The sequence below is a fragment of the Hibiscus syriacus genome, unplaced genomic scaffold, assembly GCF_006381635.1.
Source record: "Hibiscus syriacus cultivar Baekdansim isolate YM2019G1 unplaced genomic scaffold, ASM638163v2 tig00015426_pilon, whole genome shotgun sequence".
Lineage (NCBI taxonomy): Eukaryota > Viridiplantae > Streptophyta > Magnoliopsida > Malvales > Malvaceae > Hibiscus > Hibiscus syriacus.
This window is the reverse complement of record NW_024062362.1, coordinates 1,276,856-1,335,831: the sequence shown is the minus strand read 5'-3', so window position 1 is coordinate 1,335,831 and position 58,976 is coordinate 1,276,856. Positions and strand designations below refer to the sequence as shown.

At 35.4% G+C, this 58,976-nt stretch overlaps 3 protein-coding genes and 1 pseudogene across 3 annotated transcripts; 2 read left to right on the top strand and 2 right to left on the bottom strand.

Annotated features, from left to right (window-relative positions):
* Nucleotides 1–8,143: 8,143 nt before the first annotated feature.
* On the bottom strand, nt 8,144–11,103 carry LOC120207877 (protein REVEILLE 7-like). Its single transcript, XM_039207291.1, has 8 exons — nt 11,085–11,103; nt 10,820–10,930; nt 10,067–10,198; nt 9,840–9,951; nt 9,683–9,744; nt 9,091–9,510; nt 8,880–8,997; nt 8,144–8,796 (listed from the first exon to the last, which is right to left on the bottom strand). The coding sequence occupies exons 2-8, from the start codon at nt 10,829–10,831 to the stop codon at nt 8,780–8,782; spliced, it is 873 nt and encodes a 290-aa protein (XP_039063222.1). The 5' UTR covers nt 10,832–10,930; nt 11,085–11,103; the 3' UTR covers nt 8,144–8,779.
* A 27,834-nt stretch (nt 11,104–38,937) lies between these two features.
* Nucleotides 38,938–43,153, top strand: LOC120207876 (annotated as a pseudogene).
* Nucleotides 43,154–45,533: 2,380 nt separating this feature from the next.
* On the top strand, nt 45,534–47,451 carry LOC120207875 (probable inactive receptor kinase At2g26730). Its single transcript, XM_039207290.1, has 2 exons — nt 45,534–46,815; nt 46,894–47,451. Exons 1-2 carry the CDS (start codon nt 45,534–45,536, stop codon nt 47,445–47,447), a joined length of 1,836 nt encoding a protein of 611 aa, XP_039063221.1. The 3' UTR covers nt 47,448–47,451.
* A 280-nt stretch (nt 47,452–47,731) lies between these two features.
* Nucleotides 47,732–50,764, bottom strand: LOC120207873 (probable alpha,alpha-trehalose-phosphate synthase [UDP-forming] 9). The gene is made up of 4 exons (XM_039207289.1): nt 50,683–50,764; nt 48,652–50,634; nt 48,220–48,493; nt 47,732–48,136 (listed from the first exon to the last, which is right to left on the bottom strand). The coding sequence occupies exons 2-4, from the start codon at nt 50,631–50,633 to the stop codon at nt 47,810–47,812; spliced, it is 2,583 nt and encodes an 860-aa protein (XP_039063220.1). The 5' UTR covers nt 50,634; nt 50,683–50,764; the 3' UTR covers nt 47,732–47,809.
* Between the last annotated feature and the right edge of the window lie 8,212 nt (nt 50,765–58,976).

Genomic DNA, 58,976 nt, shown 5'->3' with positions numbered 1-58,976 from the left:
GAATACTTATTTGGGTCCTTAAAAATCATATTCAGAAACTGGGGTGATAAGTTGAGCATTGAAAATAGTTGGATTAAACCAATCCTTAAGTACCTCTTAGCAAAACTCAAGTGAGAAGAAATTTCCATGTTTTGTTCACCGACAAACTAATATTGTTTTTCTGGTTTCTATACCAAATTTTACTGAGTGAAGTTGACATGAAGCCAGGCATAAATAGAGAAGTAAAAGGAAAAGGAACATGAATGCATAGCATGAAGAAAGCTTACCTCAAAAGTAACAAATATTTAAATAACACAGTGGAGTGTTTTAATTCCAACCAATTGCCAGATGGAATCTTTTCAAGTTAAGAAAGATTTAAAAAATACTGACGGAATTCATTTTTTTTCCTTTTGATTTACTTAGCAATGGCAAACGAAAAGTCAGTTCAAGGCTCTCCCCACTGGAGGCCCTTGGTCTGCTTTTGTCGATAATCTAAGTAAAAGATTTAGTAGGTGAGCTTTGTGGAACGGTTCAAGCTCCATGGCAAGGTTGTTAAGGTGTTTATCCCCATTGTTAACAAGAGACCGAAGTACATGGATTCAACTTTGCTTTTGTCCACTTTGAGAGCCAGGAGGGTCTTCTGCAAGCAGTAGCAAAGGTAGATAATGCGATGATGATGGTAAGAGAATTTCGGTCAGGGGGGCAAAATATAAAAAATCGGCAAGAGGGAGGGATATGAATGGTTCAGGCGTTGAGGGGGTTAAGAAGAGGGATGAGACTAAAACAAAGGGTATTGAAGGCAAAGGTTTGGTGTACAATAAGTTTCATGATGGGACCTCTTATCGTGATAAACTGGTGGGATATAATAAGCTTAAAGTAGGGGCTCGTAGTAGTTCGACAAATGGCGGAGTTGCTTCGAAGAATACTTTTTATGTTTTCATACCAGTAGAGGAGCGGTGTTGGTTAAAGAGGTCGATGACTGGCATACATAAACATTCATATGATGTGGAACTAATTCAGAAAGCTTTGCACAGCGATGGTATAACTGCAAAAGTGGCGAGTTGAGGGTATGCCAGGAATTCATGCTTAGTCACTTTTCAGTCGGAAGAAGAGAAAATAAAAGCTCTGGAATTAAATTTCTGGTTCGATTGGTTGAGGCCAGTTTCCTCGGAAGGGGGTGTTCCTCTGGCGTTTTGCGAAGTGTCGTTAATTGGTGCAACCCTGAACTGTTAGTGGAGATCAAGAAGGAAACATTGCAGAAGTTGGATTGCAGGGCAGCTCAGATGGCTGTTAGGGCAGCTAGTCCTTTTGATTTCCCATAATTGATTTCCATCAACACTAATGGTAGGCTGTATGTGATAAAGATCAAAGTAGGGATATCGGATGATGGTTATCATGAGCTAGTGAATGAAGAGAGTGGTGGAGATTCTCCTGAAGAATGGGAGGAAGGATCATCGGAGAGACAGTCCGACGATGGAGGGGCTTTGAGGGAGCGGGTAGGCCAAGAGGCAGGAGTGGTGTCACAGGAGAGAGTGGAGTAAATGATGCAAATAATTCGAGGCAAATTAAAGCGGTGGGGACTGATGAAGAAAGGCAAATTAATGTGGTGGGGATCAATGAAAAGAGGCAAGATAACTGTGTAGTCCCGATGCAGCAGGCTTTGTCGGGAATAAATGATGATAATTTTGGGTTGACCAGGGAAACTAATTACGGCTCAGATAGGCCCAATCCTGTTTGGGAAAATGCTCGTAGGAGATTCAGGTCTTGGACTCTCAAAGCAGTAATGGAAATTTTATAAAGAGCTCAGGAGGTTCTCGTAACAATAATAAGAGGTCGGATGAAGTTGCGGGATCTCCTTCAAGGTCTCGTCTCAAAGAATGGGACTTCTCCAAATCGAGGTCGTACTTTAATAAGGAGTGTGTCAATGGGGGAAATGGATGTAATTTTTTTAGTAGTCTATATAGTAGAAGTAGAGGAAAGGTGGGACCGTTCGAAGACTCCAAATCAATGCTGGACGAGATTGAAGAAGTAGCTGGGAAGTACTAATTTGTTGGGTGTAACCTTCCGAGGAAGCAAAAAAGCCTTCGTGAAAAAAGCGAATTTGTGATAGAGGAGGAAAGAAGGGGGAAGAGAAGTCTCTGCGGTCATTAGGTATTTTCTTTTTTTCCTATGTCAACTTTAATATTTTATCTTGGAATGTGAGGGAATTGGAGAGAAGAGAAAAGTCAAGGGCAGTGAGACACATTATTTTAGGGAAGAAAACAGTGGTGATTATTATCCAAGAATCAAAGGTGGAGGGTGTTAATCCTTCATTATTGAAGAGATTAGGAGGGAACATGTTGAGAGGCACTTGGCGTCTCCTGCGGTTAAGTCAGCAGGGGGATTGATAATTTTATGGGATGAAAGTAAAACTGGAGGTGGAGTCTGAATGTGCACATGAAAGGTTTATTTACAATTAAAGGTAATTAAAAGAACTGTCTATTACTTGTTGGTTTATTAATATGTATGGGCCATCAGTGGATTCGGAGAAAGAGTTCCTTTGAGGCATTGTTGTCTTTTGTGATGCAACTAGACGAGTCCATCTATTGGGAGGTGATTTCAATGCATACTAATCACAAGAAGACAAACTAGGGAGAAATCAGAATAGAGTAGCGATGAGAATCTTTAATGAGTTTGTGCATAGGGCTAATCTGAATGACCTTCCTTGTCGGGTGGTAAATTCACTTGGTGCAACAGCAGGGAAGTGTTCATGTATTTTAAGTCAAAAAAGAATTGAACAAAAATGTCAGCTTTGAATGCTCTTTCACATACAAGAACAAGCTTTGGAGAAGAAAATCATGAAGTTTTGAAAAAATTCAGTTTTTTCCATCTCCTTCAAATTCAAAAGAAGAAAAGTTACCCAAAACTAAAAAATAGAACTGGAAATAATCTAGCAGATTTCTTTCTATTTGGCTGCCAGGGAAATTTGATTCTCTTTCTGTTTCCTTTTGTGGCAATAACCAACTCCTAGTAATGATAACTTAGTCAATGTTAAATAGCATTTGCAATTCCATGAAAACAAGCTACGACTGTTAGAAAATTTGAAAACAAAGGGCAATGGTGATTGTTTTCTTAACTGTGTTACCTGCTTGTTTTAACTTCAATTGCTAAGAAAGTATAAACCCAAAAATCAACGTTTATCATTCCGTTATTTTTTCCTTACTACTGAATAGTATGTTTTCCATTTTCCCTCTTAAAACTCCGCCTCTAATTTCGAAAAACAATCCATAACATTGATGCATTTTCCCAGACCTAGAGGAATTCCCAATCTCGTGAATCAAAAATCGAATAACGACAAGATCCAGAGCTCCAACCAAAAACCCATACAAAAACTGAGATTCAAACTTTAATTGGTCGGCCTAACCGAAAAGAGATTCGAAAAACCTAAAAAAATATTTTAAAAAAATAACAAAGAACTTACAGATCGATTGTGAAGAAGAAGAAGAAGAAGAAGAGCAATCAAGGCGATCTCTGTTGTTGGCTTTGGATTCCATGGCCCTATTCTACATTAACCTTCAAATGCCTGAAAAATTACAATGGGTTTTCCTTCAAGTTTGCCTTGCTCTTTTCGTTTTCTCTCTTCAGCTTGTATTTTCTTCTCCCTTTCTGGGGGATATTGAAGTCTTGGTTGTTGGCCTGCAATTTTCTCGAGCCTGCCATGGCACGTAATAGCACAAATTATCAAGGGTAAAATACATTAGAGGTACCTAAACTATACTGAAATGATCACTTTAACAATTATATTTTAAAAAATAAAATAATTATTAAATTTAACAAAATATTATGTTTAATTATAAAATAAGTGTTGAAACTATTGTTTTTCACAAATAAATGTCTAAATTATTTTTAAATGATTCAAGTATCTAATGTTACAACCTTATCATTTTGGGTCAGAGACGGAAATAAGCAGGGCTAGTGGGGCCATGGCACCCCAAACTTTAAAAAATTTATAATTTAAATCCTTTAAATTTTCAAAAAATAATTTAGTCCCCAAAATTTTTAAAAATTCAAATTAAACTTTAAAAAATTTTAATGTTCTTAATTAAATCCCCTCCCATAATTTTAAAAAATTATCATTAAGCCTCTCAAATTTTCAAAAATTTAGTTAGAACCTATATTTTGGAAAAATAAAAATTAAACCCTTCAAATATTGAAAATTTTAATTTAAACTTCCAAATATTTTAAGTTATGCCCCAAAATTTTATCACCAAGTTCCGCAACTACTTAGATGCTCGGACAGTAAACTATCGTTAGCTTTCTTCGCTAAGTATCATGTGTCATATTCTGATAATTTTGAAATTTATTTTTAAAAATAAAAATATCATTATAATTTTAAAAAAAATTAATTTCTCTTAAATTATAAAAAAAAAACAAATCCCTAAAATTCCTATCTATGGTCCCATTCTTCTGTTTAAATAGAGTTCATTCTTTGAATTTTGGGTATATATAGTAATAAATTGAAATGACCATCCAGCTCAGTTGTTAGAGCAAGGTTCTTAACCTTGAGGTCGTGGGATCGAGTCCCACGGAGGGCATTTCATAATTCGGAGGTCTCTAACGGAAGCTGCTCTCAACCTGGTGTTGGGGGTAGCCTACTATCTTACCTCCCCCTTACCCCATACATATGGGAAAAAGGGACAGCCATTTTTTTTTTATATAGTAATTAAATTATTTTTTGTTTTAGTACTTGAATTTTATTTATTTTTAAAATCACATATTATGTTTAGTTTATGTTTTAATTTGGTATATACCGTTAAAAATTTACATCGATGATGTGAAATTTACATTACAACATGCATGGAATAACGAAAAAGTGAAATAATTCACACCATCACTATCGCTAAATATTTAATGATATGTACTAAATTGAAACTTAAACTAATATTAAATATGATTTTAAAAAAATATTAAAATAAAATAATAATAGTAAATTAGATACTAAACGTATAATTTACCCTCCAATTTAAGACAGATTTTCTTATCGTTTAAATTGGTTCAACTTTTTTCCCTACATGGAAAATAGGAGGGAAAGAGACAGAATTACCCTTCAAGTAATGTATTGTTCAGGTGCATCCCTAAATATTTTTTTTAGGATGGACCAACTTTTAAACTAAACGTACATCTGGCATTACTCATAACTGTGTTAAAAAAATATTCGAATTATTTGAATTGATAATACTTATTTTACAACTCAAAATTTATTTAAAAATTAATTAATAGTGTTAATAAAATTTGATTCGACTCGTATTGTTTGAGTTTCTGTTTAAATTTAATTATAAATATTCATATATTATATATATTTGATTCTAATTTAAATTGTTTCTATAACTATGTACAATACATATATATATTTCTTTATATTTTTTTCATATGCGGTATACATATATCATATAGAATCGAGAGACTCGAGAGACTCGACTCAAACTTGAAAATTAATCCATTAATTATTAAAAAATTTGAGTTAGTATTCAAGTTATTTGAATTCTATTTTATAATTTAACATGAATTTGAATTTTTTTAGTCGAATTTATAAAATTACAACTTAAAGTGAGTTCAAATTAATTTTTTAAAGGAACCAAGTCAAAAAGATCGATTTTTTAGTAGAATCGAGTTTTAAGTTCAGTTTCTGTGTTTTCAGGGAAATGATCACGTGCGACAGTCTTAATATACGGCTAAAAAACGCTATCGGTTTTGTTATTATTTAAATATCAAAATCGGTAAAAAAAATTACCGGAAATATTATTATTTCTACCGGTTTTGTTATTATTGAACATTTTACTCGTTTTGTTATTTTTTCTATCGGTTTTGTTATTGTTGGAAATAATAATGTTTTAGGTAATTTTTTTATCGATATAACAAAATCGGTAACGCTTTTTTAGTTGTATATTAAGGATACCAGTATATAACTTCTCGTATTTTCAGGCGCGAGACCTTTTCCCCTTTCTCCTGCACTACCTTATAAATCTCATCATTGATGTTTTTTTTTTTCCTTTTCAGAGAGCTGTCTTGCTATGGATGCATGATCCGGCAGATCACGATGCAATGGTCATTAGGCAGGCGTTTTTGCTAAGGTATTATATAGTTTTTATCCTAAAGCTTAATAGCTTTTGTTTCCTATGCTGCATTTTGGTTGCATTGTTGATTGGGGCTTGGGATGGCTACATACCCAAGTCGGGTTTGTTTTGGATCGGTTCGGTTTGGGTCTATTTTGGTTTTAGGTTTTATTTTGGGTTTGGGTAGTTGGGCTTGAGGCCCGTTGGTCTGGTAAAAAATGGTGCTTCCAGTTTCCTATGATGCATTTTGGTTGCATTGTTGGAACATCATCTTTAATCCTCAACTTTGTGCAATTATGTAGGTACTGCATGATGCAATGAAAGGTCCGGGAACCGCTGACACTACAGTTATAAGGGTAATCGTGACGAGAACCGAGATCGATATGCACTATATAAAAGCCGAGTATCTGAGGAAATACGAAAAGACTTTGAACGACGCCGTTCACTCGGAAACATCGGGCCATTACAGGACATTTCTTCCTTCACTTCTGGGAGCAAACCATTAGGGTAAAAGGGTGTGAATAATGGCTGGCTCGTAATCTAAGTTGAGGTGTGCTTGTAACTAATGGAAGAACCAAAACACCAGATAGGTGAATGAATGTTGTTTCAGTGTCTGAATGTATTTGTCAAATATTTGTAAAATGTGAGTTGTGTTTGTTAGATGACGGGTTAGTCTCGCCGTTAAAAGGTCTTAGGAAGCGGTTGCCGAACGGGGATCGGGCCGATCAGCTGCCATGATCTTGAAGATGAGTATATAGGCCTAGTGATTGCAGTGTTGCACTTATTCCCCGTTGTTGTGTCTGAATCTTGTTTTCAATTTATTTCCTTCTTTCAATTTTTCACCGAATCATTTGTATTGTCTTTGCTAATAAGATTATAGGTAAATTACATGTTTAGTACTTAAACTATATTACTTTTGCCCAGTTTTAATACTTAAACTTTCATTATTTTTCAAAATAATGTCTAACGCTTACTTTTTGTTTCGTTTTAGTATCTCGCCGTTAAAAATTGTACGATGCATTTTTTATGGGTAAATTATATCATTCATCAGTCAACTATCTTCTTACTCTTATTTTGGTCACTTAAGTTTATTTTTTTAATGTAATTACTTAACTTTCAAATTACTCTAATTTAACCACTCAACTTTCAAATTTATTTTTTTATTTTAATATATATTAAAAATAATAATAAAAATGTCATATCGTAAAAACTATTAATAAGATAAATTAGAGTGATTAAAATATGAGCAGTTTAAAAGTTGAGTAGTTAAATTGAAAATTTTAAATTTTAGTCTCCAAAATAAGAGTGAGAAGATAGTTGAGTGATGAATGATGTAATTTACCCACAAAAAATTACCACGTACTACGGTTTCATTAAATTTTTAATGGCGAGATACCAAAATGAAACTAAAACTAAACGGTATATATGATTTTGAAAATAAAATAAAATTTAAGTACTAAAACAGAACAAAAAAATACTGATCTATTCCACCTCATAACCATCCTTATTTCTAATCTAATTTATTTAAAAGACGACTTTTTCAATCCAGTATTTTTAACATATTTGTAATTAACGATTCTGTCTATTGTGAACAGATAAAACCATATACAGAGAACTTAATCGCCTAATGTTGGAGGGAGATAAGACAAATTGTTCATAAATTGGAAAGGTCAAAAAAAATTATGGAAACCTTAATACATAACTTGGGTAAATTACACATTTAATATTTAAACTATCAATTTTGATCTATATTTACATTTAAACTTTTAATTTTTTTTAAAATCATATTTAAAGTTTAATTTTTATTTCATTCATCGTAAAAAAAATTTAATTGTTTCATTTTACTACTTCATTCAAAATTTAACATTACGTTTTGAAAAGATTGAAAGTTTAGATACTAAAACGGGTCAAAATTAATATTTTAGTTACTAAACGCGATAAAATTTTAACGACTGTTACTAAAATTAAACAAAAACTAACTTCAAGTATATTTTTTAAAAAATAAAAATTTAGATACTAAAATAGACAAAACTGATATTTTAGGTAATAAACGTATAATTTACTTTTTTTTTGGTGAAACAAGTTAGCTCCAAGAACATGCATATACAAATATGGTTTCAACATTTATGAGGCCTCAAGTGACCAAAAAAAACACAGTTTCAACTCCGAACACAGACGGTGGGCTGTTCCAACTCGAAAAACATAGCCGTATCGAACCACAGTGATAAGCTGCCAGCGTCACGTCTGCTTCCGATGAGCCACCTGAAGGGCCCCGATATACAAAAACAGTTAAAACAGTTGCCTCTCCTGTTCTTCAGACACAACGGATGAGAACATGATGTCTCTTTCTGCTAAACATCTTTTATATGGCACAAACCCCTTGCTACATTTTTGGGGTGAGGGACGACGATGTTGGCTTTTGGAATCGACGGAATTCGAATCCTTCCTATTTACTGGTTCACTAACTGAACCAGTATTTGAGCCACTACAGGATCTGTCAACACCAGAATCTGTGTGAGTTTGATTAAATGAAGTAATGTAACCCATGGATAGACCTTGGTAAAAAGCCCAAGACGGAAGGGGGACATCATCGGTAGATTTTACAGAGTCGTTTTTATCTGGCCGGATTTCCATGTAAGGAGATATATTAGCTCTGGAAGATACAGCACTCCAGTTATCGATAACTGTACCTAGTAACAAGCTTGTGTCTAAGCATGTCGACGGTAATGCCTGAACAAGCATCTTACTGACAGCATCAATATCCTCTTGAGCAGTCCTTGAGTCAAAACTTTTTTCACCTATGGAGGTTTAGGGGAACTTTTACCTTAACTGTTTTCCCGAAAAGCTTAATAGTAGCGGACGGAGCAACTGGTGCTGCATCGTCTGCTTTAGCACATGCAAAGTCCTTCAAATCTGCATTCCTGTTCTGGATAATACATGAAAGAAAAATATATTAGTCATAAAGGTCGGCAACATGTCTTTACAAAACAAAGGCAGAGGTTTAACCCAATAATTTTACCATGGAGAAAATGTTTTCCACAGCTGAATGACCAAAAACTTTCACAGACGACAAATAAGCTTTCTCTTCCTCGGTAGATAAGTTAGAGGTTGCATGGTCAGTTTCCTTTCCAATAGGGGATGTATTGATTGACTGCAGATTCGTAGTACAAGAAGTTGGGGAGGAACATCCCTTTTGTTGCTCCAAGGCAGAAGACCCCATCACATCGGACAAAACTGACGTGGGTGATTTGTTCTCTTGTTCTCTGAAAAATTGGTTGGGGGTTGGCGATCTCTCTGGTTGAGTTGATGGTGATTTTCCTTTGACCAAATTGACAGATTTCCGGGGATATGGATGTACCGGCTTTCTTTTAGGACGAGGAGGTGGTATCTCAATCGGTTTAATGGAACCCTCAAAGCCACCGTTTGAATCTCGGACAACCTAAAACCACAACAAAAAAAGCACGCATATCAGGAACAAACTCGGAAGAAAAACCTGCCTAAGAGTGTCTACACATTACACGGTAATAGAGCATGCAGTACATTTTTCTTAATCAAGGAATTCTTGGTATCTTAATCAAGGAAATCTTGTAACGAACTTAGAAGCAATTAACCTTAGAGAAAAACTTTTGAGCATGGCTTCGAATTTGAACTGCTGATTTGGTGCCTATATGTTCTGCATGAAAACAAGGGTAACATAACCAGTTCAAACCATAGTTGTGGCAGAAAGAAGTAAATTGCTTCACCGGTTCACCCCCATTGTGCACTTACCTTCTATTTGGCGCCAACCGCGACCATACAATCTTAAAGCTTCAAGAAACTTCTGATGCTCTTCCTCAGTCCATTTCTCCCGCTGTTTGGTTCTAGTGTAGGGTTTCCTAGCCTATTTTAACGGGAAAGGAATAAATTAGAGCATATCCATTTAAAGATTAACAATAACATGTCGGGACGAGTCTTGAAAGGAAAGCATAATTAACAGTCAACATGAAGAAAGGAACCTTGGGTGTATGGTCATGATTAAATGTGTATAACTTCTGCAACTGGTTTAATGTCTCAGATTGGGAGCTGCCATTGGAACAGCATACACCAGATTTATGAGCATTGGGCGAAATGGCATCTTCAATTTGGTCCTGCATCAAAATTTCCAATATCTATTAAACAAAAAGAGAACGGTATTCACAATATGCATAGTACTAGTGTAGCGGTCATGAATGTTGCTGACATTACAGCTTGATTTGTTTCCTAAAACTAACAATGTTTCTAAACTGCGGATGCGGTTGCGGTGACCTTGAAGACCGTTACGATAAGACTGTTGCGTTGCGTTGTGAGTTGTGACCGCAATTTAGTACCATGACGATATGAATCTCAATGTCTAGCTTTCAAACAACAGTAAATGCTAAAACCTATGGTAATTCACATTGAACCAAACACAAAGATAGATTTATGCATAAGAAACAAACACAAAACTCGGAAGAAAAAGAACGGCATGTAATTCCAAAAATTACAAACAATTCATAAAACATGGAGCATTTCTGAAGCTAACCGATCCTAGCACCTAAGCAGAGGGTTTGGCTCAAAGAAACGTATTCGAATTCCATTCCCAATATATATCATAGAAAAAAGCTTTAATGGACAAATCTGCTCATTCGAAACAGAAAATCTTATCGAAATTAAAAAAATCTAGAGCCCATAACACCAACACAGCGCGAGTATAAGCCGCGAAATAAACAGCACAACAGATTGCTACGTACCTGAGTAGCCATCACCAGAAACGGATTTTCGCTTCAAATCTTGCGGAGTCAAAACCAGAACAACTCCTGCAACTCCCGAGGAAATCAAAAGCACTCTTTAGAACATCAAATCTGTCCATAAATAACAACAACAATCATTAATTAGTCATAGCTATAATCAAACTAATTCAACCTCAAAACAAACATACACAACTTCTTTCCTCGCCAATGAACAGTATTTCACATACAACGAATATCATAGGAAGCAGATCAAGCACGAACTTACCTGAGCGAAGGCGAAATCTCGAGAACTGGATATAGTCCAGATAGATAAATTTGCTTGAAGTGGAAAAAAGAGCAGAAGAATAAGAAGATTTTTTTTTTTTTTTTTGAAATTACCCGCTTGGTTTGTGTATAAAAGCAGGGAAGGGCGCCACGTCAGATTCAATTTCCCGAATTTTTCCATTTCCATGGAAAATTGTCCGGGATTTTGTGGCTGAGAATGCTCGGGTTCCTGGACACATGGCGTCTTGTGGTTGGACTTTGTGCCTTTCTTTTGTCTGATTAAAAAAATGTGCGTTTATTTTGTGGGAGATATTGAGCGTCGGGGTGAAAGGATGGATAATTGATAAACGTATATAGATATTTTATGATTTTTAATCCCACGCGCGGGGTTCCTCACTCTCCCGGCTCTTTTTGTTTAGGTACGTGTTTAATATCTAAACTATTAATTTTTCTCTATTTTAGTATCTAAATTTTTAATTTTTAAAACTATACCTTATGTTTAGTTTCTATTTCGTTTTAGTACTTCGCCGTAAAAAACTTAACGAGTGATTTGCATGTGGTACATTTTCTATGGGTAACTTGCATCATTCACCACTAAACTATGTTTTCACTCTTATTTTGATCTCTAAAGTTTATTTTTTAATTTAATTACTTAACATTCAAATTAATCCTAATTTAATCACTCTAACTTTCAATTTTTTTTATTTTTAAATATATATTAATAAAATAATAATAAAAATATCATGTCACAAAAATATTAATAAAATAAATTAGAGTGATTAAAATAGTAGCAACTTGAAAGTTGAGTAGTTAAATTGGAAATATTTTAACTTTAGTATCAAAATAGGAGTGAGAAGATAGTTGAGGGATTAATGATATAATCTTCCCAATAAAATGCAGTGTCATTAAATTTTTAACAGCGAGAATGGTTATGTAAAAAATGAAAGTATAGGTACTAAAATGTACCAAAGCTAATAGTTTAGCTATTAATCTTATAATTTACCCTTTTTTAGATGAATGTCTATCCACTAGTGGAAGTTCGTGGTTTGCAGTCGCTTAGAAGGGGAAATATCAAAGGAGAGAGACAAAGTAGGGCCCTTTGATGAGCTAAAGTGGGGTCCACCACACCTCTTCTGCGCTTTTATGCCATGTCATCGCCTTCTTTACCCTAACGTCACGCGTATCAATCACATCAAAAGATAACAATAAGAGAAAATAATTTCAGTGACCGAAAATGCCTTATAATATACGATTTTGACCAACTTTTTTTCGATTTGCCAAAATGACCAACAAAATCGCAATGCGATCTATGAATCGCAACGCGATTCTGACTATCGCAACGCGATTTTTACTATCGCAACGCGATTCTGACTATCGCAACGCGATAATACATAATCGCAATGCGATAATATATAATCGCAATGCGATTTTCAAAGAGCCATTAGTATCGCAACGCGTATTTTATTTTCAAATTCCAAACACAGATATTAATATCCCGTAATCGTAACTCTTAACCTAAAACCCTAAATCACAACTCAATCCCATCTCCATATCTCACTCTCTACGGCGAAATCCGTCCTCATCTCCGACGAAATCCCTCCCCATCTCCGACGAAATCCATCTATCTCCATCTCTCAGAGCCACCCTCACAATCATTCACGGTCAGAAATGGAAAATCAACCAAATCAACCACCGAGGGTTAGTTTTTTTAATTATTTTTATTTTGAAATTTTTGCATTATTATTAGGTTTTCATATTGAAATTGATGATAAGTTTACTGGTAATTTCAATAATAGATTAACCATTTCACTTAGATTGCTTATTAAATTCATTCGATTGCTGTCAATACGGCTAAATTATTTAGTCTTTAACCCTGTGAAGTTAGTATTTGTCTTTTGGTTGAAGTAATGCAATTCATTCAAGTTTCAATTTTAGACAATGACTATTTAAAACCGAGAATCGCAACGCGAAATGAAAATCGCAACGACAAAATCGCAACGCGATTTTAGTTTCGCGATTTTCTCGTTGCGATTTTCATTTTCGTGTTGCGATTTTAAGTTTCAGAAACTATTCTTCTGCAAATTGAAACTTGAATGAATTGCATTACTTCAACCAAAAATCACAGTGTTGCAAATTTAAGTTTGAAGAATAAACTACTACTCTTTATGTTTATTATTGTTTTGGTATATCTTCATAGTGTAGTTTTTGTGGTATATCTAACTTGGTATGTTTATTGTTTTTGTAGAACTTTTTTTCGGCTCAATTGACCTTAAGGAATAAAATAAGCATAGTCACTACAATTGCGTCGAAGCTTTCACATGTACAAAGATAATTGTTTGAGGATACTTGCTTCGGGCCATGGCTGAAAGTACAACATCCGGGTGGAGATGCTATGTTGACCCATCTGTGGCTTCAGACCATGACATGCGATCTACCCGAGAGTATAGAACGTGGTAATGAAGAGATATGGTTTCATTTTCCACCGGCGTATACGTGTTTTGGGCGGGAGGAGTTTTGCTTAATTACTGGTCTACGCTTCGGACACGATGATGTAGGTCGATACACTAGTCATATTACTCGCCCATCATGGTTATCCCGGGTTTTTCCTGAGCTGTCAATGGAGAAGCCGAATTTACACGTCGATTACTTGACGAGATTATTTAATAAGAAAGATGGTTTTACTCGGATGGATGACGTCGATGTTGTCCGAGTGTGCCTTCTAGTACTTTTGCATGCCGGCTTTTTAGGCAGAGAGGCAAGACAACATATTCCTAAGGACCTAATATTATTGGTAGATGACCTAAATGCATGGAACCTGTTTCCGTGGGGTTCGTATCTATGGAAAGCTACCTGGAATAAGTTGTCGTTTGCCTTTGATGACCGCAAGAGTTTGCGTGGCGATGGTTCTAAATACACTTTGTCAGGCTTTATTTGGGCCTTTAAGGTAAGAATTTCTATATAATGTTTCCAAAATTATAATTAATTTATTTAACAATTACTAATGTTTGTGTATTATATTGTTTGTAGATTTGGATATTTGAGGCTTTTCCCGAGATGCAGACATATGCATTAAAAACTTCAAATGATATTCCTAGGGCTATTTCCTGGAAGAGGAAACAACGGCTGTTGATTTGGGAAGAGTTACTACGGTATACGACAATAAATGATGTAAGTTAACACAAATACTACCATATATAAACAAGTTATTATTAGTACACGTTTAAATTTATTTGAGTTTTTATATTGTTAGGAGGCCAACACTCCATTGCAGAGGTTGACACCCACGGAGGCTGAGCTTGCCATTGATTGGTGGCAAGCTAGTAAGCGTTTTTTTTTATGGCACGGATGATGAGCAGCCTCCACTTCAAGAGCCATCACCTCACCCAGAGCCATCACCATCACCTGATCGACCACACTATACACCTCTACAACGAGAGCCATCACCTATTCCGTCACATCATCGAGCCTCTTCTCCACCATCACCTCATGATAGGCGACTGGCAAAGATGCCACGACTTTTATCTCCCTGTTCTCCACCTCCTCCTCCACGGGATGAGTTAGGGGAGTTGCGTGATGAGGTCAATGCCTTGTGTGAGGAGGTCGGTAATTTACGCGATGATAATGGTGCATGGCGTGATGAGGTATCAACTCTACGTGGTGAGGTAGCGGCTCTACGTGAGATGGTAGTATCATTGCAGAATGAGGTTCATACTCTACGCAACGAGGTAAGTTTAAGATTTTTTTTCATATTTAACTTGATTTACTCGTAATTTCACTTAGATTAAACCATTTCACTTAGATTGCTTAGTAAATTCATTCGGTTGCTGCCAATACTGCTAAACAGTTCTAAAATAACCCTGTGAAGTTAGTATTTGTCTTTGTCTTTTGGTTGAAGTAATGTAATCCATTCAAGTTTCAATTTACAAAAGAAGAATAATCGCAACACGAAACTTAAAATCGCAACGCGAAAATGACTATCGCAACGCAAATTTGACTATCACAACAAGATAATCGCAATGTGAAATAACAATCGCAACGCGAAACCAAAATCGCAACGCGAAAATGACTATCGCAACGCGAAAATGACTATCGCAACGCGAATTTGACTATCGCAACGGGATAATCGCAATGCGAAATGAAAATCGCAATGCGAATTTAGTTTCGCGTTGTGATTGTTATTTCGCATTGCGATTATCTTGTTGCGATAGTCAAATTCTCGTTGGGATAGTCATTTTCGCGTTGCGATTTTAAGTTTCGTGTTGCGACTATTCTTCTTCTGCAAATTAAAACTTGAATGGATTGCATTACTTCAACCAAAAGACAAATACTAACTTCACAGTGTTGCAAATTTAAGTTTCAAGAATAAACTACTATTCTTTATGTTATCCTTGAACATGCACTAAACCTATATGTTGTCCTTTTAAATGTTTATATAAGTGTTTACTTCTGGAATGTTATCTGATGCATTTTGTGAACTATGATAGAATAATGACTTGGGTGAATACCGTGCAAGTTTGAAACATATTTGTCTTTGTTTTCACTGTTTAATATCATGTCTGGTTTATTTACTGATTATGTTTTAATTTATTTTTAGCGGCCCAATAAGTTGGATGCTTTACGTCGGGTTTTTCTTGCATGATGGGGTTCACGCATCAGACGGCGTGCACGTGCCATTACGTCTCCGTTCACCCCAAAAGTGCGAAGACTCCGTAAGAAGAAGCCCGACTCACCTGCCAATGTTCAAGAGGCCTCTCCTATCGTTCAAGAGGCCCCTATCATCCCTCAAGAGTCCCCTCCCACCGTTCAAGAGGCCCCTGTCATCGTTGAAGAGGTCTCTCCCACCATTCAAGAGCCCGATTCATACGGCGTAATATGTCGAATTATTTAGAAACCCTCTCACATGCCGGACATGATGGATGATTGTTGGCTTTCGTATGAGTTACCGGCCATTACCATCTCGGCAGATGAAGTGGAGAGGAGAAAACTACCGGAGACAATTCTGGATAATACCCTTCGGGCTAAGACCGCAGTTGATTTTTATCTACATGAGCGGAGCCATGAGTGTTACACTGATATATACAAACTCAACGATGATATGCATTTGTTGCTTGAACGGTCTTGGTGGGGTGTATTATTAGGGGTTGAAGACAAAGGTTATTTCGATGGGGGTAAGTCTTATATTTTTCTTATATTTCATTTTGATTAATTTTTTTTAAATATTTATGTAATTCACTAATATATATCTTTTTTTGTAAAACAACATATTGATGCGTGGGTGTCACGTCTTCTAATAATAAGGAAACTGAGGAAAATAAAAAAAAATACGTGATATACAATTATGCCGACGTCTTTTCACGTAGTTCACTTGAAGAATCAACGACAGGAATCATATGTGTTGGCTAATGGACAAGCTAAACTTTATCCTGCATGGTGGGAGGTCGATAAGGTTAGTATTTATTTTTTTTAAATATTTTAAAGGTTTTCATAAATAAGTGTGCAATTGAATTATTACTTATGATTGTAGGTGTTTATCTTTGTTTTGGAACGTACTCATTGGCTTATCGTCGAGCTTCAGCTCCCATCCCTGAAGACAATAGTATATGACAGCATTATAAATTACATATCATTGTCTGATTTGAGAGATATTATCAAGGGATGAAGCTCTCATTTGGCTAAATTCTTGGATGCGATTAATTATTGGACTTATTCTGGAAACAAGAAGCCAAAGAAGTTCAATATTACAGTTATCAGAGACGAGACCGTGCCACAACAAACGCAAGAAGCCAGAGGGGATTGTGGTCCTCTCGTATCCATGTGCTTGGAGCGTTTGATGACAGGAAGTACACAGTTTCTACCTCCCACCGATAGAGATAGAGGTGCAGTAGGCTTGTGGTTTTGGCATTTTATGGCTAGAGCGATATATGCGAGACGCTGCCTACCTGCATCCGCGTTATGAAAGTGTCCATAAACAATTGGTAAGTCAAATACAAGTGTTGTTAAGTACCTAGAATTCAATAATTTGCTATTTGTTGGTTTTAGATGTGTAGAAAGTGTTGTTTGAGCAAATGTTTGGTTTCTGCAGGTTAATCCTGAAGTGAGCTGCGTGAAATTGATGTATGGGTGCATAAACAGCTGGGGTACAAATTTTTTTTATTGTTTAATTGATTCTTAAAAGTATGATTTTTTGTAATTGATGAGGAAAATAAGAATTATTAATTTTATTTTTTGCTTGTTTAATTGATTTGTTTAATTTATGTGTAAATAATTCTTATTTGTGCTTGTGTAATTGATTGAAATGTAAAAGTTGATTTGTTGATTTCAATCTGCATCATATTGAAGGCAAAAGACCTGTTGAAGATCTTATTTGTTGATTTGTCATTATCGCAATGCGATTTTGTCGTTATCGAAATGCGAAAGCCAAAATCGCAATGCGAAAGTCAATTCGCATTGTGATAGTCTAATACGCTTTGCAATTTTCTCGTTGCGATAGTCAAATTCCCGTTGCGATAATCAAATTCACGTTGTGATAATCAAATTCACGTTGCGATAGTCAAATTTGTGTTGAGATAGTCAAATTCGCGTTGCGATTTTTGTGTTGCGATAGTCAAATTCACGTTGCGATTTTTGCGTTGCGATATTGAAATGAATGTGTAATAAGTGATAACAACTGAACAGATCATAGCAATGTTCAAACTCAAGTTACTAATACATGCCTAACTGAAAATGTTAAAAGTTTACACATAAAATACACATAAAAGTCAAATTCGCGTTGCGATATTGAAATGAATGTGTAATAAGTGATAACTGAACAGATCATATCAATGTTCAAACTCAAGTTACTAATACATGCCTAACTGAAAATGTTAAAAGTTTACACATAATACAACGTTTGCATTTAAAAATCACCTAAGTTAATAGTCCCAAAAGGTGAAGCCGGTTGTGATTGGGATTTTGATTTTGATTGCGATTTTGATTGCCTTTTGCTTGACACCGTATGAGCTTTGGATTTTGATGAGGATCCATATTTTGGTAGAGGAAAAGATGATTGTGATGGCACTGGTGATCCATATGTCAATCTTGTATGATCACTTTCCTTGCACCGACTACATGTCGATCTCTTCTTCTCTTCACCCTTAGACGGTATACGATCGTGACTTTTTGGTCGGCCAGGTAGCCTTCTGTCCATGGCTGGTGGCAAAACTGTTTGTAAGTCATCTGGTATATCCCACTTAGAAGGATGTGGAATAGGGTAGATAATCTCGGCATAAGTTTGTCGATATACTTCTGTAGTGTAGCAATCCATAGCGTATGCGCTTGAATCATCTTGGTTTAGATGAAGAGTAACTTTTATAACATGGCCACATGGATAACCAGATGTTTGCCATTTCATACAACTACACGTCTTTGCATTTAGATCGACAAGCCCATTTAAGTTATTATCTAGTACTTCAAACAAAGTGTTTGAACATGGTTCAACTCTCCATGTCTTTGACTTCACATCACGTTTCGTTATCATTTTTTCAGTCCATGGTGTAACACGATGTTCCAATGTTCCTGTAAATTTAAATAAATAATACTTAGTAAAATATATGATAAGTTACGAATTAAAAGAAATAATATTTGCATGGTTTCTTTTCTTGTAGTACCACTGTTGAATAGAGGCTCGAAAAAACTCCATTAACATAGTAATGGGTAATTTCCGGGAATGACGACTTAGAGCGTTGATTGATTCTACACTATTAGACGTCATGAAACCATATCTTGCTCCAAGTTGATGTACTCTTGATCATCTTTCAAACCTGACATCTTCTAGTGTTTGAGCACACTGAGGTAAAACACGTCTTAAACAATTTATATGCTTATTAAAATCTACTTCCCGATAAGCTTTTACAACCTTCCAGTATGTTCATTTGTGATTTTTTATACCAACAAACCTTGATTTTAGATTTCTATACAAATGAACACCACAAAGTCCATGAAAAGCATCTGGGAAACACCTTCTAATAGCGTTGTCAATTAAGTTTATCCTATCGGATATGATTGTCAGATTGCTAATAGGACCTATACAATCCCTAAGATACCCCATAAACCATGTCCATGAATCAGAGGTTTCAGATTTGCCAACCCCGTAAGCTATTGTCAATATCCCATTGTTAGCATCCATGACTACTGCTAATAAGTTTACTCCAACGTATCGACCTTTCAAATGTGCTCCGTCAACTATAATAACTGGGCACATGCAAGTAATAAACGAACGAATCTACAAAATAATATACACAAGAAATATAATCATTTAAATGTGAAATGCATGTAACTAAAAAAAATGAGTCAACAAAATTATATTGATTTACTAACCGCAGCACCAATGGTGATAAATAGCAACTCAAAGCGTCCATCTCTATCTGTTTTGATATGAGTTACCGACCCAGGATTTTTCAGCTTTAAATTGTGACAATAAGCCGGCAGTTGGGCAAACGATGCTTCTGGCGACCCCCTCAACAATTCCAAGGCATAACATTTGGCTCTCCAAGCTTGAGAATATGATATACTAATCTTGAACCGAGCATTCATGTCAGTCATAATTTCATGTCCCCGATATACCCTGCCATTCAAAAACATTAACTCAGCCAAAAAACCACCCAACACCTTTTTGTTTGCCTGTCTATGGTGAGGAAAAACTTGGGTTCTTGAACATGTATGTTTATCAATAAAAGTCCTAACTTGAAACATTTCGCAATCTTTTATCCTCTTTGCAATCATACGCCACGTACAGTTTTTGGCAATCATACACATTGTTTCGAAACGATCTTTGCTTGATTTGTTAACTTTTAGTTGATAGCCATCTTCCACACATTTCATATACAAAGCTATCTTCAAGTCTTCCTTTGTATCAAAACAATCATCTTTCTTGATACGAATAACTTTTGTGTAACAATCAACTGCTTTCTTTACCAACTCTTCTTCCGGTATCTGAAGTAATTCTGGCATATTCCAGTTATACTCCCGTGGCATTTTCTTTTCTTCGGGGACTTTTTCTTCTTCTTTTTCTTCTTCAGGATTATATGAATTACAGAATGGATGTTCAACATGTTCATTCACAGTCGTAACTTCCTCCTCATTATCATCAACAACATCTTCCTCGGCAACGGCTGTTTCATCATCAAAATTCGGGTATTGACCAATATCAAAATCATTACACGCAGGATCTGTTTCTTCTTCTGAAACATCATCAAAATCTGAGTATTGACCAAGATCAAAGTCCGGGTATTGACCAAGATCAAATTTCGAATACTGACTAGTACTTACAATTTTTTCTGTTGGCTCATCATCGTCTAACTAGTCAATACGAAAACCGGAATTTGACGCTGAAAGTTGATTGGGATTTGGATTAGGGAAAGGTTGTGGGTTTTGAGATTGTGCTTGGTATTGGAAATGTGGTGAAACAACATTTTCTTGGTGATGAAATTGTGGTGGAACCATTAAATTTTGAGCACCATAAACTGGGGTTGGAAAACTTAGTTGATTACTACCCGCTACTGACCCAACTTCACTACTTCTAGGTTCAACAACATACAATCTAACATCATCTTGCGAAACACTAATGTAAGCAATGAATCGTTCAACATCTTCATTGTCGGTTAACAAATAAACTTTACCTTTTCTCTAATAAGATAGCCTAAATCCACTTAGGGGCTCTAAATTCAATTTATTTGCAACACGTAACATTAGAGTTTCATAAGTTAACTTTTTTAATGACAGTTTTAGTTGAAGATTCATGGGTAAAGACATATATTGTAAAACACCATGAACATTCTCCCATGACCCTCAAAAACACAAATCTATCCAAACATGATCAACATTATACGATTTCATTATTGTAAATTAATTTACTAAACAAACGAGCTGCGAAACTAAAACCTGTTGCCGGATGAGAAAGGATGTCGTTGGATATAGGAACGGATGTCGCCAGAGAGAGTGATAGATGGAGATGGAATGAGTTGCGATTTAGGGATTTAGGTTATGAGTTGCTGCTGCTGCGTAGTTATATACCCAAAACATTTGTGTTGTGAAACTAAAACCTGTTGCGAATTTGATATTCAGTGTTGCGATAGTCAGAATTGCGCGTTGGGATTATGTATTATCGCGTTGCGATTATGTATTATCGCGTTGCGATAGTCAGAATCGCGTTGCGATAGTCAGAATCGCGTTGCGATTATGTATTATCACATTGCGATAGTCAGAATCGCGTTGCGATTCATAGATCGCATTGCGATTTTGTTGGTAATTTTGGCAAATCGAAAAAAAGTTGGTCAAAATCGTATATTATAAGGCATTTTTAGTCACTGAGGTTATTTTCTCTAACAATAAATCTCTTAATTATTAAGATTACTTAATTAATAAAAATATTATTATATCTCTAATAATAATATTAAGGCAATTGAATTAAATGACAGATTGTTCCAATTTAATTAGTTTCGATTTTTCATTTTGAGAATATAATAATATTAAATATTTGATAAGAAAGTTTTATTATCTATATGATTCTAATTAAATCTATCGAAATATAAATTATTTCGATAGTTTTATAAATAATATCAAGATTAATACCAGTAGAATGATGTGCACCGAGAGTCTTAATTGTCTTGATAATTAAAAGGGATTTAATTAATTCTAATTTTTAAATTAAAGACTTAATTACTCTAATTTTAAGTAGGGGTTTAATTAAAGTTTTAATTGTTTTAGGATGACATTTTGAGTACTTGAAGTAAAAATAATTATAACACTACTATTAAATTTGATAAAAAATAAAATAAAAATTTTATAACCCTACCCATGTCATCGTCACTCTAGCCGGCCACAACCACCGTCTCCGACATAGTCCCTGTCAGTTTTCTAGTCAGACGCCGTCATAGTTGTCATCGTTCGGCCGTCAAGATCGCGTGGGATCGCGATTTTCAGCCTAGGGTTCACAAGGTAGAAAATGTCGATTGATAATCGATTAGATAGGGTTATTGATCGTCGAGGGAGGTGAGGGTCGGGTGGAGCGTCGTCCATGACAAAGGGCAACTGGCGGCATGGGTTTAGGGGTTGAAAATAGGGTTTTCAAAATTTTTGGGACTATTTCAAAATTTGTATTTTTTTAAATACAATTTTAATTTTAAATAAAATTTTTAAAATTACCATAATATGTCACGTGTCACTTAACAACGAAAATTAATAGCATTTACAGCCATTAAACCTAAAGTGATAACGTTTGTAACGTCAAACACTTGAATCATTCAAAAAAAATTGACACCTACTTGTTAATAGAGCTATAATTTGTACACTTATTTTATAATTGAATAAAAAAAAGATAATTTTAAGTTACCAAATAATTAAAGAGAAAATAACCTCAGTGACCAAAAATCCCATATAATATACGATTTTAACCAACTTTTTCCGGATTTGCCAAAATGACCAACAAAATCGCAATGCGATTGCTAATTCGCAACGCGATCTCCATTATCGCAAATCAGTTTCCAGATTCGCAACGCGATTATGACTATCGCAATGTGATTTTCCAATTTCGCGTTGCGATTTTCCCAATTCGCAATGCGAATAAGTAAATCGCAACGCGAATTGGGAAAATCGCAATGCGATACTGACTATCGCAACGCGATAATACAAAATCGCAACGCAATACTGACTTTCGCAACGCGATTCTGACTTTCTCAACGCAATAATACATAATCGCAATGCGATTTTCAAAGCGCCATTAGTATCGCAACGCGTATTTTATTTTTAAATTCCAAACACGAATATTAATATATTGGAACACTGAACCGTCCACAGTATATCCCGTAATCGCAACTCATAACTTAAAACCTAAAATCACAACTCATTCTCATCTCCATCTCTCACTCTCTCACCCATCTCCGACGAAATCCGTCCCCATCTCCGGCGAAATCCGTCTATCTCCATCTCTCAGAGCCACCCTCACAATCAGAAATGGAAAATCAACCAAATCAACCACCGAGGGTTAGTTTTTTTAATTATTTTCTTTTTGAAATTTTTGCATTATTATTAGGTTTTTCATATTGAAATTGATGATAAGTTTACTGGTAATTTCAATAATAGATTAATCATTTCACTTAGATTGCTTATTAAATCAACCGAGAATCGCAACGCGAAATGAAAATCGCAACGACAAAATCGCAACGCGATTTTAGTTTCGCGTTGCGATTCTCTCGTTGCGATAGTCAAATTCGCGTTGCGATAGTCATTTTCGTGTTGCGATTTTTATTTTCAGAAACTATTCTCCTTCTGCAAATTGAAACTTGAATGAATTGCATTACTTCAACCAAAAAACAAAGACAAATACGAAATTCACAGTGTTGCAAATTTAAGTTTGAAGAATAAACTACTACTCTTTATGTTTATTATTGTTTTTTGTATATCTTCACAGTGTAGTTTTTGGTATATCTAACTTAGTATGTTTATTGTTTTTGTAGAACTTTTATTCGGCTCAATTGACCTTAAGAAATAAAGTCAGCCTGGCCAAAACAATTGCGTCGAAGCTTTCACCTGCATAAAGAAAAATATTTGAGGATACTTGCTTCAGGTCATGGCTGAAAGTACAACATCCCGGTGGAGATACGATGTTGACACACCTGTTTCTTCAAACCATGACTAGCGATCTACCAGATACTATACAACGTCGTGATGAAGAGATATGGTTTGATTTTCCACTGGCGTATACGTGTTTTGGGCGGGAGGAGTTTTGCTTAATCACAGGTCTACGCTTCGGACATGATGATGTAGGTCGGTACACTAGACACATTACCCGCCCATCATGGCTATCCCGGGTTTTTCCTGAGCTGGAGAGGCTGAATCTACACGTGGAAGACCTGACGAGATTATTGAATAAGAAATATGGTTTTACTTGGATGGATGACGTCGACGTTGTCCGAGTATGCCTTCTAATACTTTTGCATGCCGGCTTTTTAGGCAGAGAGGCCAGACAACCTATTCCGAATGATCTAAACAAATTGGTAGAAGACCTAAATGCGTGGAACCTGTTTCCGTGGGGCTCGTATTTATGGAAAGCTACATGGAATAAGTTATCGTCTGCCTTGGATGATCGAAAAAGTTTGCATGGCGATGGTTCCAAATACACTTTGACAGGCTTTATTTGGGCCTTTAAGGTAAGAATTTTTATATAATGTTTCCAAAATTATAATTAATTATTTAACAATTACTAATGTTTGTTATTATATTGTTTGTAGATTTGGATATTTGAGGTCTTTCCCGCCATGAAGACATGCAATAAAAACTTCAAATGATATTCCCAGGGCTATTTCCTGGAAGAGGAAACGGACCTTGCAATGGGAAGATTTACTACATTATACGACAATAAATAATGTAAGTTAACATAAATACTACCATATGTTTATAAACAAGTTATTACTAGTACACGTTTAACTTTGTTTGAGCTTTTATATTGTTAGGAGGCCAACACTCCTCTACAGAGGCTGACACCCACGGAAGCTGAGCTTGCCACTGATTGGTGGCAAGCTAGTAAGCATTTTTTTGATGGAACGGATGATGAGCAGGCTCCACTTCGGGAGCCATCACCTCACCCAGAGCTATCACCTCACCCAGAGCCATCACCTGATCGACCCGACTATACACCTCCACAACGACAGCCATCACCTATTCTCTCACATCATCGAGCCTCTTCTCCACCATCACCGCAAGATAGGCGACCGGCAAAGATGCCACGACGTTTATCTCCTTGTTCTCCACCTCCACCTTTACGGGATGAGTTAGGGGAGTTACGTGATGAGGTCAATGCCTTGCGTGAGGAGGTTGGTACTTTACGCAAAGACGATGGTGCATGGCGTGTTGAGGTGTCTACTTTACGCGGTGAGGTAGTCGCTCTACGTGAGATGGTAGCATCGTTGCAGAATGAGGTTCATACTCTACGCAACGAGGTAAGTTTAAGATTTTTCATATTTAACTTGATGATAAATTTACTCGTAATTTCACTTAAATTAACCATTTCACTTAGATTGCTTAATAAATTCATTCGGTTGCTGCCAATACTGCTAAACTGTTTTTGTTAGTATTTGTTTTTGGTTTTGTTTTTGTCTTTTGGTTGAAGTAATGCAATCCATTCAAGTTTCAATTTGCAGAAGAATAATAGTTTACTTTCGCAACACGAAAATGACTATCACAACGCGGAAATGGCTATCGCAATGCGAAATGAAAATCGCAAAAATCGCAATGCGAAATGAAAATCGCAACGACAAAATCACAACGCGAAATGAAAATCGCAATGCGATTTGTATTTCGCGTTGCGATTTTGTCGTTGCGATTTTCATTTCGCATTTCGATTTTGTCGTTGCGATTTTCATTTCGCATTGCGATAGCCATTTCCGCATTGCGATAGTCATTTTCGCATTGCGATTTTAAGTTTCGTGTTGCGAAAGTAAACTATTTTTCTTCTGGAATGTTTATATATGTTGTCCTTTTAAATGTTTATATAAGTGCTTACTTCTGGAATGTTATCTGAGCATTTTGTGAACTATGATAGAATAATGACTTGGGTGAATACAATGCTAGTTTGAAACATATTTGTCTTTGTTTAATACCATGTCTGTTTATTTACTGATTTATGTATTAATTTTTTTTAGCGACCCGATAAGGTGGATGCTTTACGTCGGGTTTTCCTTGCACGACGGAGTTCACGCATCAGACGGCGTGCACGTTCTATTACGTCTCTGTTTACCCCAATGGTGCGAAGACTCCGAAAGAAGAAGCCTGACTCACCTGTCATCCCTCAAGAGTCCCCTCCAATCGTTCAAGAGGCCCCTATCCTCCCTCAAGAGTCCCCCCCACCGTTCAAGAGGCCACTTTCATCGTTGAAGAGGTCCCTCCCACCATTTCAGAGCCCGATTCACATGGGGTAATATATCGAATTATTGAGAAACCCCCACCGTTGCCGGACATGATGGATGAGAGTTGGCTCTCACCGGCTAGTACCCTTCCGGTATCTGAAGTGGAGATGAGACAACTACCAGAAACAATTCTGGATAATACCCTTTGGGCTAAGACCGCAATTGATTTTTATCTACATGAGCGGAGCCAAGGGTGTTACACTGACATAAGCAAACTCAACGATGAAATGTATTTGTTGCTTGATCGGTCTTGGTGGGGTGTGCTACTAGGGGTTGAAGACAGTGGCTATTTCGATGGGGAGGTAAGTCTTATATTTGTCTTATATATGATTTTGATTAATTTTTTTATAAATTAATGTAATTCACTAATATATGTTTTTTTGTAAAACAGCATATCGATGCGTGGGTGTCACGTCTTCTAATAATAAGGAAGCTTAGGAAAAATAAAAAAAAAAATCGCGATATACAATAATGTCGGCGGCTTTTCATGCAGTTCACTTGAAGAATCAACGAGATGAATCATTTTCGTTGGGCAATGGACAAGCTAAACTTTATCCTGCATGGTGGGAGGTCGATAAGGTTAGTGTTTATTTTTTAAATTTTTTAAAGGTGTTCATAAATAAGTGCGCAAATAAATGAATTATTACTTATGATTGCAGGTGTTTATCCCTGTTTTGGAACGTCGTCATTGGCTTCTCGTCCAACTTCAGCTCCCATCCCTGAAGATAATAGTATATGACAACATGATAAATTACATATCACTGTCTGATTTGAGAGATATTATCAAGGGATGGAGCTCTCATTTGGCTAAATTCTTGGATGGGATTAATTATTGGACTCATTCTGGACACAATAAGCCAAAGAAGTTCAATGTCACAGTTGTCAGAGACGAGACCGCGCCACAATAATCGTCGGGAGCCAGAGGGGATTGTGGTCCTCTCGTATGCATGTGCTTGGCGCGTTTGACGACGGGAAGCACAGAGTTTCTACCTCCCACCGATAGAGATAGAGCTGCAGTAGGCTTGTGGTTTCGGCATTATATGGCTAGAGCAATATATTTGAGACGCTGCCTACCTGCATCCGCGTTATGAAAGTGTCCATTGTTAATTGGTAAGTCAAATGCAAGTTTTGTTAACATATATACTCCTTTTGGTTTGAAAATGTTTGGTTAAGTACCTAGAATTCAATAATTTGCTGTTTGTAGGTTTTAGATGTGTAGGAAGTCTTGTTTGAGCAAATGTTTGGTTTCTGCAGGTTAATCCTTAAGTGAGCTGCGTGAAATGGATGTACGGGTGCAAAAGTTGATTCATTGATTCAATAATTGATGAGGAAATAAGAATTATTATTATTTTTTGATTGTTTAATTGATTTGTAAATGTTGATTTGTTTAATTGATGTGTACATAATTCTTATTTGTGCTTGTTTAATTGATTGAAATGTAATAGTTGATTTGTTGATTTTCAATCTGCATTATGTTGAAGGCAAAACAGATTATCGCAACACGAAACTGACTATCGCAACGAGAGAATCGCAATGCAAAATGAAAATCGCAACGAGAAAATCGCAATGCGATTTTCATTTCGCATTGCGATTTTCTCGTTGCGATAGCCATTTTCGCGTTGCGATTTCCCCGTTGCGATAGTCAAATGAATGTCTAATAAGTGATAACAACTGAACAGATCATAGCAATGTTCAAACTCAAGTTACTAATACATGCCTAACTGAAAATGTTAAAAGTGCACACATAAAATACACATAATACAACGTTTGCATTTAAAAATCACCTAAGTTAACGGTCCCAAAAGGTGAAGCCGGTTGTGATTGGGATTTTGAAGATGATTGCGATTTTGATTGCCTTTTGCTTGACACCATATGAGCTTTGGATTTTGATGAGGATCCATATTTTGGTAGAGGAAAAGATGATTGTGATGGCACTAGTGAACCACATGTCAACCTTGTATGACCACTTTTCTTGCACCGACTACATGTCGATCTCTTCTTCTCTTCACCCTTAGACGGTATACGATCGTGACTTTTTGGTCTGCCAGGTAGCCTTCTATCCATGGCTGGTGGCAAAACTGTTTGTAAGTCATCTGGTATGTCCCACTCAAAAGGATGTGGAATATGGTAGACAATCTCGGCATAAGTTTGTCGATATACTTCTGTAGTGTAGCAATCCACAGTGTATGTGCTTGAATCATCTTGGTTTAGATGAGGAGCAACTTTTATAACATGGCCATACGGATAACCAGATGTTTGCCATTTCATACAACTACACGTCCTTGCATTTATATTGACAAGCCCATTTAAGTTATTATCCAGTACTTCAAACAAAGTGTTTGAACATGGTTCAACTCTCCATGACGTTGACTTCACAACACGTTTCGTTATCTTTTTTTCAGTCCATGGTGTAACACGATGTTCCAATGTTCCTGTAAATTTAAATAAATAATACTTAGTAAAATATACGATAAGTTACGAATTCAAAGAAATAATACCTGCATGGTTTCTTTTCTTATAGTACCACTGTTGAATAGAGGCTCGAAAAAACTCTATTAACATAGTAATGGGTAATTTCCGGGAATGACGACTTAGAGCGTTGATTGATTCTGCACTATTAGACGTCATGAAACCATATCTTGCTCCAAGTTGATGTACTATTGACCATCTTTCAAACCCGACATCTTCTAGTGTTTGAGCACACTGAGGCAAAACACGTCTTAAACAGTTTATATGCTTATTGAAATCCACTTCCCGATAAGCTTTTACAGCCTTCCAGTATGTCTATTTGTGTTTTTTTATACCAGCAGACCTTGATTAGATTTCTATACAAATGAACACCACAAAGTCCATGAAAAGCATCTGGGAAACACCTTCTAACAGCGTTGTCAATTGAGTTTGCCCTATCGGATATGATTGTCAGATTGCTAATATGACCTATGCAATCCCTAAGATGCCCCATAAACCATGTCCATGAATCAGAGGTTTCAGATTTGCCAACCCCGTAAGCTATTGGCAATATCCCATTGTTAGCATCCATGGCTACTACTAATAAGTTTACTCCAAGGTATCGACCTTTCAAATGTGCTCCATCAACTATAATAATTGGGCGCATGCAAGTAATAAACGAACGAATCTACAAAATAATATACACAAGAAATATAATCATTTAAATGTGAAATGCATGTAACTAACAAAAATGAGTCAACAAAATTATATTGATTTACTAACCGCAGCACCAATGGCGATAAACAACAACTCAAAACGTCCATCTCTATCTGTTTTGATATGAGTTACCGACCCAGGATTTTTCAGCTTTAAATTGTGACAATAAGCCGGCAGTTGGGCAAACGATGCTTCTGGCGACCTCCTCAACAATTCCAAGGCATAACATTTGGCTCTCCAAGCTTGAGAATATGATATACTAATCTTGAACCGAGCATTCATGTCAGTCATAATTTCATGTCCCCGATATACCCTGCCATTCAAAAACATTAACTCAGCCAAAAAACCACCCAACACCTTTTTGTTTGCCTGTCTATGGTGAGGAAAAACTTGGGTTCTTGAACATGTATGTTTATCAATAAAAGTCCTAACTTGAAACATTTCGCAATCTTTTATCCTCTTTGCAATCATACGCCACGTACATTTTTTGTCAATTATACACCTTGTTTTGAAACGATCTTTGCTTGATTTGTTAACTTTTAGTTGATAGCCATCTTCCACACATTTCGTATACAAAGCTATCTTCAAGTCTTCCTTTGTATCAAAACAATCATCTTTCTTGATACGAATAACTTTTGTGTAACAATCAACTGCTTTCTTTATCAACTCTTCTTCCGGTATCTGAAGTAATTCTGGCATATTCCAGTTATACTCCCGTGGCATTTTCTTTTCTTCGGGGACTTTTTCTTCTTCTTTTTCTTATTCAGGATTATATGAATTACAGAATGAATGTTCAACATGTTCATTCACAGTCGTAACTTCCTCCTCATTATCATCAACAACATCTTCCTCGGCAACGGCTGTTTCATCATCAAAATTCGGGTATTGACCAATATCAAAATCATTACATGCAGGGTATGTTTCTTCTTCTGAAACATCATCAAAATCCGAGTATTGACCAATATCAAAGTCCGGGTATTGACCAAGATCAAATTTCGAATACTGACTAGTACTCACAATTTTTTATGTTGGCTCATCATCGTCTAATTGGTCAATACGAAAACCGAAATTTGGTGCTGAAAGTTGATTGGGATTTGGATTAGAGAAAGGTTGTGGGTTTTGAGAAAAACTTAGTTGATTACTACCCGCTACTGACCCAACAATACTACTTCTAGGTTCAACAACATACAATGTAACATCATCACTTGAAACACTAATGTAAGCAATGAATCGTTCAACATCTTCATTGTCGGTTAACAAATAAACTTTACCATTTCTCTGATAAGATAGCCTAAATCCACTTAGGGGCTCTAAATTCAATTTCTTTGAAACACATAACATTAGAGTTTCATAAGTTAACTTTTTTAATGACAGTTTTAGTTGAAGATTCATGGGTAAAGGCATATATTGTAAAACACCATGAACATTCTCCCATGACCCTCCAAAACACAAATCTATCCAAACATGATCAACATTAGATGATTTCATGGTTGTAAATTAATTTACTAAACAAACGAGCTGCGAAACTAAGACCTGTTGCCGGATGGGGAAGGATGTAGGAACGGATGTCGCCGGAGAGAGTGATAGATGGAGATGGAATGAGTTGCGATTTAGGGATTTAGGTTATGAATTGTTGCTCCTGCGTAGATATATACCCAAAAAATTTGTGTTGCGAAACTAAAACCTGTTGCGAACTTTGAAAATCGCATTGTGATTCTGTATTATCTCGTTGCGAAAGTCAGTATCGCATTGCGATTTTGTATTATCGCATTGCGATAGTTAGTATCGCATTGCGATTTTCCCAATTCGCGTTGCGATTTACTTATTCGCATTGCGAATTGGGAAAATCGCAACGCGAAATTGGAAAATCGCATTGCGATAGTCATAATCGCGTTGCGAATCTGGAAACTGATTTGCGATAATGGAGATCGCGTTGCGAATTAGCGATCGCATTGCGATTTTGTTGGTCATTTTGGCAAATCCGAAAAAAAATTGGTTAAAATCGTATATTATATGAGATTTTTGGTCACTGAGGTTATTTTCTAATAATTAAATATTAAAATTGTTTCAATAGATAAATAGAAAAAAGCAGAAAAATGGAGAGCCACAAGCTGGAGAGAGGTTTGTTGACACTGTTAGATCAAATAAACAAGAAGACTAATGTTATGCGCCACGTGGTCCCCCGTCTTCATTATACAAATCATAAATATCGGCTGAAACATCAATGACAAAGCATTAATTGTATTAAAATATTAAATCAATTTTATCTTGGATCAAATCTTATTATAGGTTTAATCGGTAAAATCAATGAGATAATGTTGTTAGAAAAAAAATTCACGAGATAATGCATTTCAACAATTAATTGCTAAGATAAGGTGAAATCTACAGTTCGAACATATGTCGCCAGGCGCTCCTGGCGACCAAGGAGATTGCCATGCCGTCCCTGCGAGCTGTGGTGAGCTGCTGCATTACCTATATCGATAATTAGGCTTTTACCCGAAACCCTAAGTTTGGTCGCCGAGATCACATGGCAACCTATAAGGTTGCCCGGCATACATTGCGACCTCCATTTCAGCGTAGTTAAAAAGCCTAATTACCGATGTAGGTAATCGTTGTTACTTAGGAAAATTTAGGTAATCGCATGAAAAGCCTAATTATCGATGTTGGTAATATTTGTTACTTAGCCCAGCGTGCATGGCAACCTACCCCTCGGATGACCTCGATCGGATGCGCTCGGATGCCCTCGGTCGGATGGCCTTGGATGCTCTCGTATAGCTCGCTCGGATGGCCTCGGATGCCCAGCGTGTTAGGACGTGCATGGCACATGCAAAATCTCTTGTAGCTCGCCGGGAAGAAATGGCGACCTACGGCCAACATTGTGGATTTCACCCTATTTGAGCAATTAATATGGGGAGTGCATTATCTGTGAATTAATTTATTCGAGAACATTATCTCGAACATTTTGCCGGCTTAATCATCACTTTTATACATGTAGTAAATTTAATTTATTATTTTTGTATCTATCGATTTTTGTATCAATTTAATCCTCGAAATTACATATAATGTTCATCTTAACCCTCGAAGTCCATTGATTTTTTTTACTAACAAAACTGTGTGTATGTGGTTTAGGGGATTATGTTAAATTATTTACTAACGAAGCTGAGATTGAGTATCCTGGTAGATCAAGGGAAATTTTGAAAACTCCTAAGCAAGCTTCTGATCCTTCCAAAAATACAAATTTTCGATTGGAGAGTTTGCCATAATGCTCTTCCTACCGGTGAAAAATTGAATCAAGCCAGCTTATCCGATGGGATACGTCCTTTATGTTGTGAGAGATCGAATCAATAGTGCATGACCTTATGCTTCATTTTTCTTATTTACCATTTTTTTTTATCAAATCTTAATATTTTTTAATTAATCACTGGTATCTGATCTATTAATAGACTAATACATATTGGGTACTGCAGGAGCGAGGGCGACCCTCCTAACCCAGTTTGCTCCATTTGCAAACGTCAGGATTCGAACCCCTAACCTTGACGTTTACGAATGGAGTAAATTGGGTTGGGAGGGTTGCCCTCACCTCTACAGTGCTCGATCTAAATAAAATGTTCGCACGACGACTTCTAAATACACTATAATAAATGATTAGTTGACCAATAAAACCGATTTAACGATTAGGATTAAAGTGATATTTTTCAACGATGATGATTAACTAAGGTGATACGGGTGGTCAACAGTTCTAGTAGCAACGGGTTATTTATTAGGGCATTAAATGAGACGAGACAGATCACGAGCTATTTGAGATCGACTCGGTTAAGGCTCGATAAATACTCGGATCGAATAAACTCGACTCGAGCTCAAGCTCGACTCGAATTCTTAACGAGCCGAAACGAGCTGCTTGATACTCAACTCGAAAAGCTCGTGAGCAGATCGAAAATATAATATATTAAGATTTTATTTTTTAAAAAATAAATTATTAATAATATAACATTTATGTGTTGATTTTTTTTTTAAATATAGTAAGACTTTTATGTATTTAAGATTCAGGTTTGAGTTTGAGGTTTCAATCTAGTTAAGTTTAAGATTTTTTTTTTTTCATTTCGAGCCTTTTCGAGCTGCTCACGAGCTTCAGTTCAGGATTTCGAGTTCGAGTCGAGCTTAAAAAATTTAAGCTCGCGAGTTTTCGAGTCGAGTCGAGTTTCATTTCAAAGTTTTCGAGTCCTATTCCTGATCGGAGGGAGGAGAGTTTTGACGATGCGCTTTCCGTTGAACATTATACTCAGGTTAAAGTTAAGAAACGTGGGTCGGACACTAAGTACTTGGCTACTGTTCTTTCTATTGGAACCGAATGTGATATTGGTATGCTAACTTCTTTCATACGATTCTATTTCTAATGGATTGTTGGAAATTGTAGTTGATCACACAAATCATATGATGAAAATGAGTACCATGTTGATGATGTAATGATTAACTATTGCTAACTAGTATCATTTCCCTGAAGTTATCTCGTTCTTGTCATGCTAAAATTAATGAGTCTTTGTCATGTATTCTGTGGAAAGAAAATTGCTAATGGCATCAAGCAGAGAGGGGGTAACAATGGTCTCTTTTGCCCATAGGCATACGGGTAGGATGGAAGATGGGTGCAATTTTGTGGATTTTATACTGTACCTGTTCCAATTGAGGTGGGGATGAGTATAAGTTTAATAGAGAGTGACCGAGAGTAGACGTAAAAGGTCATATAGGCTGTGGGTAATGAGTACGAGATTGGTTTGAGATCTTATCATCCTGCATCCGGCCGCCCACTAATTATCCACAATATAAATTTTGGACCATTATGAATTTATGTATAATTTTAGAGACTATTATATATATATTGTGATTTTATTGTATATGACTTGTAATTTAACCAAATGTTAAGGTAAAAACAATTTTAGAATTAAAGACCTCCATTTCTTCTATCTCAAATTGGTGGAGATGAATTTAAGAATGTATTTGCATGGGTGAGAGTTAATTTAAAATTTTACCCATCGTAGATATGTAAATGATGGATACGAAAATATTATCCGTCCCGCCCGTTGTCCATCCCTAAATTAGGGGGTAAAGCTTGTAGCATTGATTGTTGTTGTTGAGTAAGTTTCATGTGGTGTAAGGAGTGCTCTCTCTCTATATATATACACATACGTACCTCACAATTTTTGAGAGATAAGCGTGTTGTTTCTGATAAAGTGTCAGCATTCTGTGTTGTATCATCAATCATCATATGCAGGGTACGACTTAGAAAACTGACTTATGATGAGCACTTCAATTGTTTTGGAGGTTATGCTTCGTTATGTAGCTAGAGGGTTGATGAAAAATTCGTATTTAGGGCGAGTTTAGGAGAGGAAAATTCTAAGTTATAACCATTCACAGAGTCAAGTTTAAACTATCAGTTTTAGTTCTTTTTAATACTTAAACTTTTTTTTTTAAATCTACTTCAAGTTTAGTTTTTGTTTCATTTTAGTATTTTAATTCAAAATTTAATGTTAAGTTTTGAAAAAAATTTGGAAGTTTAGGTACTAAAACAGACCAAACTGATAGTTTAGGTACTAAATGCGTTAAGATTTTGACGACGGGATACTAAAATGAAATGAAAACTAACGTTAGGTATGATTTTTAAAAAATTGAAAGTTTAGGTACTAAAACAGACCAAAATTAATAGTTTAAATACTAAATACGTAATTTACCCTAATATTTTTATAATGAAAATTGACAAATTTAACTGATAGTTTAGGTACTAAGTTTTGATGCAGTGATAAAAGTCATTGATTTTAACTCTATAACTGATATCAGGTCGTGTTTAAAATTTGAACAAATCTTACCCTTCCTCTTAAAAAGGGCAAGAATTGAACAAAATATCATGAAAGTGCTAAACTACATATAAATAACGTCAACCAAAGTGAACTCGGTGTAATGAAAAACTGGTGGTGGTCGGTAAAGTGAACTCCGGCAGCCTTGTCCGTGGAGGTATGATTTGTGGAGGAGATTCGGAGAAGGTACGACACGTGTCCTTTCTTTATCGACGGGATGCACTGCAAAATAATAAATGATTATGGTAGTTTTCGAATACTATGTCATGATTTATGTGTTACGACAAGAGGTATCTACTATATGAGACAGGTCGAACTCGAACGATTCGTTAGTCAAGGAAAAAGTAGGTATGTAAACGAACCGAACGAACACAAACGAGAGTATGTTCATGTTCGTTCGTTTAATTTTAACTGAACAAATTAACGAACACAAACATAAACGAACAAAAAATTTCTTGTTCATGTTCGTTCGGTAAGAAATGTAGCTTGTTCGTGTTCGTTCATGTTCGTTTATTTAAATGATAAACGAACACAAATGAACGAACATAAACGAACGGATGTAAACGAACATAAATGAACACAATAAACGAACGTTAACGAACACAAACGAACGAACGTAAACAAACACAATAAATGAACATAAACGAACGATCATAAATGAATGAACATAAACGAACATATTACTGAACGTTCACGAACGTAAATGAACAAAAGAGTCATCTATTCATGTTCGTTCATTTAATTAAACGAACACAAAATCTTGTTCTTGTTCGTTCGTTTAATAAATAAACGAACATAAACGAATTTCCCGCCGAACAACTCACGAACGGTTCGCTGAATGTTCGATTCGTTTACAGGATTAAGAAAAAGCATCCAACATAATATCGTCAGAAGGAAAGAGAGAACTCTTTCGCTTCTTTCTCGTCGACACTACTCGGATCTTCAAAACCTCCACAGCTGTTGCCATCAGCCCTGTCTATGCAACACGTTTTAGTGCCGTTGAGTCCAATGTAAGGGGTTTATACACCAGTACTATCAGGACCAACGTATGTTGCATGCACGTAGATATCAAGTGTGATTGCTCCTCTACCACTACAATTTCAGTAACTGATCTCATATTTATCGATGTCATACCTCAAAATTTCGTTGATTTCATTCAATGGCGGGATTTTGATTGGACGCCTACGCAATCAATATGCCTCAAATGTCATCCATCATCATACGACTCGGATGTGTCAATGAATAAATCTACCTCATTAGTACATGTTGATTTCGGGAAAATTGTTGGTGACAATGATGTTGAAAATATGAAACTGCAAAATCATTCGTTAGTACTGATAAGACAGATAAATAGTAATTTAAAAGGAATAGATTCGTAAATCGTGTCGTGGTAAAACTATTGTCTTAGAAACGAATTTGTCTCGATGTGTGTAATCACTACAGTAGGCGGACCGTTCCCCGAGGTTAACACGGTCGCTCCGAATTTCGTACACCCGAAATCGGAGTGGACTGCTGGTGGTATTGCTCTTCTTATCGGAAAGCACACAGAGAGAATATTTAGAAAACACTTGGAGAGTGAATTCTGAAATGTTGAGAGTGAGTTGAGAAGCTGAATTCAGCTCTCTATTTATAGGCTAGAAATAGGGTTAAAATCGTCCATATAAAAATTCAGGATTAAAATCATTCTTTGTAACACCATTATTCAACTATTATAATTCCGGATATTAACAACTTGCCTCCTCTGTACAAAGCTGGAAATCAGTCCAGATACATCTTAACGTTTTCGATTTAATTTAGGAAAAAGCTGTTTAATTTCTGATAACTCATAAACCAGCTGTTATCATTTGAATTTAAACAGTTCTCAGTAGTCCATAAATATCAGTTGAAATCATATAACGACCACGAGCCGAGCCGAGCCGTGCCGAGACGGACGACGGCGGTGCGCGAGAGTCCCCCTTATTCTCTTTCACTCAACAAGTGGGAAATCCAAACCATAAATACTCATTATCAATAGTGTTTCCAATACTATGTGGGATTGAGTATTACCAACAAATGATAATGATGATCTCAATGAAGATCGTTTAATACGAAAAAAATTAGCGCTTAATCGACCGCCGCATTGTGGAACTAATTCACATAGAAGTTGTCCGTGAGTGAGATGATTTACGTTTTTTTTAATTTTATTTTAAATATCGAACTCAATAATTCTAATGTAAAAAATGTAAACACTTATTAAGATAAATTAATTTATTATCGATTATTTAAACATGAATTATTTAAAACAACAATTTATTTAAAGTGTTAGATCAATTGAACACATCTTTATTCTATTTAATAAAAAATATATTTTCGTTGAATAATTATTTAGATGATAATCTTATAATTAATTTCAAAATAAATATTTTCCCAATAAATTAACCAAAGAAAACCACGCATGGCAGGAAGAGCATTCTACTTTAGTTTTTACATCAACAATTTAACTAAAGTACACGAATAGTCCCTTATCATAAAGTGTTGCTTTGTTGAGTCTCAAATTATATGGTGTTATTTTATTGAGCTCCTCAACTATAAAAAAATATAAAATGATCATTCGATTATAGAATATTATTTTTGAGCCCCCATTAAAAGATACAAAATGACCATCCGCCTATTTATTATGTTTCAAAATTCGTCCTTTTTTGTTAAGAAAATTAACGAGAGTCTAAGTTGGATGTTAGCATACTGTTTGAGATATGATAAAATCTAATCCTAGAGTTCCAAACAACTATCATATCTCAGAAATCATATTAACATCCAACGCAGACTATCGTTAATTTTTAACGAAAAATGACGAGTTTGGAACATGATGAATAGTCGGGTGACTATTTTGTAATTTTTAATAATTAAGGGACTCAACAAAGCAACATCCTATAATTAGATGACCATTTATAACTGTTAGTATTCATAGGACTCAACAAAGTAGTATACTATAGTAAAAGTACCATTTGTGTAACTTTACCTTTAATTAATATATAGAGCCCAAAAGCAGACATGCCACGTTTCCAATCCAACACGTGCATTTGAAAACATGACGGTAACTACTCTTCTATTTCCTGTAGATTTTTTTCTTTTTCGGCTTAATACTATAATAAGGGCCTAAACTATACCTAAATTCTTGAAAAGGTGCCAAAAATATTTTTTGACCCATCTAGATATTTAACGTTACAAATAATACTCATTTAAGTGCTCGAGCCATCAACGGCGTTAATTTCTTCTGTTAAGTGACACGTATTATAATATGATATTTTAAAAAATTTATTCAAAATTTAAAAAATAAAAATTATATATATTTTTAAAGAAAAACATAAACATTTTGAAATAACATCACAAACTTTGAAAACTTTCATTTCAATATTTAAATTCACGCCAACCATTGGTCTTTGTCTTCGACGAAGCTTCACTCGACCTAATCTCCCCCTAACGACCAAAACCCTCATAAAATCGTGATTGATCGGCGGTGAATCAATGATTTATACTTGCGAACCTTATGATGAAAATCGTGATCTCACACGATCTCGACGGCAACTACGACAACGTATGATTAAGAAGATGGTAGAGACTATATCGACAATGGTAGTCGTGGCCAAAAAAGAAGGCGACGATGGGTTAAAGATATGATTTGAGAATTTTAAGTATTTTGAGGCTTTTTTATAATCTAAGATAAATTAGGGTTTTTTATAAATATAATATTTAAAAAAAAATTAAAATCATCAAATTATAGTACGCGTCACTAAACGAAAATATTTAACGGTAATTATACATAAACTCTATTTTAACGAAAAATTATTTAAATACTAAAATATTTTATTTTTTTTTGGAGGGGTAAGTATTTTTGTATTAAGCATTTATAAGACTATCGATTATCATTTATCCGAACCTTCTTCCCGATCATTTTGCTTTTCAAAAAAAAAAAAAAAAAGCAAAATTACCCTTTGCTAAAACGTAAGATACTCTGGTTTCAATTTTCAATTTTTTTCCAGTTTTCCTCTACGTTTATTCCTTCAAGTGATCCAAGAACATGATATCATTTTGTTGGTCTTTCGTTTTTTTTGGATGCCCGTTTGTCCGTAGATCTCAGATTAATTTCGTTTTTAGGATTCCGAGTATAAAACGATTGAAAGATGATGAATTTGATTCTATGTTTTCTATCTAATGCCTTATTTCTCGTCTTTCAAAGATAATGCCTTGTATTCGTTTTCTCAATATATTAAGAAAGAACCATTGAGAAGCTGGTTTCATTTAAGATGTTCTATGGTTGTAACTGTTTGGAGTTTTTCTTAAGCAGCATGCAATGGTTTGAAGTTTTTGCTTTTTTCTTCTTCTATTTTCTCAGTGCTGAAGTTGTGTACTTTATGAACTATATATGCATCAGTGTAGCTATCTATGGAATGAATTATTAGGGGTTGAATTATAGGTTTGGATCTTCTATTTAAACCGGCTCATTTTGGTTTTGTTTCGGAAGAATGCGAGATCCTAAGATCGTTTCCTAGCATCCTGCTAGTATGTGCATGAACAGGTTCAGGGTCATATGTCAATCGAAGTAGCTAAAGTGCTTTGAAGTTGTGGTTCTAATTAGTAACATTTACTAACAATTTTAGATTATGTTGGTTTTAGATAACATGAAATGAAGACTTTTATATTCTAATGGCAAGGGAGTGTGCTAAGACAAATATTCATCCCCTGGGAATTTGAAATTAGTTTGGTACTCGTAGTCTTTTTCTTCCGTTTGTTTATGTTCCTTAGAAATATGCTATATTACTTGGTATTACTGACTTCCATTCATTACTAGTGAATGTTTGAACCGGCGTTGAACTTAAGTGCTTGTTCCTGAAGTTACTGCTTTCGATATTCGAAAGTACAGCTTTTGATGTTCTTGGCAAGCTTTGAAATTTTATACTTACTTTTGAAATGGAAGTGGGATTAAGAATAAGTGAATTAAATTAGTCATGTTCTAGAGGTTGATATCCTGCATAATCTAGAAACAGCCAAATCGGCATATGCATGAACAAAGAAAATATCTGGACCATGTTCTTCCCTACTTTTTGTTTAAGGATTTAGTAGATCTTTCTAATCTTGACTAATTAAGTGAAGGAAACAATGTACCTTTACTTATTTGTGGAATCCTTTAGTTATGTAGAATTCATCTAACATCCAAAATCGCTATCCTACAATCAACCACTAGGAAAAGTCAACTTTGAAATGTAATCTGCGCAAACAATGATGTGATCTATTTGGTTGGTTTTTCTTCTCTAAATATTTACACTTTCTCTATTATGTGCTTTGACATTTTTTTATTGCTGCATTACATAAAATCTGAGGTTTGTTACAGTTCAGCTTTTTCACTCATATCAAATGAGTTTGTCCTGAATAGTTTTATGTATAAGAGATTCTAGAAAATAGAAGTTCTAAAATCTAAATTTCATTTCTTAAATTTTACTTTGGAGAAAATTTAAAAAAATAATTGTACTGTTGACGTTCTAGCAGGTACTTTGGAATTTAATAATATTGGATAAAATGTCTTCCCCAAACAAGAGGCGAGAAATGGATGTAATGAAGTTGTAAGTTTCTCTTGCATGTTTACATCTCGGTGCTTAGCATTGTCTTTGGTTTAAATTATTCGATTTCCTTATCTTTTCATGTTTTTGAGGACAGTCTGCAATTGTTTTGCATCAATGAGATAATGTCGTTCCGTCAAGGTGTTTTTGGGCACCATTCTTTTCAATTACGTTAGGAGGGGCTAGGGGTTTTGTCAAGGTGCCCTTGAGGAACCAAACCAGTTGACTTAATAAAATAAACAAGTGACTTGAGATGTTTCGAACCATATGGCTAACAGGGTATTACCATGACTAGATGTTTAAAGCAAAGATGGTAACACCAATTGAATTTTTGAAACATTTATTATCTGAGGAATGGACTGTGTATGTAATAGGTTAATACTGGCAGACTGCAGAATTTCGTAATTTGTGTATATCCAATTTTACAGTCTTATGAACTCATTAATCTTGTTGTTTTTAAGTTGTGGGTCTGTGTTAAAGTCCTTGGCAGTTGCGGCTACTATTAAAAGGAAAAGAGGGTATTGATTATGTTTGAAGATTACCGTGAGTAAGTTTGCAGACTACGTGACAACTGTTTATTACTTTTGCACTTTTTTTTGAAGTTAAGAGCAACAAGTCGATAGATTGTTTGTTACCCCCTACTTCTGAGGGAGACTGCAACTGTTACTTTGCAGTTAATCTGTAGATAGCTTTAATGTGATTTTATCTGAAAACTTTAGGACACGAGATTCTATGAGATGTGAGATTCCCTCATTTGAAGTAGGGAACCTTAAGTAAAGTGATTATGAGGCAATTGTTATTATTCGTTAACTACACTTGTTATTCTACTGTGCGTGATCATTAACGAACAGAGAGATCTGTTTCTGATTTAGTAATTGTTTCTGAAAATTTTGGAGTTTTAGTCTGAGTTGCTAATGAGTTTTCTATCTCTTTGCTAATGCTTACGTAATTTTATCCAGGATGATGAGTGACTATAATGTGGAAACAATAAACGATGGACTCAATGAATTCAATGTTGAATTTCATGGTCCCAAAGGAAGTACGTTTATACTAATCTATTCGATGTAGGTTCTCCGGTTATGCTTTTGACATGATTCGTTTTGACAATATTTGAATGTTCTGGTAGCTACTGCCCAGCAGCACTAGTCTCCCAGTAGTCAGTTGACTTCTGTAGGGACTGTTCCATAGCGTTATGCATGCTCTTATCAGTTTGGGAATAGATTGTTAAATTGATTAAATTATTATACGATAAGAGGCAAGCCTCTTTCGCACACCTATACACGACTCTCTCCCCCACTTTTCCTTTTACATGGAATGAATTTGATTTCGAAAGCGTTATTGTACTTGGAGAGTTTTCTTTTATTGTCAGGTCTAACCTGTAACCATTTTTTCCTTTCGAGCCTATGTTATGTATTCAGTTTCTTGAAAGTTATTCCATATATTTGGAGGGTCCTTGAAAGACCATATCCCCATATTCATGTCTAGATATGCATGTGTCATGTCGTTTTCGAGCAATACAGTTTGTGGAAGTTCTCGTTCCGTTCTTTAATATCCTTAACGTCTTCAACTGCAATGCTTATAGGTGTGTATGAAGGCGGAGTTTGGAAAATCCGGGTTGAGCTTCCGGATGCTTATCCATACAAGTCTCCTTCTATTAGATTCGTGAATAAGATATTTCACCCAAATGTTAATGAAACGTGAGCAATTTTTTAATTTTCAACTTGCTTCTTACAGACTGCAATATTTCACCCTAATGGTGATGAAACTATTTACGATCCTCATTCATATTGATTTTTAATATACAACAATTCTGGTAACGATTCGTCTTTTTGATTTCTTCATGATAGTTGTTCAAAGTTCTTACAAAACTCGAATTTCTCTATATTGGTTTAATTTCAGGTCCGGTTGACGTCTATGGTTTATACTAGTAAACGACATTCCGCATTATTCATCTTCTTGATTGATGAATGCCCATATGCGATGTTCTCTTGTTCTTGCAGATCTTTCGAACATCTTTGAAGTTTTTCTTCCACAGCTCTTGCTATATCCAAACCCTTCACACCCCCTAAACAGGAACGCTGGATCATTGATGATGAAGGATCGGAAACAATATGATCAAAAAGTAAAAGGTAAATATGGTTGTACTGTACGGTTACGCTTTCTTAGCATAAGACATTCGTCCTGGCGATGTTCGTAAGACGGCGACTGATCACTGATGTTATCTTTTTTCTTTACGGAAAGCAGAATTCTGCGAGCGTTATGCAAAGAAAGAGAACATCACGAAAGGGAAAGCCGATGAGGAGACGGACGACGACGAAGATGTAAGCGATGAAGAAACCGGGTCTAGCGACGATGAAATCGCCGGACATGCTGATCCTTAAAATACCTTGGTGGTGATAAGGTGAAGTTTCAGAGTACTAGTTTGTATTTTATTTCCCAGTACAAAATGTACCTAAAAACAAACCACTTAGGATTTCATTTAGCCTTGTGTTGGAATCTTAAATATGGAGTGAATGGAAGATCCCTGTGTTGGATGAAACTTGCAATAATTTTGGCTGAGAATTTCTAATTTGTTTTTATTCTTGGATTTATTATATGGATGAAAAAAGTACACGTAAGATTAATTCTTTGGTAAATTACTTGCATGGTCCGTTTTGGTCTTCTAATTATTAATTTTTTTTTAAAGTTATACTTAACATTAAGTTTTGGTTTTATTTTGATCACCTGTTATTAAAAAGTTGATTGTATTGTTGACGTGATATTTTTCTAATGATGATGTGACATTGTTTTATGGTAACAAGTAGGGATGGGCACGGGGCGAGACGGGCCAATATTTTGGCCGCCCCGACCCCGACCCGAAAATATATTGTCTATATTCGGTCCCGACTTGCCTCGATAGTTATTAAAAAGTTGATTGTATTGTTGACGTGATATTTTTCTAATGATGATGTGACATTGTTTTATGGTAACACGTAGGAATGGGCACGGGGAGAGACGGGCTGATATTTTGGCCGCCCCGACCCCGACCCGAAAATATATTGTCTATATTCGGTCCCGACTTGCCTCGATAGTTTTTCGCTTTTATAATTAATATTTTAGAGTAAAATAATTATTAGAGTAAAATCTTTACCCAACCCGACATGAATATATCAATATTTTAAAAAAATTAATATTTATAATTATTTATTATTTTTAAATTATTAAAATAATATATTTTGTAATAATTTATTATCATTTTAATAATTAAAAAACATATTTTAACATTATAAAAATAAAAATAAAAATATTAAATATATATATATATATATATATATATAACCGGATCGGGTCGGTGATTTTTCACCTTAAACTGGCCCTGGCTCGCCTCGCCCTGATCTGCCTATTATATAACTCGCCTTGCCTCGAACCCTGAAATTTAAAAAAAACACCTCTATAAGGTGGGGTCGGGTCAAAATCCATTGGGTTCAGCTATTTTGACCATCCCTAGTAATACATCAGTATCACCGTTAATTTGTAATGGTAGGTGAAATGAAAAAAAAAATATTAGGTATGATTTTGAAAAAAAAATATTGAGTGACCAAAGTGACTTAAATACGTAGTTTACCCTTAGTTCTTTGGATAAATGACATATTTAATACTTAAACTATTACTTTATTCCGTTTTGATATTCAATTTTTTTTTCAAAATTGTACTTAACGTTTAGTTTCGGTTTTATTTTAGTATCATGTCATTAAAAACTTAAGTATAGTGTTGACATTTCACCGTAAGGTATTGTCATGCCATCACTCAAAAGCCTAAAAAAATCATATCAGCAGTTCTGTTAATTTTTTAAAGAAGTATATCAATTTAAAACCTAAACTAAATGTTAGGTATGATTTTGAAAAAAATATAGTTTAGGTATTAAACGTGTAGTTTACCCTAAGGGTGTGTTTGGTTGGGGGAATGTGAGATTCACATTGGAATGGAATCCACATTCTCCCGTTTGTGAGATTCACATGGGAATGAAATCCACATTCTCCCGTTTGATTAGCCGGGAATGTCATTCCCGGTAATCTTACATTACCAATAGTTGATTTTTTGAGGTATATTACCAGTAATTTCATTACCTCCCTTTCCTTAGGTATTGTTGGATTACCGAAATTTTGGATTAAAATGCTCTTAAAAAAAATTTCTTTCAAAAATATATTTATTATGTCATTGAATAATAAAAATTCTACGAAGGTTAAATTACAAATTTATCCTTAAACTATTTTAGATTTACAAAAAAAATTTATAATTAAAATTTTATATGAAGTTCAGGGGTAAAATAAAATTTTACCCTTTCATTAAACTTTTTTATATTTTCAATTTTGTAAAAAAAATTATATAAATTTTATGAATTTAAATTTTTTAAAGAAAATATATAAATATTTTTCAACTTGTTAAAAAAACAAATATATAATAAGGACAATTTGATCAAATATACATTTCAATAATCTTTTATTCCTTTAACCAAACACAGTAATCTTACATCCCTGTTAAACCAACCAAACACAAAATAAAACATTCCCAGTAATCCTATTCCCTGGTAATCTTTTATTCCCACTGGTAATCTTACATTCCGTGAACCAAACGCACTCTAAGTCTTTTGTAGAGCAGAAGACTTGGCTAGCGTGACGCCAACTGATAAAGACATTGACTATTTCACTTTGCCGGCCGCCGATTGTTGAAGCGCCACTCATGTTGTTTGGCTCATTCACCACCCTTTCTTCCATAACATAACAAACCATTTTCGGGCATTTGGCAATCGAATGTGGCCATTATGCCACAGTTCCCTCCTTGTTCTTTTCTGTTTGTCCTAATGAAGCATACCCCTTTTTTCTTCTTATTAAGCAGAACAAGGTCACACTTTTCTTGTTCATCAAGAATGAATCGTGTTTCGATTCGAATATTACCCGTTTTCTTCTTCCTCCTCTTCTATGTCTCGGTTTCGGAAGACGAACAAGTGAAGCGATCACTTGTGGGATTCATGGACAGACTTGCAGCTGGAAATGTACAAAGAGATAAAAGTTGGGGTTGGAACATGACTTCAGATCCCTGCAAAGACAAATGGCTCGGTGTGTCATGTGATTCGCAGTCGAAATCCGTCAAGAAAGTGGTTCTCGAACGGCTAAATCTCACCGGTGTTCTTGATATCGGTTCTGCTTGCAGGGCGAGTTCCCTCTCGGTGCTTAGCCTAAATGAAAACAATGTCGTCGGATCGATATCGGAAGAGATGGGGTATTGCAGACATTTGACACACCTTTATTTAAGTGGTAACCAAATATCTGGTTACCTTCCTGAATCTCTGAAACAGTTGGGTGACTTGAAGAGGTTCGATGTATCCGACAATAACTTGTCCGGCAAGGTACCTGATATCTCTGGAATTTCCGGGCTAATTACTTTCCTTGCTCAGAACAATGAACTTAGTGGGGAGGTACCAAATCTTGACTTCTCCAATCTGCAGCAGTTCAACATCTCCAACAACAACTTCAGTGGTCCGATTCCCGATGTCAAAGGGAGGTTCTCTGCCGACAGTTTTTCAGGTAATCCTGGACTTTGTGGAGAATTAGTCTCAAGGCCATGTCCTCCATCAACACGGAAATCCGGAGATTCATCGGCCAAACACTTCGCTATGTACTCTGGTTATGCGGCTGTTGGCCTTATTGCCATGTTATTCATCGCCTTTAAACTAGTCAGTAAAATGAAGCCGAAGCAAGACACGATAGCAGTGGAAGCAAACACTAGCAGGCTCAGCAACAAGACCAGTAGTACATCCAACGAGTCGAAGATAACCGAGAATAAATCGGAGTATTCAATAAGTTCTGTCGAGAGCGGAGCGGCCTTATCATCCCTCATAGTGCTTACAAGTTCAACGGTCCAAGGTTTAAGATTCGAGGACCTGCTTCGAGCACCGGCCGAACTGCTTGGAAAGGGGAAACACGGAAGCCTTTACAAGGTAATGCTCGATAATGGGGCAACAACGTTGGCAGTGAAGAGGATAAGAGAGTGGAACATTACGAGTGAAGAGTTGAAGAGGAGAATGCAAAGGCTGGACCAGGCAAGGCATCCGAATGTATTGGCACCGGTCGCATTTTATTGTTCCAGGCAAGAGAAGCTCTTGGTTTATGAATATCAACCCAATGGCAGCCTTTTCAGGCTACTCCATGGTAACTTCATTCTCAACAATTTGATTATACCAATTCGAGTTTTAAATTCTCAAAAAATATATTCGATTGTTGATTCAGGATCGGAAAGTGGCCAGGCATTCGAGTGGGAAAGCAGATTGAATGTTGCAGCCATAGTTGCAGAGGCATTGGCATTTATGCATGGGGAGCTTGGTGAAGATGGAATCGCTCATGGTAACCTCAAATCCACAAACATTTTGTTCAATCAAAACATGGATCCCGGCATCAGTGAATATGGCCTAATGGTGTTCCAACACCAATCATTCGATCTTCAATCCGACAACATCAGCAACAATGCCTATGGGAGCTTTAAAGCTGACATCTACGGTTTCGGGGTGATTCTTCTTGAACTTCTCACGAGGAAGCCGGTCCAGGCTAATGGGATCGACTTGGCTCGATGGGTGCACTCGGTGGTTACGGAGGAATGGACTGTCGAAGTCTTTGACAAGGCCTTGATCTCACAGGGTGCAAGTGAAGAGAGGATGTTGAACCTCTTGCAGATAGCTCTCAAGTGCATAAATCTGAACCCATACGAAAGGCCTAACATGAATCAAGTTGCACTAATGATCAATACACTAAAAGATGAGGAAGATAGATCCAGCTCCGATCCATAAACAAGAGAATCAATCGTATCGAGTCGAACAATTCTTTACTTAAAAATCTGTCATGGCATGAAATTGGATTAACATTTATTGATATATTCTACAAAACTTCAAACCTGTAGTTATTTGTACACAAAGTAAATGAAGCCTTCATGTCGGTAAAACTACCTACGACAATGCATCTAACCCGAGAAATACTGAGTCAGCATCCGAAAATACTTACGTCAACTGTGTTTGTCACCTAAAAGTTCACTGTGTTTCCATTTCTGTATTATTAACTCTTGTCAGGCTAAGCCGCCATGAATCTATTCTTTAACCTAAACCATGTCAATTCATGCCACTCTAATCCAAAGCACAACCAAATACATCATGTTTCAAGAACAACTTTCAAAACAAACTTCGGTTCTTGTGCCGCTTGTTGCCGTTATTGAGCTTGAAGCAGCAGCCAAGCTACGAAGTAACGACAATACGTCACTAGTATCATGTAGATAATAGCTAGCTTTGCTTGGTTTCTGACCAACAGTGCAAGCAAATACTTCTGGAGGAACAGGGAGAGATGATATGCAAGCTGCATTTGATATAGTTTCAAACATGTCTTCATCTGATCGATCATCACCGATGCACAAGACAAAATCTGGTGGTTTCCCATTACTTGTCATGGTGGAAAGAATTTTCTCCGTAACAAAGCCTTTGGTAACTCCCTGGCACATCAAATGGCCAATGTTAAGCAGAACCATGAAAGAAGATTAGGGTGAATAACAAAGCACTTAAAATGGATTTATACCTGTGCCTTCACTTCAACAATTTGACGGCCCCTTTTAACAACAACCGGCTCATTGGCAAGGACACTTTCCAGATGATCCAGTAGTTCCTTCGCTTGACAAGATCCAAAATCAGGTGGAGCATCTTGATAGTGCCATACCAAGGCACTCTCCTTGGACTCTATATAGGAGCCATCAGTCGCCTCCGCATACAATTTCATCACTGGTTCAGCAATTCTTTTCCATCCAAAGTCTGCAGCAACTGGAATAGTTTCCCACTTGGATGACCTACTCCACCTACAAGGCAAAAGAACATTAAAAAAAATGTAAGCCTGCACCTTAAAGCGTAATACAAAGAGTTGCATTGTATTTATACAACACAAATCTCTCATAATCCATTCACAACAGAGCCAAAAGTATCAAAGATAGATTTCAAATGTACAACTGAAATGTACCTTATGAAGTATCCATGCTCGGCAGCTATACCTATATTCTCACATTGTACAAACCAGTCACTCAGGGAGTTTTGCCCCCTACCACTAACTATAAAGACGGTGTTCTTGGGGTCACTGCATAGATTGTTCAGAACCAATATAACCTCAGGACTAGGGCTTTTAGTAATTGACGAATGGGGCACCAATGTCCCATCATAATCCAAAAAAATGGCTCTTCTGCATGTCCTTCCATGAGCAGAGACAATGTTTTCTTCGGAAAGCTTTCTAAAAGTTGGAGAAAGGGACAATGTCCTGAAATTCAGTCCAAAACCAAAACCCCAGCAATTTTTGCTGTAATGCTCTTTGCATGCCCTCCCCAAATCTTGTATAAAACTCTGGGCCCAATAACCAACATCATGAGAACTCACAAAGCGATAGTGCTTCTCATGCCGCAGTTGCTTCTCAACGTCAGGCATAGTGATGGCCATGTTTAATGCATCAGCTACATCATCAATGTTCCAAGGATTAACCCTGATTGCCCCACTTAGGGACGGTGAACAACCTATAAACTCTGAGACAACAAGCATGCTCGTACGAGGAGATCCAGCAGCAATTTGCAAAGCTTCATCCATGTTGGAAGTCCCCTGTCTACAAACGGTGTACTTGTATGGAACTAGGTTCATTCCATCCCTCAGTGCATTTACAATACAACAATCTGCAAATGCATAATAAGCAGTTTTCTCACAGGAAGTGACACAGCGATCAATCAGGACCACCGGTTCATATCCTGAAAAACCGAAAGCATTATTTATCCTTTGAGTACTCTCGTATACTTCCCTTTTTGCTTCCTGAACATCTTTCCCAGTGCTTCTTGCAGGATTTACAATTTGAACAAGGACTACATTGCCTTGCAACTCTTGATGCTGTTGTAAGAGCCGTTCCATAGCTAATACTTTTAGGCTAATGCCTTTAAATATATCCATGTCATCAACACCAACGATAAGCTTTTTCCCCTCGAACTTCTGAACAATTTCTTTGACCTTAGTAGAAGAAGATGGGTGATTCAGTGCAGATTGGAGTTGGCCCATGTGAATCCCAACAGGCAAAATTTTTATGTAGACAGTACGACCAAAATATTCAAGTCCAATGTGTCCTCTCTTCGATTCATAGTCAAGGCCAAGCATTCTGCTGCAGCATGAAAGGAAGTGGCGAGCATAATCAAATGTATGAAAACCAATCAAGTCTGCATTAAGCAGTGCTTTTAAAATTTCATCCCTGACTGGCAGTGTCCGGTATATTTCTGAGGATGGGAATGGGCAGTGAAGGAAAAATCCAAGCTTAACTCGATGAAAACGTTTCCTCAAAAATGTCGGGAAAACCATAAGGTGATAATCATGAACCCACACATAATCCTCTTCTGGATTGATTACCTCCACTATCTTCTCTGCAAATATCTTATTGGCAGAAAGATAAGCTTGCCAAAGCAACTTGTCAAAACGATTACCATACTCGGGGCACATAGGTAGCATGTAATGAAAAAGGGACCATAAATAATGCTTACAAAACCCATGGTAAAACCTTTTCTGAAGGTCAGGAGGAAGAAATGTGGGCACACAATTGAATTCCTCTAACAATATCCCAGAAACTTCATCTTGTTCACTCAAATCCACATCAACCTTCAAGGACCCGACATAGACAACTTTAGTATCAGATGAAAAGCCGTCCTTCATTTGTAACAGAAGCGAATCTTCTTCAAAACTGAACGACCATCCACCAGATTTTATATCCCTTTGAGCTTGTAAAGGAAGAAAATTTGCCACGATAATTTTCTTTCCGCGGCATTCAGAAGAGGCAGCATCTCCATCATTCGTTTCCCAACCATCTACGTCAGAGACAATTCCAGGATCAGTCATAACCCGAGGTAATCTTCTAGGAGTTTGTGAGGAATTAAACATGTCCCCGGATACCAAGTCCGACAAGTTTATGCAAGAACTTGATACCATTATCCCCTCAATACTCTTATCTGTCACTGTTGACGACTAATGAACCAAAATCCTTCCTACAAAAGAGATTTTGAGAAGGATGTTGAATTATAAGGAACCAAAGACCTGCAAGAAATTGGAAAAGAACATTCATCACATTGTGCAATATAAGGCCACCTATTAAGAATGAAAATAAGAAAAGAAAAGTAAACAATCAAGAGAAACTATAACTAAAAGAAACAAACAAGAAATCTAAAACATTCCATGAGACAGTAAGCCTACAAGCAGGTTTAATACACTGTCTTGCATCAAAGAGATACAGAGTAAATTTGACTTCAGAATACCTTGAAACAGCATCATTTCATGTCACTAGAGCATTTTTCATGCCTAAATCTTTACCTAAGATCAAACTAGTAGAAAATGAAAGCAAAATAAGGGACAAAAACAATAGATTCTCAGAAAATGGGGATTACCTCATGCATAGTAACCCTAAAATATGTATTTTGTTTTTCCTTTTTTGTATGATTAGCAGCCTTAACCTTAATGGTTTTTAACCCATTAAATCTTTAAATATTATCTTACATTCCTATGTAAAATAAGTAGTTTCCACATTTACGAAACATTGCATTATCAGTAATTGTAAGTTAACTATAAAGATTAAAATCCATTCTTTAATTTCGAAAAGTATATTTTTAACGATCATCGAAAAACTACATTGTACATATGTCAAACTACTTCAAAAGAAGAATACAAAAGTCTCACCAAGTGGTCTGAGTCTATTAAGTATCAAATAAGCACACTGCACATATGTAAATCTATTAACCATAGGAGACTATTATGAAGTGACTTTGAAAATATCTAATGGCTAAGCATCACTCAAACAGAATGCAAATATCCCCCAAAGTTTGGCCACTAGTTCCAACTTAGAAAACCAATTTTAGTTTGGATCAATAAAACGGGACATCTAACTCATACAAGAAGAAATACATACTTTCATGTTATGATCTACTCATGAAAGAAGAGGAAAAGTATACCTGAAAAGAGAAGTACAAAACAGAAATGGAAAATATCGAATACAAGAGGGAAAATGCACACTAAAAAAACGCCATACCTAATTTTGTTCGCCGCGAGCTCTCAACAAAACCTACCTATTGGTGTACACCCTACATGGCCTTTTATATGCGAGTAGCACTCTACTTGTTTTCTTCAAATTAATTGTCCAGATAGACTCTATTCAGGGAATTCAATGTGAAAAGTATTCTTTTAACCCATTGGGGAATCAAATTAATTTCCTTCTAGTCATGTACTAAAAACGCGTTCGTTTAACTTGTTTTATTCGAGCAGGCTCATTAAATCACTTAACCGTTTTCCGAGTATGGCCAGGACAATTAAATGATAAATCAACAAATTTGCGAAAAATTACCAAATCATTCACAGTCCTTATCTAATATAATGATATCTTCTGCAATGAAACCGAAACCTTCTTAAATAGAACCACGAGAATGAAAAATGAAAGAAAACAGATTATATATATATTCCTTCTAATATAAGTTTCATGGCATTGCGAGGCAAACATGATCTCCTCATTTATCAGTTTATCTGTCAAATTATTGTAGACAAAAGGAAGATGTCTAAATAAAATGGCAAATGTCATTTCCATGAGGTCACATTATCTTTAATGATTATGACTCACTAATTTGCAAATCAAAGGGCATGAAATGATAGCATAAATGTAGTTCTCCTTGGCCTTTTCAGGTTAGATTTTTATTTCATTTCTAAAATTCTCCAGGAGTACCTCGTATCATTTTACCTTGTTCCCCAAGGAATTAACTACAACGAAAACTAATCCCGATTTACATAATATTTCACTTATTAGTAAACTTTTCTTTATTGTTTTTCTTGAATTGTATTGAAAACTAGTCCGAATCTAAAAGACAAACAACTGCCTATAAGGAAATTCTTTCTAGTCCTCATCAAAGTTTCATTAAATCAAGAACCAAAGAAGATTGCGATGTAATTGATTATAAATAACTCGAACTTATTCGAAGGAAACAAGCAGAAACAGAAGGATGAAAATTGCCTAACATCCAGCAGCTAAGCTCCTAACTCATAGGAAACGTGTTCATCAGTGCAGATAATGGCTCCACTACAATAGAAACAAAAGAACACTCAAATACACAAGAAAGTTCAAAACTTACTCTCCTAATCATCAAGATTACTAGAATCCCAATGTATATTTACACATGCAGATAAAAAGATAACTAATAAAGCACATATTCTATTCAAAACACACATGAACAGAATGTTACCTTTTGCAGAATGTCCAGCCCTGAGTAACAGTAATTTTATCAAACTCTTCAAGGGCAATGTAGAGCAATTTCCCTGCAAGAAAGATGATTACTTTTTTCTATCAGGAAAAACAAAAGTTAATCTTCTAAACATGATTGCTGTAAAACTAAAAGAAAATCTCATAACCCCATTTTCTCATTGCTTCCCTTATAACTTTCCAAGCATCCAAACACAACACCAATAAGAAAAGAACCCTTTACAAGACCAACGTGTATGGATTGGATTAGATAAAACTTACATAATAAAAGAAGTTGATAAAACAGGAAAGATAGAGGAAAAAAGAAAGAAAAGGAGGCGTTAGGTTCAAAACTGGTGAGATTTTGAAAGAGTTTTGAAGGGTTGGAAACCGACTAAAACCCCAAGAAGAAGAAGGGTTAGTCCCATTCAACAATGGAAGGTGCAAAATAATGAGATTATATAATACAAGTCAGCAGAAAAAGCAAAGAGAAAAAGAAGAAAAAAAAGATTTAGAGAGAGAGAGAGAGAGAGAGACAGCAGTCAGCACACCAATTTCCAGTCCAAAGCATATACAGTTAGATTACAAGTATGGTTTTGTCTTACGTTATAGTCCTTCCATTTTCTCTTCCTTCTTATACCCCTTTTCTTCTTCTTTTACGTTCCTGACATTTTCCTCTTATCTACTATTCTGCCCTTTTATTATTACTTAGGGTAAACTATAACTTTAGTATCTCAACTACAACTTTTTCTCTGTTTTGGTCATTAAACTATTTTTTATTTCAAAATTATACTTAACGTTACGTTTTGATTTTATTATGGACATCTACTGTTAAAAAATTAACAAAACTACTGATGTGGGATTTTTTTCAATGATAAGGTGATATTATCTTATGGTGACATGTTAGTATCACAGTTATTTTTTAACGGTGGGTAACTAAAATATAATATTAGATATGATTTTGAAATAAAAAATAGTTGGATGAACAAAATAAACAAAAGTGATAGTTTGAGCACTAAACCTCTAGTTTACCCTTATTATTACTTAAAGTAGGCCTGACAATGCGCCATGAAATGTGTATGACATAACGTATCATATAAATACGAATGGATCAAATTTTATACTCCACGTTGCTAATTTATCAAAAGTTATATTTGACTAGGATCTTATCTAAATTTTAAATAATACATTTTAAACTAATCATCAAAAGTAATAATTATAACGGTTATTAAATATTGTTAATTATAATCTAATCATTAAAAAAAGGGTTAATTGTTAACAGTTAATCGTTATTAACTGTTATGTTATAAGATAACACAACTTAAAATTTTCAAAATTTCATAAAATTTATGATGATAAAAAAAATATATATTTGTCAAAGTCTTATTTATTTGTAAATGCATTTTATTTTATAGAAATATGTATTATAAGGTATATTCATTTTTTATAGTTTAAAATTTTACGTGTATATTCATGGTCGGCTAATCGTACTGTTTAACACAAACGATCGGTTAACCGTTATAACGATTATTAAATTTTATTAACAATAGCATAACCCCTTCTAAAATTATAAATTCATACAATTAAAAAAGGATAAATTATTTATTTAGTTATTCATTTATTATTTTATTTCTATTTTGGTTATCTTATTATTATTATTTATAAAATCATACTTAATGTTGTATTTTGTTTCATTTTTTGGTTATCCGCCATTAAAAAGTTAACAGCAATGCTAATGTGGTATTTTTAAATTATTTTTACTTTACACTTAATTATTTATTTATTATTTTTTACAAGATGGGGTATGTTAAATCTAACATGGTCCCTCTTTAAATTTTTTAATGTTTTCTATTTATAATTTGACGTACTTATTATATAGTTTATTAAACTAATAAAGAACAATTTACAAACAAATTTATTTAGTTTTGCTTTGTAACATCTCAATCCAGTCCGACTCGAAGATCCATGGATTACGATGTCACACGGAACCACCGAAATAGTCAACCCAAAAATTTCTTTTTCAAAATAGTTTATGATTATCAAAATCATTCATCATAATCGGAATAAAATTTACAAAATCCGAGAGTCTCCCAAAATACGTACAATATAACCATAAAGTTTAAAATAAACAATAGAGTTATGATTCAGATACACAGGGTCCATATAGAATACATGCCCTCTATAAATACTTAAGACATACTCTGCAAAACGACTGGTCTGGAACGGTCGATTGTAATAGGTTCCCTCAACGATCCTCTACTAACTTGTGCATGGAAACACATTCCATACACAGACCCCATAGCTCACTGCCATGAAAATAACTATGCAATACTACATAATTTCCTTACATGAACATGTCGGAATGCAAAGTCAAACATGCATAAGTATATATCAAACATGAGATAGGCCAAGTGGTGTGATCAAAGGAATTTACGTGCACCTCGGATAACACATTAGCCTATCTGAAATGTGATAGCTTTGGGGTAAGAACCAAAATTTACGTGCGTCGAAACTTATAGCCCTTAGTATACTCGGGTCCTCGAGAGGTCGGGGTGAGGTTCAAAATTTACATGCATCGAAAACTCATATCTGGTACCTAGTTGTTTTACACCTATTCAATCCCATTTATGGTCATACTATGGGTCCAGGGCCTCTCGAGCAACGTTTTGACCAAAACGGACTGAAAGTATCGATACTAGCCCAAGAGTATCGATACTCCTGAAAAAGTTTCGATACTTTATGTAAGTACCGATACTTTTATATATTTTGTTCTGCCCAGTTTTGAAACTTTCTGGGAGTTTCGAAACTATGACCCAAAGTTCCGATACTCTTGAAAGAGAATCGATACTCTTGCCCAGAAACTCATGAATTTGCCCAAAACGAAGAACAAGTATCGATATTATCCCTATAATATTGATACTCTACCTACATGAGTCATAAAACTAGTACTAAAAACTTTATTTTTCAATCCCAAAGACCTTAGCGGAGTCCCCAAACATGCTTAAAGTTTTATTTGATCAATAGGGATCATAATAGAGGTTTATTAACATACTTATAACATAAAATGAACAATCTACCATGGAAATTACTAAACATGTTTTAAACTTAACTTTCTAACACATCTTAACTTTCCATGATTTACTCTTGGTATGAGAAAGCTATAACTGTATTACCTTATTGCCTTGGCTGATAAAACACCTCTTGAATCGACTATGATTTACCTTACCTTCAGAAAAACCCAATTTGAAAACTAATTCTAAAACTTACAAAATGAAGGTTAAAACAAAGCTTGAAGGATGGAGAGAAACATTCTTACCTTGGCTACAACAAACTAAGCTTAAATCCTTAAAACTTTGCACTTAAGAATTGAAGAAGAAAAGAGAAAATGATGAAGGAGAAGAGAATAATGTTTGGTGAGAAAATGTGGGGTGGTTAACATAAACATGATATAAAAATGGGAGGGTTTTAAACTTTAAAACAATAAGGGAAAATTACAATATTATCCCCTTTACTTTCTCTTACATAAAACACTGATCACCTATCACCCAATCTTTTGAGCCCAACACAAGCCCACTAACACTAAACTTGGTCCAACTGATTTATAAAGTCTTTTGGGCTCAACTTTGGGTCTCGGGTTGAGCCAAACTACTTTTGGGCTCAACTTTGGGTCTCGAGTTGAGCCAAACTACTAACTCAGGATTTGGGGTGTTACATAACCCACCAGCATAATGTTTCAAGGACTGGCTCAATGACATAATGTAAACGGGTATTCAATACACAAAATATAACTAAAACTACTATGGGATCAAATTTTATCATATCTCAGTCAATAAATTAACGTTCATCTTAGACAATTGCCAAATTTTTAACATAAAAACATGAGTTTGGAATATATGAATAGTCGAGTCACCAATTTGCAAGTTTTAATAGTCGAAGGACTCAACAAAACATCACATGTAGTTGGAGGACCATTTTGTAACTTTTAATAATTAAAGGATTTACAAATAATTACTTTATAATCGAGAGACCTGTAATATCCCAAACATCGGGTTAGTGACTAAAATGTAAGAAATTAAAAATTTAATGGTTTAAGTGGAATACTTGATTCATTCAAGGACTAATTTCAAAAATTTTGATTAGGATTTGTTATCAAATATAAAATATTGGAGGGGAATTAAGGTCTTTTTGAAGAAAAGAAATTTTAATTCCCTTTTAAGAGTTATAAAAACGTGGAGTTTGAAAGAGGAAAGGAAAAGTCTAGAACTTCTTCTTGTTTCTCTTTCCGTGAGCTCCATTTTAAGGTGAGTTGATTTCAAATTGTTCGTTCTTTGAATTCTTAAGTTGGTTCTTGTTCTTTGGGTGATTTATAAGCTTAAGGGAGGCCTTAGGGAGATTAAACTAAAAGATGATTGAGTTAGTGATGATTTTGTAAAGTGGGATTTTAAAGGAATTGTTGATATGGTTTAGTTTTTGGATTTCTATTGGTAAATTTGACTTGTCAAGGGTCTAACTAAGGACTTAGGAGTATTAGGAATGTTTAAGAACATATTTGAAAATATGATATGATTTTTAGATTCAAGAGTACTAGTGAGCTTTTTGAATTTTGAGAAGTTTTAAAGTGCGATAAGTTGGTTTGGACAAGTGAAGTTAAATTTAAAGGCATAAAAGGAGATAAAATTAGGAGATTTGGGTGAGTTTTGGTTAAATTTCGAATGGAAATGGTAATTTCTGAGCAAGGGTATAGGAATTGGAAGAACAATATCGATACTTTAAGGCAAAACTGGTTTGAGTTCGAGGATCAGTATCGGTATTGATTCAATGAGGTATCGTTACTGAAATAGGGGTATCGATACTAAGAGTAAGGTATCGATACCATTATCAAGTTTAAAATTCTAGAATGCCAAAATGGTATTGGTACCAAAGTGGGTATCTATATCATAGAAGGGAAGTATAGGTACTTAGGAGGAGTACCAATACTAGTGCCCCTGAAATAATAAATTAGGTGTTTCTTTCAGTTTAAGATATTATGATTGGTTAATAAGTAATATGAATTTTGATATTCAATTCAATTGTATTATTGAGTAGACATTGAAAGACGACAAATTCTGGATGATTCAACGTTATAAATTATCGATCAAAAGTGATAAGGTTTCGTTTAGGACTTCAGTAAGGCAAAGGTGAGTGCAACTCATTTATTTTATATTAGATTCTAGGGAGGCTTGCGATAAGCCAACCTCAGAGTTTTTGATCGAAAACATTTCAATTTCTTTATTGCTATAATTTTTCAATGTTTTATTCAAGTTATATTACTTAAGCTACGTTTTGATGGTTATGTGGATATGATTATGAGAATGTGATATGTGAAAATGTGTATACGAAAATACTTGATGTGAAAGTGCATATGTGAAAAGGACACATTATAAATAACGAAATAAGAAATAATTATGTGATTAAAAAACAAGGTATATGTATGAGGATTATAGGTATAGTTGCATGCTAAGAATCGAGGGTTCTATGTGGTCATTTGGGACAAACCTATGTGGTTTTTAGGGACAAAACCTATGTGGTCCTTTGGGATAAAACTATGTGGTCCTTCGAGACAAATATGTGGCACTTCGGTGTAATTATGTGAGCTATGGTGACAATATTAGTGCACAACCTCAATATACTAAAATACCTAGAGTTCTCAGTAATATACATTGGACCTTTGAACCTAAGGTTATATAATCCGAACAAGGTATAAAAGTATACACTCTTGTTATGAAAAGTTATTTGAATCCCTTATAAATTGTATTTCTATGAAATTAATAAGAACTATTATATAATGTTCTATTTGACTCGTACTTGCCTCACTAAGTCAACGACTTAGCGTGTGATTGTTTCACATGTAGGTTTGAAGAAAACAAAAGATTGAGGATATGTGAGGACAATATACTCCCGTAAAGATCATATTAGAACAATTTAAATGTAGGTTTCTTGTAAATTTTTAAACTGTTGGCATGTACTACAAGTTTAAATTGAAATGCTCTGATCTATTTTGTAAACTTATACTTTTGTAT

Coding starts and splice junctions, on each gene's coding strand:
- LOC120207877 (XM_039207291.1), bottom strand. Junction 9,952..10,066: donor ATCATGACCATACACCCAAG/GTTCCTTTCTTC, acceptor CCGTTAAAATAG/GCTAGGAAACCCTACACTAG. Junction 9,511..9,682: donor CTCAAAAGTTTTTCTCTAAG/GTTAATTGCTTC, acceptor TTGTGGTTTTAG/GTTGTCCGAGATTCAAACGG.
- LOC120207875 (XM_039207290.1), top strand. CDS start 45,534: ATGAATCGTGTTTCGATTCGAATATTACCCGTTTTCTTCTTCCTCCTC. Junction 46,816..46,893: donor CCTTTTCAGGCTACTCCATG/GTAACTTCATTC, acceptor TTGTTGATTCAG/GATCGGAAAGTGGCCAGGCA.
- LOC120207873 (XM_039207289.1), bottom strand. CDS start 50,633: ATGGTATCAAGTTCTTGCATAAACTTGTCGGACTTGGTATCCGGGGAC. Junction 48,494..48,651: donor GAGCATGGATACTTCATAAG/GTACATTTCAGT, acceptor TTTGCCTTGTAG/GTGGAGTAGGTCATCCAAGT. Junction 48,137..48,219: donor TTGTTGAAGTGAAGGCACAG/GTATAAATCCAT, acceptor TTGATGTGCCAG/GGAGTTACCAAAGGCTTTGT.